The sequence below is a fragment of the Thalassophryne amazonica genome, chromosome 4 (assembly GCF_902500255.1).
Source record: "Thalassophryne amazonica chromosome 4, fThaAma1.1, whole genome shotgun sequence".
Lineage (NCBI taxonomy): Eukaryota > Metazoa > Chordata > Actinopteri > Batrachoidiformes > Batrachoididae > Thalassophryne > Thalassophryne amazonica.
Genome location: NC_047106.1, coordinates 42,647,614 through 42,701,666, shown reverse-complemented (window position 1 = coordinate 42,701,666; position 54,053 = coordinate 42,647,614). Strand labels below are relative to the sequence as shown.

At 39.7% G+C, this 54,053-nt stretch overlaps 3 protein-coding genes across 3 annotated transcripts; 1 reads left to right on the top strand and 2 right to left on the bottom strand.

The window, feature by feature from the left end:
• Positions 1-277: 277 nt before the first annotated feature.
• poldip2 (polymerase (DNA-directed), delta interacting protein 2) lies at positions 278-30,176 on the bottom strand. Its single transcript, XM_034167778.1, has 11 exons — positions 29,973-30,176; positions 17,550-17,631; positions 17,316-17,413; positions 16,697-16,796; positions 16,119-16,194; positions 10,174-10,281; positions 5,154-5,290; positions 4,997-5,023; positions 4,750-4,875; positions 2,943-3,022; positions 278-2,639 (listed from the first exon to the last, which is right to left on the bottom strand). The coding sequence occupies exons 1-11, from the start codon at positions 30,146-30,148 to the stop codon at positions 2,525-2,527; spliced, it is 1,125 nt and encodes a 374-aa protein (XP_034023669.1). The 5' UTR covers positions 30,149-30,176; the 3' UTR covers positions 278-2,524.
• A 4,441-nt stretch (positions 30,177-34,617) lies between these two features.
• Positions 34,618-44,727, top strand: tmem199 (transmembrane protein 199). Its single transcript, XM_034167777.1, has 6 exons — positions 34,618-35,089; positions 37,314-37,387; positions 41,925-42,014; positions 43,039-43,081; positions 43,536-43,648; positions 44,378-44,727. Exons 1-6 carry the CDS (start codon positions 34,903-34,905, stop codon positions 44,471-44,473), a joined length of 603 nt encoding a protein of 200 aa, XP_034023668.1. The 5' UTR covers positions 34,618-34,902; the 3' UTR covers positions 44,474-44,727.
• A 5,222-nt stretch (positions 44,728-49,949) lies between these two features.
• sebox (SEBOX homeobox) lies at positions 49,950-51,975 on the bottom strand. The gene is made up of 3 exons (XM_034168747.1): positions 51,873-51,975; positions 50,961-51,169; positions 49,950-50,749 (listed from the first exon to the last, which is right to left on the bottom strand). The coding sequence occupies exons 1-3, from the start codon at positions 51,973-51,975 to the stop codon at positions 50,072-50,074; spliced, it is 990 nt and encodes a 329-aa protein (XP_034024638.1). The 3' UTR covers positions 49,950-50,071.
• Positions 51,976-54,053: the final 2,078 nt, after the last annotated feature.

The following is a 54,053-nucleotide window of genomic DNA, read 5'->3' as shown; positions in this document are numbered from 1 at the left end:
GAGGTGTTAAACTGTGTGTTAATCAAGGGGGACCGTTCGGTCGTCAACACCCTACGCAGCTGTTCGTGTAATTTCAATGAAACAATATACACGTTAAGAATACGACGTGTACGTCCAACTGCTTATGAATACACCATGTATGCGTCCACCAGTAAAAAAAAGATAAAATCTGGGAAAATCTTAATTTTCAAACTCAAAAATTGCCATGCAACACTCAAATCTGGTGTTGACACATTCAATTAAAATATATACATGAAACAGAACAAAATGTTTTTCAAAATTTCTTTATTTTGCCTTTAATTCCATCCATTTACAATCATTGCAAATAACTACTCATTTCACTTTGTTTCAAACAAAAGTGTTAGCATCTTTCCTCAATTTAAAAGGAACTATTAGGATCACAGCTTCTCTTGTCCAAGTCAGGTCCTGCGTGAATTCATTCTCCATTTAACAGGAAGCAGAACAGACAGAAGGTGGCATTGTTCTCCCTGCAGCCCCAACAACTGACCATCAAGTAACAGTTTCCAGTACAATCTGTTTTTGACATCCACATTCATCTTTTCAGTCCAAACATTCACTAGCTACAAAATAAAAAGCAGCTCCTCAAACTTTAAATGGATTTGTTTCAGAGCCCGTCACATAAACTCTGACACGTGCATCAGAAATATTTTCATGTCAAAGCAAAAACAAATTGCCACATTAAAGTACAAATGATTTAATGATATTGTGGTTTCACAGTGTGACGCTCCTAATCTGCAGCAGTCAACTGTCTGTGTTTAAATGACAAAAATGCACCTGTTAAAGTCTGAGGGAACTGGTGGGTTTTCAAGAACCAACAAAAAGACAGCAGAAACAAATTCAAACAAAAATCAAGGGCTTTACTGAAAATGACCAGGAGGCAGGGCAATAGAGCTCAGTCTGTGCCGTGAGTTGCACGACAACATGAATCCAGACGAATACAGGAACAAGACTATCCTATATCAGCCTGGAAAAAAGTGAAACAGAAGGCAGTCCTATATATTATACCATAAGACCCATTACAAATGATCAAAGAGGGCATCGTTTCACTCAAAACAGCACCCAGGCCAGATGCACAGGACTCATGTTCAAAGTCTGACTTTTCTTCCTCAGAAAAGTCAGCTCTTCAGCAGAAAGGACTTCAAGCAGCTATGGTTTTCAGCTTCGCTACAGAGATGAGAAGTAGTCATCAGTTACTTGTCCACACTGTAGGTGTTTGCTTAACTATTTATTGTGGCTGGCAGTGCAGCTCTGTAACAGTAAACTCAGGTGTTCACTGTACTCGCTACTTTTTTCCCCTTGTGTTTTGGTGAGATGAATTTTAAAACTACAGTTGACAGACATACATATACTTTCAATAATTTTCTGATTTGTAAATACTTTTTAAATTGCTGAATCAACTGTTGCCCATATGTTAATACAGGCAAAAGTTGTTTTGTTAGCAAGAAGTCAATCTGGAATTCCTGTTATTGCATATAAAGTTATAAAGCAGTGTCAGTATTTAACATTAAGTTCTGTCTGCTTAAATTCCTCAGTGACAGCAGAAACAAAAGACCCATTTCTGGTTATCGCAGCAGACTTTTAAAAGCATCGCTGCCTAAACTCCATAATAATAGATGCGCCTGGAGGGAGCAGTCTATAAAAATAGATGCCAGAAATACCAGCAGAAGTCCACAAGAACGCCAATGACAACACTGGAGGAGGTGCACGGGACACTGTACAGTAACCACGCACACGTTTTAATTCATGATTTCTTAAGGTCAATTTAAGAAAAAAAAAAGAAAAAGAAAAATCCTTTTGCTCAACACATAAAATTAATTCCATTTATTGAAATACAACAAGTTCAGGTGGAGGTTTTTTTTAATACTGTAATCTTACTAAAATGTATTTCCGTCTTCACTCAGCAGTTCAAGAAAATGACCGGGCAATTGCACCTTTAACAAATTTACATTTTATATTCATTTCAGCCATAATATTTTTCCATCACAAAAGCTCAAATGTCCTCAAGAAACAGTCATCTTTTAGATGTTTTTATAAAAGAAGAAAAAAGTACAAGAAGGAAGGAAGCTTTAGTTGAGGCTGCAGTAAGAAGCCAGAATGGAGATGATGCATTTTCCATGAACCCTGACCTTTGCTGGAAACCCGACTAGCTCACTCAACCTGGCAACATGGATAACCCTCCGTACCGTTCAAAACGTTCACTGCTCTGTGCTTGTATCCTCAAAGACAAAATGGAAAAACCGCAGAGCCCTTCTTTTAAGTTAACACTATGCAATTTAATTAATGATATATTGCAGTCTCTTACACTCTGACAGGAAACGGGGGTAATACATATGCAGTCCTGCCTTTGGATCATCTCGTAAGTGCTATTCTTCCCTTTCCTTAACCTGACCTGCACCATACTGAAGCAAAGCTACAAGGGAAAGAACATTCCAGAAGACAGCAGGCGGGGCCAAGACTGACTGTGCGTGCAGGACCTCATGGTTGGGAGCCAATCGTCCCACAGTTAGAAAGTGTAGCCTGCAGGGGGCGCTTTGTCATCTTTGTTGCTCTCCAGAGAGAATGGAGGAATGCGGACATCAAAGTGGGAGCCATCTGTCCTTTCAATACGGAATGTCCCCCTTAAAATAAAAAAACAAGCATCAAATTAAAACCACAGCACAGGGGGAACTAAGGAAAATATCACAAACAACAACAAACAAATGCGTGGGACAAATGTGTTTTAAAAAATGTACAAATGGAGGCGTGTAAAGACTGCAGCATACTTCAACAAAAGACAGAAGCATCAGAGAACAAAATCTTTTAGACGTCTTTGCAACTTTTGAGGACTCTACACCCACTCATGTCATGGAGTGGTACAAACAAAAACAATTCTTAATGTCATTTGAAATATGCTGGTGACTTAATGGCCAAGTGAGACTCACCACATGTGTCCACTCGGGGCTTGAAGAGACACGTGGCTGCTGTACTGAAAAGCCGGCTGTTCTTTAGACAACACTGGCTCCTGTAAAAGTACACAAAACAGTAGAGAGAATGTCAAATTATACAAATTGTGCACATTTTAAGAACCAAAAAAAAAAAACAAAAAAAACTAGAAGCACTCAGAGAGCGCAAACCTCCGCCAAGGCCATGGGGTCACTGACGCCATAACATCTACATGCCGTGGAATCACTGAACCTAAAAAAGTCTAACAATGATGTTGGTCAGTAGTAAAAAAAGTTTCATCTGCTGTGACTGGATAGCATGTATCCTTAGCACTTGGCATCACAGTTTATTGTCTAAACATGGCCATAGGGTCACTGACCCTAAAGAGATTCCCTCCTTGGCACAGTGATCCATTTCTTTGTCTCTTTCTCTAAAATTGTATATAATAATCATTAGATTATTAATATATAAACAAAAATAAATTTAAGAAATATTACAATATGAAAACAAATGCACCTGAACGTGATGACAGCTGCAACTGCTTAATGCTAACTTTTAACATTGAAAATGCCATAGACATGCTAGCGCGTTAGCATCGGGATCCGGATCGTGATCCGGATCACCACTAAAATTTAATCACTTGTTCCTCTTGTCATTTCCAACCACTCCACAAAATTCCATCAAAATCCGTTCAAAACTTTCTGAGTTATCCTGCTGACAAACAGACAAACAAACGCGACCGAAAACATACCCTCCTTGGCGGAGGTAACAAACCTACATTTACCAGCTTGGAGGTGTGTTCTATACATGTTATGAATTTTTAAATCCAGAGGAAGTAACTTTTCAACTATTCATGTTACACACAATTTGCCATGCAATGTGTGCAATCCTGCATCCTTTAAAGTTAGTGTGTAGGGTTTAGTGTCATCTAGTGGTGAAGTTGCAGATTGCACTATGGCGTTGCCAGTCAGTTTTGTTTCCCTTCATGTTTTTGCTTCTGTGATGGTGGGAATTCAAGCTCCATTGCCTTTTTTGTGATAAGCAATATGTATTAATTAAAGGATAAAGGTCCTCCAACTTGTTACTAGTTCCCAGTACACTGCATACCGGTCGTTAGTTCAGGCCAACTACTTCCTTACTTACTTTCCTATTTTTATTTAAAAATTCAAGCAACATGGCAAAATGCCAAAGGCAGAGTTAAGAATGTCCCATTTGGGCTAATGTATTAATAAGGCAGCCTGTATGATGGGACCCACCCCCCATGTAGACTAATCTTCTGAAAGCACATACTTTTGTTGCTGCAGGCAACTATACAGCAATGAACAGATGGATATGAATGTTATATTCCATTTCTGATCATAAACACTCCTAAATCTTACACATCATGCTTGTTTTTCACCTCTGTGAAGGTCCTGCTTTCACCTACCTGCTTTTTATTTTTTAAAGCACGATCACTCAAGTAATGAACCATGGGATGGATACACATTCTACATCCTACACATTCTAAAAGTAGATGGTGCACTTTGCTGAGGTTAAAACATCTCCACCAGCTGAAAGAAGGCAGCTATAAATCTGATCATCAAACTCAGTGATGCCATAAGCTGAGAATGCTTTTACATTCAACTCAAAGCAAAATCTGTCCATTATTGTAAAGTAACAAAAAAAAAGTGTCAGAGTTTTAACACACCCCCAACATTGAGAGGTATGACACTTTGGGACGTGGGTTATGAACGTGCTCTGTAGAGCACATTTCTGAATCTTAAAAAGAAGTGATTTGATTGTGTTGATGTGGCTGTGTGTGCTGACTCTGCCTACGACGCCACGCCCTCGGACTGTCTCGAGGGTTCCAGACAGGCTGAAGATTCTCCAGTGCCTCTCCCTAAGCTGAACAACCTCACTGCCCATGTTCTCCAGACGGATACAGTAACGCCACTGCATAAAAAGAACAAACACACACAAACATGCTAAATGAATACAAATTCAACAGTCACCATAAAAAGACATTTTTTGGACGACTCCATGAGTTACCAGAGAGAATCGCAGGGCCACTCACCCAATAAACGTGAGAGTTCTGAGCCTCCTGGGAGAAAGAAACAATTATATGAAAAAACTTCATAGAAGTCAAACACCAAATCTACAAGGACCTTGCCTAGTGTGCACATGATACAGTGGAGCTGTGGGTGCATGCACCATCTGCACTGCTCACTGACCCTCATGCCCATGTAGAAGGGGATGACTGTGACTCGAATGTTCTCTGTGGTCTCTCGGTGGACGTCTGATAATTCCAGCCACGGGTGGTTCTTCTCCTGCCATGCCTTCAGGGTGTCTCTTGCTATGAACGGAGGTGCTGCAGTACCCAAAGGACAAAATACCACAAATCATGTGAAGCTCATTTCCGTCTCCTCCACATCGTTACAGGTTTATTAATTCTGCATGTAACAGGTCTCACAGACAACGAGGCTTTCTCTAATATAAAACAAGTAGTTCTACAGGCTCAGTCCCACCGAATAATAAGCCATAATTAATGAGCCACGAATGGGTGTGTCCGTGATATGAAGAATGATCCATGTTTTAAGCCATCACGTATCCACAACTAAGGCACCTCCATATGCCTCTAATGAGCCCCGTCCAGCCTCGAGTGGCTCGTGATGGCGCATATGATCCACGTCAAGCCACATGATCCATGTAGCGCCATGTTAACGCGACGTTAGTACACGTTTAGGCATGGGTTTGGTCCAAGTGAGTGCGCGCTGCCGCAACTGTGGATCACTTCCCAAAAAAAAAAAAAAAAAAAAAAAAAAACAACAACAAAAGGTACCACGAGGTGGCTGCTTTAATTATATACACCCGTTGCTGCAACTGTGGATCACTTCCCCCCACCCAATAAAAAATTGATTTCTTCCACGGCTTACAGTCACCGTAATACAACTTTTAACTTTGTGTTATGGCTGCAAAATCGCTCTTTTGCATGCTCTCGTTCTGTGTTCCTGGACAGATCTGCACTGCTTTTCGCGGCTTCACTGGTTTTATTTCTTCCGCAGCTTTAAACACATAGACCTTACCTGTGTGAAGTGCTTTGAGGCAACTCTGTTGGGATCTGGCGCTATATAAATGAAAATAAATTGAAACTGAAATCGACAGTCACTTCGACACTGTGATCCAACGTTTAACTTTGTGTCCGTTCATTATTGACTGCAAAAAAAGAAAAAAAAATCTCTCTGTGAGCTGGCGTTGTGTCAGTGCGCACACACAGTGGTGCTCAAGCTGATCCATTAACAAGATATTAAATCTATCATAGACATACTTTTATAGCTAGGAATGAACATGCAACTGTTTTACCAAGCTATAAAAACATTAAGAATAGTTACCTTTAAGTTGATCCAAAATATGTTCCCCATGGAGCAGGAAGGAGAGGAAAAAGTGTCCAGATGAAATGGTCTTCTGTGATTCCAGAAGCGATCAGACATGTTTTCAATGTAATTGTAATTTCAATGTAAATGTTTTCAAAATAATTATTTTATATACAGCGTCCGACACACAGAGCAGGTGGAATTGTGTGTGCAAGAGGGCTGAGCCGCTCCAAAAATAGCCTCTCAGGTCCCAAGTAGCTGCCAGGTGCTAAGATAATGGGCGTTCAGCAGTCTGCACCACAAACATAGCTCTATAATCCTCCTTAGTTGTCGTAGTAACTTGTACGCAAACTGCCCCATGCTGTTGGAGCTAAATTTTGAACATCTTCAAATTAGTGCCTTGCTCAGAGATGAACCTCGTTAACCGAAGATAACGCCTCTAAGAGCCACCATTCTCCCACGATAGTTGAATAAGTTATCTTGTAACACACACACGCTGCTTGGCTCATTATTCATCCTTCATTATTTGGTGGGACCAAGGTTTACAAAAGAAGGAAAGACTCATAACCAAGCACCCACCCACCCACCCCCACTGATTTCAGAGACAGACAAATACGCAGAGATTTTTTGTCACATTTGCCATTTTAAGTTTGTGTGCTATAATTTGGCTTGAGATCATTTTGCTAAAACTTTCCATGTACACTACCAGTCAAAAGTTAAAAAAACACTTTCTGAGGTCATTCAACCTCTGTCTGTTGGAGGTCCGCAGATCAAACTTGAAACACCAGGGGTGACCAGGCTTTCTCAGTCACTGGGCCCAGACTCTGGAACAAGCCCCCCCCGAGCTATGCTTCTTTAAGTCTCTTTCACACCGGGGCTGCCCCCAGTTGCTCCCTGTGGCGTCATGGCGATGCAGGAATTTCTGTCAGGTGCACGCAGCAGGGGGCAGAGAGGAGGTGAGAACGCAGCCTGCAGGTTCTTTGCACAGAGAAGTCAGAGTGCAGTTTGGCTGCAGACAGACTGCGCACTCTGACTTCTCTTCTAATTTATATTTGTTCTTGTGCAGAGCTGCAGGGCTGCGCTCTGAGTTCTGTTACAGTTTATCTTTCCTCCCTTGACCGCAAGATGCATGCGCACGCACGAATTGTCCTAAGCAAATGTGGAGACGTCTGGAGTTCTACTTGATGTTGACATGTCCTGGACTTATGTCCTTTTTTTACTGTGATGAGAGAGTCTGGAGAGAAAGGAACTAACTGCCTGCAGACAATTTTTTTTTCTTTTCTTTCCTCCTTTGACCGTGAGATGTGCGCGCGCGAACCGTCAAGCAAATGTGGAGATGTCTGGAGCTGTACTTGATGTTGACATGTCCTGTCTCAGGACTTATGTCCTTTTTTTTTTTTTAACTGTGATGTGAGAGTTTGAGCAGAGAACAAGGAACTAATGCCTGCAGCCAGACTTTTTTTTTCTTTTAATTGTTCACATGTGCGCGCGTGAACCAACGTCCATGAGAGGACTAGAGATGTCCGGACTTTTTACTGGATATTTCTGGCAATCATTCTCCATTTTTTTCTTCAGCATGTAGTTTATACTGCATTAAGTATATGGTATAAAAACAATCCTGTATGATTTATACTGCAGGAACAGTGGAACACAGCAGGAATCAAAAATTTGCTTCGAGTCACCCCGGGTAACGCCTCTTTGCCCCGACTTGTGCTGGAACCACTTCCTTTCTGCGTCGAGCACAGGACGCCAAAAAAATTAAACAGGTTTAATTTTTCGGCGCCCGACTTGCTTCCTCCTTTGCGCCCCTCGCGCTGTTGTGGCGCCAAGTTGCATCGTCTCGGCACTGACTTACTTCCATGCAGCGGCGTCATAATGACGCACAGCGCAACTGGGAGCACCCCCGGTGTGAAAGGGGCTTTACTGATCTGGGTCTTTTTTAAAACTAAAGACTTTTCTTTTAAAAATGGCTTTTAACACTTAGTAGTGCTGTAACATTTTAATTCTGGTTTTATGTACACATTTATCATCCCTGACTTTATTTTGTTATTGTACATTGTCCTTGTGTTGGTGCAAGAGTGGTGGACAAGTGGTTAGTGCGCTTGGTTTTAGTGCGGAAGGTTCCTGGTTCAAAACCCTATCACATTTCTTTCTCCATGTAATGTGGAGATGCGTCAGAAAGGGCATCCGGTGTGAAACTTGTGCCAAATGCTCATTCACCCTGGATCTGCTGTGGCGACCCTGAGTGAAAACAAGGGAGCAGCCAGAGGGACTTACTTACACTGTCCTTGTGTGGTCTGTTTTTTGTTATACTGGAAAGCACTTTGGTCGCCCTTTGGGCTGTGAAAACGGCTATATAAATAAAAGTTGATTGAATGATTTCCCATTCAACTGAATGGAAAAGTGTGTTCAAAGTTTTGACTGGTAATGTATATTAATTTATAAATGTACATTTCACATTCTGTGTACCAGTTACATGCATCACTGCTTATACTGTTTAAAGGTGCGTTTACACATAAGCAAGACGCGTTACGAATGTCATTTTTCTGTCATTCGTGACACATTCCTGACATTCTTAATGTGACTTCACGCATCTGAATAGGTTTCTTAATAGTGCGTGTTGGTGCGTGATATTCTTGATATTCTTGGAGCATGTTTTTGCCTGTCAAAAAAATCTTCCACGAATGTCACACACCACCCTCATTTTGTCTCACGTCGTGGAGGTCGCAACTGAGCATATTGATCCGTCTTGAGTATTGATCCTTAATAGAACGTGACAACGTTCATAGTGGTTCCTGTGATGGTTCTTGGAGCCCAAACTGTCACGCGTTATTACGAAGTGACACGGAAACTGTTAAGTTTTGACAGGACTTGTAACGTGGCGTCACGTTTCACTGTGCACCACGACAGATCAGTTTTCTATCATGTGCGCACAATTAAACTCGGCTTCAAATGTCGGCCCACAGTTCCTGCTGAAGCTCCTCAGGACGCTCCTGCAGGTGTTCCATCTGCTGTAACCAATGAGCGGGAGAACGAGTGAACCAGAGGAGCAAGAGGAGACTCACGTGCAACCAGACATCTCTGCACCTCCTCCAGTTCGGCGGAGGAAGAAGCGCGCGCACAATTAAATCCTGCGCTGCACAACATTGTTTGAATGCTGACACCAAGTCGGCTAAAAGTCAAATTTCAGTGCTCTTCAGCGCGCTCCTGCAGGTGTTCCACCTGCTGCATGCGCCTGATGTTTGAGAAAATGCGACAGACGAGAGCCGCATGAAGCCACACATCTGGCGCTGTCCTTTTCCTCCTCTCTAAGCCACTCCATGGCACAGAGCCCAACTACGCATGCAGTCACAAAGTTCTTCTGAAAAACTGGAGCGATCTGAATTCGGTTGGATGAATATGGGTGTGTGTGTGGAGACAATTCACCTTGTTCACAACGTGACAGAACTTAATGATGCGCTGTTACGCGCAATAGCGCGCAATAGCGCGTAACAACGCGGAACACTATTCTTGACCGTGCATAATGATTCCTGATAATTCTCCGGCAACATGTGCCATTAATCGTAACGTGTGGTAACAGGTTGCAGCAGTTCCTGAGGACACCTGATGCCTCTGCCCCGAATAATCACATTCATGATCAGCGGCCAAGAATGTGTACTTCGTGGCATTCGTGACTTGTCGTCGTTATGTGTAAACGTAGCATAATAACATAAGGACAAGAAAAGCAGTCACTGCAAAAAATTATACTACATTTCTTAAATATTTCTAAGGTTTTCCACATGGACACTGATAGTAATAATACAGGCAGTCAGTATATTTATAAAGAATTGTGTGACATGTTTTGTTGAAGATGACACAGTGAATGGTGTTGAGTCTTTACATTTGGCAGGGTTGTACATGAGGAAGCGCTCAAACAGTTCGTGGTGGATGGGGATCTGCTCTGTCGAGTTATAAGGCAGGATGTCTTCATGGCTCACATAGTCCAGACCTGATGGATTAACATGGAAAGACACGGTCACATGGTGATGATAATTAAAACAATAAGAATCCCTCATCACAGGACCACCCTACTTCATAAATATGAAGAAATTGGTCAACTGGCTCTTGAGATATCGCTCTAACAAGGGTGGCAATGACAATATCTTGAACTGTGATCTTGAAATTAACCCCAAGTTCACCGTAATCTACTGGTGTTGGGGGAATCACCCAAATACACACTTATGCTAAATACAAACAAAATCGCTCAACTGGTTCTTGAGATATCGTGCTAACAAGCAAATACGCACATGCTGATCCCCCCCCCCCCCGGCACATTTCATATCAGGGGGAAAAAAAACAACCTGATAGTTAATAACTCTAAAGCCCTCTTCTGGTTTACTGTAGATGTTACAAAATCAGGAATACGCACATGTGCAACTATCACACCACAGGACATGAGATGGAAAGCAAAGCAAGCTATAATCAAACAAAGTACATTACAACTTTTTTCCCGCCTAAAAAAAGCATATTCTCAGCTACCATGAAATACGACTACGCTTCTACAATGTCTTCATTTGCATGTGTGCTGTAGTGTGCAAATAGACATGTACAGTCCTACAAAATACTATACTCAAATGAAAGTATAATTACTACAAGAAAGGACTCTTCCCTCCCCCATCCCTCAGACCTTTTCTTCCACCGCATGTGTAAGAATGCGCGCATGTACACGGACTTGATCTTTCTGAACTATTACCATTCCAGCAAGCTCACTCAAACATATTTGTGCACATCATCGTGACAGACATGCTACTTGGCTGTGCTGCTGCAAGTTGTACTTGCGTCAGAATAGCTAAAACAGAATTGTGCACCGTGTTAATGACCAAACTTTGTTGCACTGCTGAAAAGCACACTCGGGACCTGCTCTGGCGCTGGGCATGCATATTGCCATTTTAACTGTAATTTGGGCTCAGTGGGACATACTGCATGTTGTGCACTCCAAGTCCACAATGCATAAGCAATTAAAATGAAAATAGTGATGGGGATGATTTAAGTGAGTTAGTTCCCCCCTGGCAGATCCCGTGCAGTCGGGAAAGCAGGATGACTGGGTGACTGTGAGGAGGAAGCGTAGTCCTAAACAGAAGCCCCGTGTACACCGTCAACCCGTTCACATCTCTAACCGTTTTTCCCCACTCGACGATACACTCGCCGAGGATCAAACTCTGGTTATTGGCGACTCTGTTTTGAGAAATGTGAAGTTAGCGACACCAGCAACCATTGTCAATTGTCTTCCGGGGGCCAGAGCAGGCGACATCGAAGGACATTTGAAATTGCTGGCTAAGGCTAAGCGTAAATTTGGTAAGATTGTAATTCATGTCGGCAGTAATGACACTCGGTTACGCCAATCGGAGGTCACTAAAATTAACATTAAATCGGTGTGTAACTTTGCAAAAACAATGTCGGACTCTGTTGTTTTCTCTGGGCCCCTCCCCAATCAGACCGGGAGTGACATGTTTAGCCGCATGTTCTCCTTGAATTGCTGGCTGTCTGAGTGGTGTCCAAAAAATGAGGTGGGCTTCATTGATAATTGGCAAAGCTTCTGGGGAAAACCTGGTCTTGTTAGGAGAGACGGCATCCATCCCACTTTAGAGGGAGCAGCTCTCATTTCTAGAAATCTGGCCAATTTTTTGGATCCTCCAAACTGTGACTGTCTAGCGTTGGGACCAGGAGGCAGAGCTGTGGTCTTATACACCTCTCTGCAGCTTCTCTCCCCCTGCCATCCCCTCATTACCCCATCCCCGTAGAGACGGTGCCTGCTCCCAGACCACCAATAACCAGCAAAAATCTATTTAAGCATAAAAATTCAAAAAGAAAAAATAATATAGTACCTTCAATTGCACCACAGACTAAAACAGTTAAATGTGGTCTATTAAACATTAGGTCTCTCTCTTCTAAGTCCCTGTTGGTAAATGATATAACAATTGATCAACGTATTGATTTATTCTGCCTAACAGAAACCTGGTTACAGCAGGATGAATATGTTAGTTTAAATGAGTCAACACCCCCGAGTCACACTAACTGTCAGAATGCTCGTAGCACGGGCCGGGGTGGAGGATTAGCAGCAATCTTCCATTCCAGCCTATTAATTAATCAAAAACCTAGACAGAGCTTTAATTCATTTGAAAGCTTGTCTCTTAGTCTTGTCCATCCAAATTGGAAGTCCCAAAAACCAGTTTTATTTGTTATTATCTATCGTCCACCTGGTCGTTACTGTGAGTTTCTCTGTGAATTTTCAGACCTTTTGTCTGACTTAGTGCTTAGCTCAGATAAGGTAATTATAGTGGGCGATTTTAACATCCACACAGATGCTGAGAATGACAGCCTCAACACTGCATTTAATCTATTATTAGACTCTATCGGCTTTGCTCAAAAAGTAAATGAGTCCACCCACCACTTTAATCATATTTTAGATCTTGTTCTGACTTATGGTATGGAAATAGAAGACTTAACAGTATTCCCTGAAAACTCCCTTCTGTCTGATCATTTTTTAATAACATTTACATTTACCCTGTTGGACTACCCTGCAGTGGGGAATAAGTTTCATTACACTAGAAGTCTTTCAGAAAGCGCTGTAACTAGGTTTAAGGATATGATTCCTTCTTTATGTTCTCTAATGTCATATACCAACACAGAGCAGAGTAGCTACCTAAACTCTGTAAGGGAGTTAGAGTATCTCGTCAATAGTTTTACATCCTCATTGAAGACAACTTTGGATGCTGTAGCTCCTCTGAAAAAGAGAGCTTTAAATCAGAAGTGTCTGACTCCGTGGTATAACTCACAAACTCGTAGCTTAAAGCAGATAACCCGTAAGTTGGAGAGGAAATGGCGTCTCACTAATTTAGAAGATCTTCACTTAGCCTGGAAAAAGAGTTTGTTGCTCTATAAAAAAGCCCTCCGTAAAGCTAGGACATCTTTCTACTCATCACTAATTGAAGAAAATAAGAACAACCCCAGGTTTCTTTTCAGCACTGCAGCCAGGCTGACAAAGAGTCAGAGCTCTATTGAGCTGAGTATTCCATTAACTTTAACTAGTAATGACTTCATGACTTTCTTTGCTAACAAAATTTTGACTATTAGAGAAAAAATTACTCATAACCATCCCAAAGATGTATCGTTATCTTTGGCTGCTTTCAGTGATGCCGGTATTTGGTTAGACTCTTTCTCTCCGATTGTTCTGAGTTATTTTCATTAGTTACTTCATCCAAACCATCAACATGTTTATTAGACCCCATTCCTGCCAGGCTGCTCAAGGAAGTCCTACCATTATTTAATGCTTCAATCTTAAATATGATCAATCTATCTTTGTTAGTTGGTTATGTACCACAGGCCTTTAAGGTGGCAGTAATTAAACCATTACTTAAAAAGCCATCACTTGACCCAGCTATCTTAGCTAATTATAGGCCAATCTCCAACCTTCCTTTTCTCTCAAAGATTCTTGAGAGGGTAGTTGTAAAACAGCTAACTGATCACCTGCAGAGGAATGGTCTATTTGAAGAGTTTCAGTCAGGTTTTAGAATTCATCATAGTACAGAAACAGCATTAGTGAAGGTTACAAATGATCTTCTTATGGCTTCGGACAGTGGACTTATCTCTGTGCTTGTTCTGTTGGACCTCAGTGCTGCTTTTGATACTGTTGACCATAAAATTTTATTACAGAGATTAGAGCATGTCATAGGTATTAAGGGCACTGCGCTGCGGTGGTTTGAATCATATTTGTCTAATAGATTACAGTTTGTTCATGTAAATGGGGAATCTTCTTCACAGACTAAAGTTAATTATGGAGTTCCACAAGGTTCTGTGCTAGGACCAATTTTATTCACTTTATACATGCTTCCCTTAGGCAGTATTATTAGACGGTATTGCTTAAATTTTCATTGTTACGCAGATGATACCCAGCTTTATCTATCCATGAAGCCAGAGGATACACACCAATTAGCTAAACTGCAGGATTGTCTTACAGACATAAAGACATGGATGACCTCTAATTTCCTGCTTTTAAACTCAGATAAAACTGAAGTTATTGTACTTGGCCCCACAAATCTTAGAAGCATGGTGTCTAACCAGATCGTTACTCCGGATGGCATTTCCCTGATCTCTAGTAATACTGTGAGAAATCTTGGAGTCATTTTTGATCAGGATATGTCATTCAAAGCGCATATTAAACAAATATGTAGGACTGCCTTTTTGCATTTACGCAATATCTCTAAAATCAGAAAGGTCTTGTCTCAGAGTGATGCTGAAAAACTAATTCATGCATTTATTTCCTCTAGGCTGGACTATTGTAATTCATTATTATCAGGTTGTCCTAAAAGTTCCCTAAAAAGCCTTCAGTTGGTTCAGAATGCTGCAGCTAGAGTACTGACGGGGACTAGCAGGAGAGAGCATATCTCACCCATGTTGGCCTCTCTTCATTGGCTTCCTGTTAATTCTAGAATAGAATTTAAAATTCTTCTTCTTACTTATAAGGTTTTGAATAATCAGGTCCCATCTTATCTTAGGGACCTCGTAGTACCATATTACCCCATTAGAGCGCTTCGCTCTCAGACTGCGGGCTTACTTGTGGTTCCTAGGGTTGTAAGAGTAGAATGGGAGGCAGAGCCTTCAGCTTTCAGGCTCCTCTCCTGTGGAACCAGCTCCCAATTCAGATCAGGGAGACAGATACCCTCTCTACTTTTAAGATTAGGCTTAAAACTTTCCTTTTCGCTAAGGCTTATAGTTAGGGCTGGATCGGGTGACCCTGGACCATCCCTTGGTTATGTTGCTTTAGACGTAGACTGTGGGGGGGTTCCCATGATGCACTGTTTCTTTCTCTTTTTGCTCCGTATGCATCACTCTGCATTTAATCATTAGTGATCGATCTCTGCCCCCCTTCTCGGCATGTCTTTTTCCTGGTTCTTTCCCTCAGCCCCAACCAGTCTCAGCAGAAGACTGCCCCTCCCTGAGCCTGGTTCTGCTGGAGGTTTCTTCCTGTTAAAAGGGAGTTTTTCCTTCCCACTGTGGCCAAGTGCTTGCTCATAGGGGGTCGTTTTGACCGTTGGGGTTTTTCATAATTATTGTATGGCCTTGCCTTACAATATGGAGCGCCTTGGGGCAACTGTTTGTTGTGATTTGGCGCTATATAAGAAAAAAAGTTGAAGTTGAAAGTTGAAGTGATCAGAACTAGAAATGACACTGATGATACTCTGCAATTAAGACATTTGGACAATTCAAAACAGAATACAAGCATGCTTTAGCAAATCCTTCAAACATGCTTGCATAGGTTGGAAAATTAGTTTTTAAAACCAGAAATGACAGCTTATTGGGAGGTGCAGTAAGTGCTCCATTACAGAACTACTTCCACCCAATGAATAAAAACTGTGGTCAGATGTGACCATGGACTGCCGTTAGTTGCCTCTTCTGCTGCCTTCTGTCACTATGTTAGTGTCAGTCTGAAAACAGCTAGTGCTTATTTTCCAATCATGCTGAGCACCTCTGGAAGTGCTGTATGCAGTCTCTACCCGATTTACAGTAGACCAGGTGTAACAAAGGTATTATGGGAAATGCATTTAAGTAAAAAGTACAATACAGACTCAAAAAAGTATATACCACCTCTTATCATGAAATGTTAAGAAACTAACATCCACATCAGTGCATGTTTAAATCCAAACTTTTCATAAAATGAGACTACAATGTTTTGTCTTGACCCAAAGTGGAATTTGCAACCTTATAGCTGTACTCGAAGCTTTTCTTAAACAATACATGCATCTAAAAAGTTTAGACCCTTTGACCAGTCTGTACATGGCTACATACCTGGGATGGCATAGAGCGCTCTGCTGTCATCATGGTTAGCCAAAAAAGTCACAGCCTCCGTCTGTGACCTCTGAGACTGTAAAACACAACACAAGCAAACAGTCACACTGTGGAAATTCGAAATAACAGTGATAGTAATATCCAACTGGTGTATTTGATGTTAGCAAAACAAAACCAATGTAATTGGCTAAATGCGTCTATTATTTCAACCAAAGGTATCATCACATTGTCCACATCCATTTTGCTCATTTGTGAGCAGGATTATTGGCAAACTAATAAACTGATTTTCAAACAAATTAAAATACTACATTTTTTAAGATAAGTCATACTGGAGTTTGGTGAAATCAGTCTTCAATTTCAGAATTTATATTTAGGACTATTTTGTTTATGTAACTGTATATGGAGCATTTACCAGCTTTGACCATCAGAAGCTACATCATTGTTTTCTACCACAGAAAATGTTCATACATCATCAGTGTTCAACATGAAGTTACTTTTAAAAACCTTTCTTGTAGCAGCAGGTCTGTGAAATAGAAGCCATTAGTATTGTTAAACTACGATGATGGAGTTTGGCTTACTATGTGAGGGCAGTCTCTCGTATCAATTAGGACTTGATAATAGGTGTGAGTCTTTCCCTTCACCTCCTTTGAACCATGGGCTCCTGGGGGTTCTGGTTTGCTGAGAAAAGAACAAGTCACAGACATATCAGGGCTCCTAAAAACATACAGATTGTGCTTATTTACACATAAGACCCTCAGAATTACCCTTTAAAAACACCTAATTATGTTTTGGTCATTAGCACTGGACATTACGGGAGCGCAAGTTACACCATAATGCTCTGTCAGGATCCAACTACACGACTATGTCATCCGCGCAACAGCATCTGTTTGGACACAAGCTAGCATTTATGCTAATGTCGCAAACGTTGGAGCACACTTATGACAATCATGTTATAAGATGAAAAAGCCACATAGCAGTTTCTGACATGTATCAGCCATCAACATCACTGTCATTACTGACTAAACAGATACACAAGAACATCTCTAAATCAGCTATCAGATTAACTCACTAAAGATGTTTAATCCACATCTGGCGGTCAAACATCTCTAAAAAAATCTCTTGAAAATACCCCTTTGCACAGCCAAGTAAAGTTAAGCATACCCCTTCGATCAAATGGAAATGGGAGCCCTGCTATACCTGTCAGACATGGGAGGGGTGATGTCTCTGTCATAGAGTCGGGCGTGCCAGGGAAACAACACAATGCCTCTGTACCCAAACACACTGTGGAGAAACAACTATATACACACAAGAAGAAACTGGATAAGTTCATGTAAGTTTAGGGACACCGTGTAGCCTGGCTTAGAAAAATAAAACTAATGGTGACCTGAATAAGTCATCATCCTAACTTTTGTGTGAGGCCACGACTCTTACCTGTCCCGTTTCATATTTTCCGTGTTGCTTTACAGCTTCAAAGACACCCACAGCCTCCAAGACCTTCCCTTCAGTCCTGTTCCTGCCAAATACACAAAAACAATACATATCAGATCCAGTTTCATGTGCATTTGTTTACCAATACAGCCATTTTAAATTTCATAAGCAGATCAGTGCTGTTGTTAAAGCTAATTTTTTCCAACTTTGTCTTTTAACTAAGACCAAGCCCTATCTTTCCAGGATCGACCTCGAGAAGGTTATCCATGCCTTTGTTACAAGTAGGTTAGATTATTGTAACTCCCTGTACATTAGCTTGGATCAGACTTCTCTTAATCGTCTCCAACTCATCCAGAACGCTGTTTTCTCTCGGGCAAGAAAAAGCGCGACCATATTACGGCAGTTTTGGCCTCTATCCACTGGGTCCCAGTCCGATATTGTGTTGATTTTATATTTCTTTTAATTGTTTTTAAAGCCCTCAATTGCCTGGTCTCTGTGTACCCTTCTGAGGTTCTGCTCTGGTACACCCCAACCAGAGCCTTAAGGTCTTCTGACCAACTGTTGTTAGAGGTGCCTAAAACTAGATTAAAGACTAGAGGTGACAGGGCTTTTGTGGCGGCTGCCCCCAGGCTTTGGAATAGTCTCCCCTTTCATATTAGATCGCCCCTAACCCTTGAGACTTTTGAATCTTCTTTAACAACTCACCTCTTTTCTATCGCGTTCCCCAAATGAGTTAGTGCATTTATATTTTCTTTTATTCTATTTTTATTCTTGTATCGTCTGCTGTAATTTTATTGTTGTTTTTAACTTCTTTTTTTTTTATTTAATTTAATTACTGGGCATAACCCAGTGCCCATTTTTATTGTACAGCACTCTGGTCGACTGCCACATTTTAAATGTGCTTCCGACATAAAGTTTGAGTTGAGTTTCGTTGAACACATAATTTGAGGGTCTGTTCTCAAATTTAAGTACACAAGTTCACTCCATTTAGCATTTGGCTCATTACTGGTGTTTTCGATCTTTAATCCTTTCTCCTGAGCTCCTTGGATTTTCCTGTTTTACTGCGAGTTGGTCAAAACAGGGGTCACCAAGCATGCTCCTGAAGATCACTTGCAATACTTCTACAAAACTATCCCTACTCCATCCACTGCAAATAACAGTATTTTCCAGATAGGTATAGCATTTTTAAAAGCCGTTTTGCTGTTCTTGTGACTTGTATATCAAAGCAATTTATGCCAATAACATAGTCCATGATCATCTGCAGCCACAAGATGGCACTGTCTACAGTCATGACAGCTATACCACTGCAGAATTTAAAACTGCAGATTATAAATTGTGCAGAACATGGGACTTCAGCAGCAGAAAGGAAGTCTGGACTGAGTGAGAAACTTAGTAGAGGTAACAAAGAAAGCTAATCATAGACTGAAAGTCTGATGGCTAGAGCTGGAGGAACGAGTCCATAGACAGGTCCTTGAACAAAGAGCTGCTGGTAGAGGTCTCCATCCCCAGGTTAATTACACATAGTTTGGAAAATACGGCAACTAAATCCGATGTCTTCATCCAGGCAAGAGCTAGGAAACACCAGACTTGACTAATCAGGTGTGATAGCAGTAGGTACACATGGAAAACATGCAGGGTAGGCAATGTCCAGGAGCAGGGTTGGTGACCCCTGGTCAAAAGGAGAGGTGCTGGTTAAGTGGTTAAAGCGGTGGACTTGTGAGGCGTCACTGTGAAGGCATTTAACCAGAAAAGTACTACATAAAAAATGGGCCTCATTCACTAATATGTGCAAAGAAATGTTCTTACTCCACATCAAATAATTGTGTGTGCAAAATCTGCCCCGAATTCATGACACACTCATACCAGTTAATTTTATTCTCACCACCATGTGTTTGTTTGTGAATCAGAATAATTATAAACTGACAGGCACGTGCATGCGGCCTGGAATCTGTAAGTACTGACACACATCCATTTGTCCATACAAGAACATCCATTTGATGTGCCGTGAAGAGCAGCACTGTGAGGACAAAGGTGAAAGACGTTGATTATGATAAGAGATAGCCCCAAAAGTTAATAATAAAAACAGAAGAATTTCTCAACAGTGGAAAGTGAAGTAATTTGTGTCAGAGATGGACGCCAATAAAGGCACCCTTTTCTGTACCATGTTATCCGCAGTGACACGATTTAAGAAGAAAAAAAAAAAACTTGGCTGGACACGAATGCTGAACGCTCTGTCCCGAGGTTCGGGCAGTTCTGAGCTCAAAGTTGCAGACAAACACACACATCACAGGAGAGAATTAAAAAAAAAAAAAAAAAAAAAGGAGTAGGAGAAGGTAACATCATCATTAAGAGGTGTCTGTTCAAGGAATATTAGAGAAAATGATGATCCATTAAAAACTGTAATCATGAAGTAAGTTATTTAGTGTTCTGTTTGTCTGGAGTACAAAGTTTAAAAAAAAAATTATTCCATGAAATTGGCTATATACATGGCTGTTCCTTGTGTCTTCTGCAATTAACAAGTGCAGCTCAATCAGAACATAATTTTATATAAATAAATAGGATGGGTGCTTGCAGAAGTATATTAATCAGGCTAAACAATACAATTTTTATATACAGCATGCCCTTTAATATGCTGCCAATTAATAAATTAAAATCAACTACTGATACCAATTTAATGGCACTAGAAATTGTTGTGAGTGACCGATCGCTTATAGACAAATAAATAAATAAGCCAAAACTGTTCCAGCGCAAAATAAACATTCTCATACACTCCACTGTAAGCTCAACTGGTATAGCTGAACGTTTTAATGAAGACAACAAATAACTAGAGCACAAACCACCACCACCACTAGTTTCCAATTCCACTAACTTTTACCTTGGAAAAACTTTTCAAAGTCCTGTTAGAAGTGGCTTTACATAAGCTAAATTTGACGTGATCAAATGTTAGGAGTATGTATTTAGATCATGCACTTCTATTGAAGTTTTTTTGTGGCATTGTCAGGTTTTTTTCCCCCAACTTTTTCAGTTTCTGAATTGTTGTTCAGATAATTTTTACAGAACTTTGGTCATCTCTACTATGCATAATTTGTCATTGCTTTTTGGCACTTGTTGAGGCACTTTGATCGAGATATAATGCAAAATGTACACCAAAGGGCTTTTCAATATTAAATACAAATGTCCTCAAAATCAACAATCCAGATCTGATCTGTATCAAACTTTGACAGGCGATAATGAGTGTCAGTCTGCACCTCACTTTCAAATACGAGAGTGATTTCAGCATGTTTGATTAAAATATAATGTAAAATATTTATTAAATGGTGTTTTCAATGTTAAATTTAAATGGCCACAAAATCTGTAATCCGGATCGGATCCGGATCAAACTTTGTCAGTCAATAAAGGATACCATCCTACATAACACTCTCATATATGAAAGAAATTCTATCTTATTTGATAGTTATGAATTTTTTAAAATTTGTTTAATGTTAAAGATAGGGATTTTCACAACTATCCAAGATTTTGACTTTGACCTTGACAATTGAATCAGTTCTTGCCTATCAGGATATGAATCCTCTAAAAATTTCATAACGATATATGACAAAGTGTGGGTTACAGGCTGTTCACAAACAGGCAGGCAAACAAACAAACAAACAAACAGAAGTGAAAAGATGACCTCCACCCAACATCGTTGGCAGAGGTAATGAGGAAGAAAGGGCTCCAAATTCATGTTTATTTAATACATTTGGTCAATCCAATAGTGAATTAAATAATTTACTTTAACTGTATAAAAGTAATTAATTAAATTGGCAAATAAAAAAAATGAGTGGCGCGTTAATACATTTATTCAGAAGGGTGTGCTCGGGCAACTGAGCCGTCATTTGTATGTGGAAGTTCTAATTTGTTTGCAGAGTACAAAAAAATTTAAGTAAGAACACATTGATAAATCCCAGATTTGCAAGTAAAACATGCATGTGCACAGATTTGTGAATGAGACCCAATGAGTGCTATCAATCAAAGAGTTTTTATGATGACATAGAAGCTACCAGCTGTTGTCAATCACGATCCCTAATAGGACGTTTTGCAGTCTTTCTGCCCCGGTGACAAAACAGCTCAAAGAACTCATTGAAAGACAAATTACAACCTTATTCATGTAAACGTCTAATCACAAATGGAAGTATGTGTAAGTCTGTGACACAATCAGAGGTCTGAGAGCACTGTTAAAAGCAAAATACCATATACTGAAATAAAACTCCACAAAATGATCACTTTCCATGTCAGGTTTCATTCTGTTGTAATCTCAGTCACAGATGTGATAATCTTGACTAAAATATTTTAACTACTTCTGCCAAAAAAAAAAGAAAAAAAAAGAAAAGAAAAAGAAATAATAGTTTCACCTCATTTCTATAGCCTCCCCGTCAAGCATGTCATAATACAAATGTGAAGATATTATTGAATGAATGTTGACAACAACAGCTGGTTACTCCAAATAAATAACATGCAACCTCCTCTGATCTGCAAAGCTAATCTGTATAGTAAAGATGAAGGGGGATTAATGAGGTAGATGTATGGTTGGGAGGATTTAATGTTGCACACTAAATTGGTTTGTGGTTATTTTCATATCGTGGGTGTATTACAAGAAATAAACAGAAGACAAATGAATTTACTATGGAAAAATATGGTTTAAGAAAAAAAAAATCCAGATTTAATCCTTCGATTAAATTCTAGTTTGAGTTTATGGTGCTTTGCACGTAAAAGTGGAAGTCCAAATATCCCTGATGGGTGATGTGACCTCTTTAGAGAAGGGTGTGTCTTTTGGGATGACAGACTGAAATTAATGACTTACCAATTAATTTTAAAAAAAGTTTTTTTTTTTTTTTTTTTTCATTTAAAGACTAATAATTTTACTCAGACATTTGCAAATATCAAAACTGCTTTTCACCTGACCACAAAACAATCTAAAGTTCTAAAACTGTGTAACTTATTTGTTACTGAAAGACGCCAACATGTCTTGAAGTGAAGGATTATGGACTTTTATTTATTTTCTAAATTGATTTACCAAAATGAGTCAGTGTGGCGACTAACATTAGCTTCATTAGTTGTTTTCCTCATTGGAAACTGAAAATTCAGAGTTCTCAGATTCCATCAAACGCAGGATAAATTTTGAGCCTTTTGCACACGCGCTTCATGCTTCAGGTCATCTGCAAGATCTAACAGAACAAACGCACTACATTTGTCATCACATCCCCTTAAAATACATACCAGCAATAAAATTTGCTGTCATTTTGTGGTTTATATAAAAGGTACTTTATAAGTAGTACTAATAATGAAACAGTCATGTTTTTGCACCAACTTTTGGTGTCCTTTTTCAGAACCTCAGTGCTCAGACCACACTGCTATCTAAGTGCCTTTAGTTCATATAGAATCTGTGAGGTTAAAATGAAGAACAATGAACTGACATAAGAGACTTACAGCGCATCTGGAAAATATTCAGTGCTTCACTTTTTCCACGTTATGTTACAGCCCTTTTCCAAAATGGACGAAATTAATTTTTTCCCCAAAATTCTACACACAATACCCCATAATGACAGTGTAAATTGATTAAAAATTAAACAAAAAAACTAAGAAATCGCATGTACATAAGTATTCAAAGTCTTTATCATGAAGCTCAGAATTGAGCTCAGGTGCATCCTGTTTCCACTGATCATTCTTGAGATGTGGAAAGGCACACACTGGTCTACATATAAGGTCACACAGTTGACAGTGCATGACAGAGCACAAACCAAATTATCTGTAGGCCTCTAAGACTGGGTCTGTCTGGAGACACAAATCTGAGGAAGGGGACAGAAACATTTCTGCTGCTGTGAAGGTTCCAATGAAGTGAATTCCAGTGTTCTCCATCATCTGTAAATGGAAGATCGGATCCAGCAGGACTCTTCCTAGTGCTGGCCACCCGTCTAAACTGAGCGATCAGTGGAGAAGGGCCTAAGTCAGGGAGGTGACCAAGAACCCGATGGTCACTCTGTCAGAGCTCCATCTTTCCTCTGTGGAGAGAGGAGAACCTTCCGGAAGGACAACCATCTCTGCAGTCATCCACCAATCAGGCCTGTATGGTAGAGTGGCCAGACGGAAGACAGTCCTTAGTAAAAAGGCACATTGGATCCTGTCTGGAGTTTGCCAAAAGACACCTGAAGGACTCTCAGACCATGAGAAACAAAATTCTCTGGTCTGATGAGACAAAGATTTAACTTTTTGGCGTGAAAGCCAGGCATCACGTTTGGAGGAAACCAGGCACCATGGATGTTTTTCAGCGGCAGAAACTGAGAGACTCGTCAGGATTGAAGGAAAGATGAATGCAGCAATGTACAGAGACATCCTGGATGAAAACCTGAGACATCCTGGATGTGGTAAAAGTGAAGTGCTGTGAATACTTTCCGGATGCACAGTAAGACCAGAGTAGTGCTGGAGCAATGTATCAAGGTAATCGATTACGTAAAATGCTGATTTACATGTGTTAAGGAGGGAGCAATATGGCTGGATGCGCTTAGTGTCCACTAAAGAGCAAGTAAAGCCAAAAATCGCTCACCCGCAATCACGTAAAGTGCGTGACGGATGTGTACCAAAACCTGGTAATAAACAAGCCAAGAGGCTAAAATATTAAAGATCGGATAATAACAAGAGCCAAATAACACCATATTGAACCCATCAAGAACAGTTTCGGGTAATTGTGCTAGAACATGAAAGATTTAAATTAAGACAAGGGTGGGATCTAAAAATACCACCAAATTTTGGTCTGAAATAATTCCATAACTGAAGTTCCCTAGAATCAATGTTGTTTTGCTATTGTGACTTTCCCTCTTAAAATAAATGCAATAAACATCACAAATATGTGGGGATTTCCAAAACAGGCAACGGTATACAAATAAGGTAGTGACTTCTTGAATTAAGACCTGCAACTACAAATTTTATTGTGCACCTGGAACACTACAATGGAAATTAGTGTTTTATGCTTTTTGTGCTGTCCTCTGCAATTTTGTCTGTTTATATCATGGACTGAATGACTGCATTTTATTGACAAATCTAATTCAGTACAATTCAGTGGTCGGTGTATTTCCCTTTGGCACAACTGGCAAAAACGTTGCGTTATTAGACAAAAATAACAATTTTACAAGCTATGGTATGTTATTTGGGCCTTGTTGTTGAGCCAACTGTCTCCTGTTGTACTTGTTTTCACAGACACAGCTGCTTATTTCTCGTAGCAGAAGACCAGCCTGTAGACCTCACGTCCAAACTCTGGGAACAAAGGTTCGAAAGTGGTTTTGGGTTCCCTGATGGATTGTGAACATTTTTTAATTGGACTGCCCTCTTCAAACTTCTGAGCATTTTCAGAAGGGGGCAACAAGGGTCAAAGTTTAAAATTGTCCCATGTGTGTCCAAATGCGTATAAAATCATAATGCATCACTAATCAAATGCATCATCATAACAAATGTATAGTTTGTTATGAATCCAACCTCAAATGAGGGTCGCTATGGCCCGAAATATCAAAAGGTCAACCAAGTTTTAATAATATGAAAAAATAGTAAAAACCTTTAAGCATGATCAATTTTGATGACATTGGTGTCTAATCATATGTTTTTCAGCATGAGAAATTCATCAAAGCACTTTAAAAAATAAAAAATGGAAGTCTTGGGTTTGAAATTTCAAAATTAATCCAGTAATCAACCAGGGTAGGTCCAAGCAAAAGTGAAATTTATGTCACTACCGGTGTCGCCGACCAAACAGTCCCCCTCTAAAAATGGTTCCGCCCTGCCTTCACCGCGCATGTCAATTTGGACCACAGCATCATGTCTGAGTCTGACTCTGCACTCAAAGCAATCAAAGGGATTTATGTGATTATTAATCACCAGATGACAAGGTAAAACCTCTTAAATATTCTAAAGTCAGTTTTAAGCAGAAACGAGATGATAACCGCCTCATTTTACTACTGACGCACCAAAATAACGTAGGTGCAGCAGCATGTCAGATATCTGATGTGTTGCTGTGGCGCTGATTGGTCCACCATCTTTTATAAAGCTGGATTTATGTGGAAATGATTGCTGTACAAAAGATTCAGATATCTGTCGCTGAGATAGATAATGACTGGAGTGCAGTTTTAAGCAGAAATGAGGTAACAAGCGCTGGATCACAGCTGAGAAATGACGCATGCGCAGTGAAGGCAAGGTGGACCGTTTTTTAGGGGAACCGTTCGGTCGGCGAAACTAGATATTAAAAACTGCCAGAAATTACTAACAATGAATTAAAATTCTGCAAAATGGAAACCTGTAACAATTTCAAATTTTGTGCAGATGATGATTAGCAGTGATTAGCAATCTTAGTAAACACTGAAGTAAAATTGGTCAATGAGGATGACCAGGCATGTGAAGAAATAGGGCTTCAATAAGCTGTTTACTCCTCTGCTTGCTATTCAAGTTCATAAATAATATATTAATTCAAACTGAAATTTTGATGGTAAGTAGGCCTACCTCATAACAGCCTCATGTTTTTCATCACTATCTTAAAAGTACTGAGTAAACAGTCCAGTGTGCTGCTTTGTGGATCATGACCTTATTTCTTGCGCGATATAATTATAACAGGTGTATTTCCTTACTCTGTACTTTCTCTTGGAATTAGCAAGGTATTTACTATCCTCAAATTGGATACAGTAACTTTAAGTGTATGATGGACACATTAATATAGTTTACTTGAAATTGATGTAGAATTCTAGACATTGCTTTAGTTGCATATAACGTCTCACAAACAGAACATCACAGATGTGATACCCTCTTGTGTGATGCTTGTCTTCAAGAATTTTACTGATCTGTGATCTCATTGGCTTTCTATTGGTAAGTAAAATGTTATTTTTAGCTTTGACTTTAATATAATATTTATAACAAATTAGGAAATAAGTAAATAGGTTATCTATTTAAAGCAGTTAATATACATATTATTTAATATATATATAATAATATGTATATAGAATTTTTCAATGTATGTGCTATTGTTGTCAATACACGTATATTCACTCAGCAATAATTCGTGAAGATCAATGCACAAGTGAAGCATTATAATTTACTCAACATTATTATTTTTTCATTTGTTCATTGTTATAAAAGAACCATGTATCGGTCTAAAGCCTGAGATCTCTTTCCTTTTTTCTGTACATTCTTTGATTTATCTAGAGCATGTTAAGATCGTTGTCATACAACATCAGCAAAATGATCAATGCCAGTTTTGAAACCAAAAGCAAACAGAAAAAGGACAATAGATGAAGCACGAAAAAGTAGTGGAATGTGTATACCGTGTACTGAAGAATGTGATGAAGATAAAAGCAACCTGTTTCAAGAAGCATGGCAGCGAATGAACAAATCACTTGACTGGAAAGGCTTACCAAAGTTTGCGTAAAGTGGGATGGAAACTATAAGAGGGTAAATGTTCACCATTGCGTTATTCCAAACCAGCACTCCCTGAATGTCTGCTTATGGCCCAGTCACACGGCACTTAATGAAGGGCAAAGAAGCCCTAACAAAACAAGAAATCTGGACTTTCATTGGCATCATTTAACCTTTGCGCAGCTTTGTTCCTGCAGCGGTCGCTTCGTCAGGATTTTTAAACTGTTGAAAAATCTGAATGACGGGCAACGAAAACCTCAATTCGTCCGTATTTTGTGTTGCTGTCGTTCTTGACTTTTTTTTTTTTAATCGTTTGCTTAGTTTTTGTAACGTTAGCGTTTAGTTTGACTTCTTTCGGCCAGCTGAATGTTTTCACACAGTGCACAAGCTGTTTCTTAGCGCTGCTGCTGCATTCATGTACCATCCGAAATTACAGGGCAAACTCAGCCTGTCTGCTTGGGTTTTTTTTTTGTAATCTGAATGGGGGGTCAGCTTCAATGTGCTCAGGCACCTTATATAGGCCAGAATTAATCTTTTTGTGTGGCTACAATTAATTATTTTGCCACAAGCAACTGCTGAATTTGAAACAACAAAAAAGTTGTGTAATTTCTGACAGTACATGAATGCAGCAGCAACTCCTGCGTGTGCTTATTATTTTTTATTAAATATAACAATATGAGTGTAGGAATGACAATTCAGCCCTTATGTACATGTGGCAACAGGTAGATAATTCAAATGATTATATAAAGAGCTGTTCTGGAAGACAGAATTCACGTTGTGGATCAGCTGCAGCTCGTGGAATAACCGCATATATGGGGAGTCAATGCGCGTTCACACGGACTGATCAATTTACTGCTCTGATATATTCAGTCATCTTTACACATATTTATTCCTACTTTTGACAGTTTTCTGCAATAAATCAATATATATGGCTTAGTAATGTACCATGGCACACCAGAGGGTTTGTTTATTTATTTATTTTAAATTGGAGCAAGACGGAACGCTCAGCGTGTCGACAGACAGTGAGAATTCTGATGATGAAGGAGATGATCCCTCTTTTGTTCTGGACGAGCAACCAGAGCAGGTGGGTCCACCTACGTGCGCACAGATCTCCACAGCTTCTGTTTGCAGTTTCTCCAGGACTCAGGCGCTATCAGCGCCATCCCAGCGTCGAGTCTTGGAATGCAGAGATGCAGACAAACACTGCTCCAGCAGTGGCTCCAGGTGCGTTTTTAAAACTCCGAGATCAACGTTAGCTTCGGTTTCGTTTAGTTCCTCTTTCGTCCCTTTTGCGCTCCTGATTCACAGGCTATTGGGTGATAAAGCTCTTTCGTCCACCTTTTCTCAACGAATTGTGCCATTTTTACTTTTTACCCTTCATTCAGGAATCGCCGTATGCCGTGTGACTGGGCCATTAGTGTTGGAAGAATTGACATTGCAGAATCTGACAGATTCAGAAACTAGTGCTTGTGACAGCGATTCTGACTCTGCATCTGATGTTTACGACAGTAGTATGATGTGATAAACCAAGGTGTATTTAACACTTAATTCTTATATTTTTGCACAAATAATGGTAGCGATTTTGAAATTACAAGGTCAAGCTTATCAATTATGTTTTTCAAAACTTAAATGAATTTCTCACACAAGGAAATATATGATTTGATACCATCATCAAAATTGGTCAAAGTTAGCAGTTTTTACCAAATTTTCATATTGTCAAAAGTTTGTCAACCTTCTGATATTTCAGGCCATAGCGCCCTCATTTGAGGTCGGATGCATAACAAACTATATATTTTTGGAATCGATATGAGTAGATAATTTGATATGCATTTTGACACAATTATATTTTGACCCTTGTTTGACTTTTGTTGCCTCCTCCCGAAAATGCTCAGAAGTTTTAAGATGGCAGCCCAAGTAAAAAATGTTCAAAAACCATCAGGGAACCCAAAACCACTTTCAAACCTTTGTTCCCAGATGTTGGTCCACAGGCTGGTCTTCTACTATTGCGTGACACCTGGCAACACCAGATGTATTGGCTCAGGTGAACTGTAGACAGAGTTAGATATATGAAAGCTAGAAAGCAGACTCACACCTGGCCGTGTGCCAGCAAGGAGCATGCTGTGCCATGACCAAACAGCGCAAACAGCTGTGCTAGATTGGGTTTTTACTTTTATTTATGTTTTCTGGCTTTCTGACCTCCGCATTCACTCAACACACATGCTGCAGTGCACATCCTCCTTTTTGCCTTCTTTGGTAATAGCGGTTGTGCCCTCATGTAGACACTGCAGTGTTACACTAGCAGCATAGGGAGTGTGCACTCCAGTTTTCATGACTGTGGACATTTTCAACAACGGGATTGCACGAATACACATCACTTCTGGCGAAGTGACAAATCCGAAGGCGAGAATTTGTACTTCCACGACTGGCTGCACGATGAAAACACGCTCGGGCTGTATCGCTGTATTGAAATCAGCTGGTTCGGTTTTGTCTAGAGCTTGCTTCTGTCAGCCAGCTGACAGCTATCATTACCTGGAACGATGAGATTTATACATCAAGCTGACCTGAAATGAACCACTGTACATTAAACTGACTTTACTGATGAGTCTGACCCCTTAGAAAAGTGACTCAAGTACATGTATTTGTACTGAATTTAGCAATATTTTCATCGGGAAAAAATGGCCACCAGAGGGCGGTGGGGTAAAGTCCGCGGAAACCCATTACCTCACATTTTAGAGACCAAAACAAAGGTTGAAGAGGAACAGCTGACCTTTCAATGCAAAAAAAGCCAAATTACTAAAGCGCGGCTTTTTCGTCAGTGTGAGAAGAACCACAACAGAAACAAGTATGACTTTATGTGTTATCCTCGAAATGTATACGTTTTTTTATTGTAAGTTGACGCTAGATGTGTGGACATGTTGAATTTTCAAGTAAACATTATATTGGAGCAGCGTGTTAAGCTAAACCCTGTTAGCTCAGTTAGCATAGAGCAAAGCGGACGCTTACCGTGACGACATGGACCTGAACTGCTGAACGGCGTGGCCGGACAGTCCACATGCCCGACACGGTAACCGTGATCTGTATGTCTCTAACTCAGTAGCACACAGAATCCTGTACGCCTGTCTGTTGTTGTATTTACTAACTGCGCTCAGCAGACCTCGCCGCAAAGCACAAGCCGCCATCTTTCATGCCCTCTGGCACACACGCGCATGTACATTACAAAACAGATGCTGCTTTCAAGGACAGCACTAATATCGGAATTATCATCGTCGTCGTCGCCGCCATCATCTTTTCGGCAGCAGATCATCACTCTACATCTCACCCAGTCACAGCTTTTCATCAGTCACACAAACCACCCAGGAATCTCCTTCTTGGCTTTATTTTTCTCGTGTTGCCTGGTAGCTCCATCCTCAGCATCCTTCTCCCAGTATACCCTGTATCCAAATCCATCTCAAACTCACCTCTCTCACTTTTAGTGGTGCAGCTTAGCTAAAATGTCCATAACAATTGTGCACTCTGTGATAAAAGCATATCTTGTGCACATATCTTCCAAAGGTATTACAAATAAAACTGGATATTGGGCCAACATGAATTTTCAACATGTCACCCATGGCAGCTATTTTACAAAAAGAAAATTTAAAAATGCTCCATTCATATTGGAAAATACACCACATTATTTGTCTGATCATAAAGATTCCAAAAAATGTATAGTTTGGACTTTCTATGAGTGAATGTCATGGAGTTATCGGGTAAAACAGCAAAAATCCTATTAATATTATTCAGTTATTCTGTATAAATTTGATGTACTTATTGTAAAAACAACAAACAAGAAAACGTTCACTGTTTACTTTTTCTGTTCTCTGGTGAAATAATTTCCTTCAGGATAAATAACATTAATCTTAAATTATGTTTAAAAAAATAACAAAGGTCAATTTCAGTTTGTGCAGGTTCAAAAACTAAAATCACTCCAATTTTGGTAAAAAGCAATGCAAATTATTTATTTATTTGTTTAGTTATTTATCTGGAGCAAACACAATGTGAAAACTAAAGCACCAAAAACAACACAGAGTATTGATTTAACAAAAGAAACAAAAGAAATATGCTTGAGAAGGCACAGGAACAAGCAGTCCTACCGCTTCTTCTGTTTTAAATATTCAAAAAGACACCCCCCCCCCCCACCCACCAACATTATATGATTAACTTCTTAATTACTAATTTACTCATTAAATATTTATAATATTTATAGTTTATTTACAGTTAAAATATGAACTACACCTTCCGTTTCCTAATAAAATTAATTAAAAGAGTAAAAAGCGTAAAACAAAACTATACCAGTATGCTAGCCATGTGAAAGGGAAAATAAGTTTGTCTTAAGTCTGGACTTGAAAGTCTCCACAGAGTTTGACTGTTTAATTGATGCAGGGAGATCATTCCACAGAACAGGGGCACAATAAGAGAAAGCTCTATGATCTGCACACTTCTTATTCACCCTAGGGACACAAAGTAGTCCTGCACCCTGAGAACGCAAACCCACGCTGGTACGTAAGGTTTAATTAGGTCAGCTAGGTAGGGAGGTGCCACTCCGTGAACAATTTTATAGACTAGTAGCAGATCCTTAAAATCTGATCTCACTGGGACAGGAAGCCAGTGAAGGGATGCCAAAATGGGTGTAATGTGGTCGAACTTTCTGCTTCATGTCAAACGTCTGGCTGCAGCATTTTGAACCAGTTGGAGAGCCCTAATGCTAGACTGCGATAAACCAGAACATAGAACATTGCAGTAGTCCAATCTAGAAGAGATAAACGCATGGATCAGGGTCTCAGCATCAGCCATAGACAGGATGGGACGAATCTTTGCTATATTTCGCAGGGTGAAGAAAGCAGTCCTCGTATTATTTCTGTTTTCTAATGTGGATGTCAAAGGACAATGTAGGATCAAAAATTACCCCAAGGTTCCTCACTTTGTCAGTGTGATGTATGATACACGAGCCTAGGCTAAACGTTAACTGGTCAAATTGATGCCGATGTCTCACTGGACCAAGAACCATCATGTCAGTCTTTTCAGAGTTTAAAAGTAGGAAGTTTCTAGACATCCAACTTCTCACTGCTGCAAGGCAATCTTCTAAGGATTTTATATGAACGAGATTACCAGCAGTTATCGGCAAGTATAACTGAGTATCATCAGCATAGCAGTGAAGGGTAATCCCAAAACGCCGCAATATGTGCCCAAGGGGTGCTGTATAAAGGGAGAAAAGCAGGGGGCCTAAGACGGACCCCTGTGGAACCCCAAATTTCATGTCACTAAGGATAGAGGTAGTGTTACTGTACAAAACACAGTGAGAATGACTGGTCAAGTATGACGTCAGCCATGCAAGGGCACTCCCAGTAATCCCAAAATGATTTTCCAGCCTATCAAGTAGAATATGATGATCCACGGTATCAAATGCAGCACTGAGATCTACGTAACAGCACCAGAACCACAGTGGTGTCCGAATCCATTGTAAGCAGAAGATCATTCACCCCTTTAGTGAGAGCTGTCTCTGTGGAATGATATTTTCTAAAAGTAGAATGCAGTGGCTCAAAGAGATTATTCTCAGTAAGGTAGTCCACGAGCTGCTGTGACACCACTTTTTCCAGAATTTTCGAGCAAAATGATAGATTTGATATTGGCTGATAATTTTTCAATACACTAAGGTCAAGATTAGGTTTCTTATTTAATGGTTTAATCACTGCAGATTTGAAACATTTAGGAACAGATCCAGAAGTTAAAGAAAGATTAATAATTTCCAGCACAGTCGGGCCAACAGTGGGCCACAGGTCCTTAAACAGTTTTGTTGGTATAGGATCAAATAAACAGGTTGTGCTTTTTGTTGACGTTATGAGTTTCATCAGCATGCCTAGTGAGATACTATCAAATTCTGTAAATCTAGGTAATACCTCAGTAATTGCGCCCACCTCAATAGCAGGGTGTAGTGGCTGGGTTAAGGCATGCTGGGATATGTTTAACCTAATATCTTCTATTTTCTTCTCAAAGTAATCCAGGAAATCTTGTGCTGTAAAAGGAGAGCAAAAAACAGGTGGTTGTCCATGAATAAGTGTTGCCACCGTGTCAAACAAGAACTTTGAGTTATGCTTGTTTTTGTTGATCGAATCAGACTAATAGGTCCGCTTTGTAGCCAGTAATGCATGCTTATAGTCTAAGATAGCATCACGCCACACAAGGTGGAATACTTCTAATCTTGAACAATGCCATTTCCGTTCTAGACCTCTTGCCTTATGCTTGAGGTCACACAGGTAATTATTGAACCAACGTGACTGTGATTTGGGGGAGCGCGGTTTTAACACAGCTGGCGCAGTCATGTCGAGTGTAGTTTTGAGCATTGAGTTTAAACTATCCACAAGCCTGTCTACTGATTGGGTATTTGCCACATGTGAAGCTAAGACATCAGGCAGTCTAGGTTCGAGTTCAGTCTTAGTTAAGGAGTTGATGCATCGCTGTAGTGATATAGTATAAGGTTGTTTTTCCACTAAACATGGCAGCGTAACTGTAAACTTAATAAGTGAGTGATCAGAGACCATAGATGTAAGAGGCATGATGTCAATATTCGTGACAGCAATAACACGTGCAAGAACCAGATCCAGGGTATTTCCAGTAATGTGCGTCGAGTCCTGAATGCATTGCCGAAATCCTAACCTGAGTTCACCTTGTTACTTTAAGGAAAACACCTTTGTCCTTTGGTAAGCTGAACGTGAGAGAAAATCTGTCCAGTTGGGGCCGTGTGGAAAAAAAAGCAGGTTTCTCTGCAGGGATCAAGCCCTTCTACTTCAGCTGCACGGACGGCAGAGACTGAAGGACACCATCAATACAATCTGCATACTAGTGTGTTAATAATTGTTAACTTTTAATGTTGTTAATTTTTAATTAATGTGTGTACTTATTCTAGTCCAACACCCAGTGAAAATTGACTGGATTTGTTTTTAATTCTGAGATGAGACCAAGTAATTTAAAAGGTTAAAATACTGGACTCAAGAACTAAGACCTGTCGGATATTGATGTGGGGGGAAAAAAAAATCTGTTGATGATTGATGTAATAATATTCCGTATGGGAAATATCTGGTTCACAAATAATGTAATGTTCACAAATAGCGTCTAAAATAACATTTCACTGTGAACACTTGCAAAGAGAATCATGTTTTATTTTGTTCTGGGGCCCTTTTCCTGTGTGTGTGTGTGTGTGTGTGTGTGTGTGTGTGTGTGTGTGTGTGTGTGTGCGTGTGTGCGTGTGTGCGTGTGTGCGTGCGTGTGTGCGTGTGTGCGTGTGTGTGTGTGTGTGTGTGTGTGTGTGTGTGTGTGTGTGTGTGTGTTGGGGGGGTATGCTATCATAGTGACGGGTTTGTTTTTGTTTTTTAATCCAGCGTGACCTTTTTTTATATATAAAATTTTATAGTTTTATAATTTTGTGTTGGGGATTTACAAGGAGTCCCTGAAGGCACCACGAGTGTTGCGTAAAGCTGACTGTGGCTACAGGTCAAAATGTTATTGTTTATTCTTCGAATACATTTAATGATTTTTACAAATAAATACATAAATAAATAATTAAACCTTTGAGGATTTTACATTCTCTGAAAGTTAGTTTTCTAAACGACCTGTCACGTGAGTGCTACATCATCGTGTCACAAGGTAAACAACATGGCCGCTTACATTGTTTTTAATTTTTAGCACAGCAGCTTGCAGCTCTGAAACGCTTCATTGTGTGCTGTCGTTTGAAAACAACAGCAACAACAACAACGTGTAGACTTTTAAAATCAGTAAGAATATTAAGTTGAGAATATTCTTGAGAAATAACGACAGCTTCGCTTGGATAAAAGGACATATAGCTCAGACGGGCTAACTGTTAGCTGCTAATTTTCAGTCCAGAGTCAGTTTAAATAAATTAATGGCTTCTGCGTTCGTGGTGGGAGAGAAATTCAGAAACAGGGTGACTCAGCTGTTGTTGAAGACGGAGTCACCGCTGTCTGGAGATCTAAGAGAAGAACTGGAGGAGATTATTGGAAGAACAGGACCAACAACAACACTAAGCTTCATCACGGCCAGAAAACTCCACAAACACCTTCAGGGCGCAGGTACATGATTTAAAATCGGAGTAAAATTGTTACTACTGGATTGCCATACTGTCAGCTGCTCCATCAGCCAGTTTAATGAACTCGAAAGTCACACAACAACATGTCTCAAAGCTTAAAGCAGAGGAAAAACGAGCACTCAGGGACCAGGAGTGGAGGTCAGGTCTTCCTCAGTGACACACTGAGGAAGACCTAGTTGAAACGCCTGAATGAATTCTGGTGTTGCTATGATTCTATGTTTAATCTCTTCCTCTGGCATCTTTAACACAGAGAGATTAGTTTTTATTTGACAGTTTCTTTCTTTAACAGTCTCAGCCAACAGTATGTCTTATTACTAGTGGCAGAGAGGTTAAGCAGCCACTGTCTGTGTACAGCAAGGGTCACATATGGTTCTCGGTGGTTGCCATCCGACACCTCTGGAGTTGTGGATGTGGCTAATCATGGCACCAGTGCATGCTCCCAGACCTGACTTACTTACACACACACACACACACACACACACACACACACACATATATATATAAATTTGGAGCTACAAAAAAAAAAAAAAAAAACCTCAAGTAAGTAAAATTAACTGCTCCTTTATGTAGAAAGGAACCAGTTGAGGTGGATTGGGTATCTGATTAAGATTCCGCCTGGAGGCCTCTGGGGGTTTTCTGAGTATGTACAATGGAAAAAAAAACCTGGATGTGAACACTGTCTTAATAAACTAGGAATATTTTAAGACATGCTGCCAGATTTCAGTAATCTTTACGACATTCACATTCTAGAGCTATATCATCAAGGTAAGGTTGGCACATTCATGTTGATTTGAAGAGGACCATTAAAAGAATTTAATACAGTGTGGCTTCAGTGTATTCAAATAATGCACACATAAGGCCAGTGAGGCCCAACATTAAGGGCCCCTTCACACATAACACGATTGAAGCCAACTAGCTCACGGAGGAGAAATTGGATGCCATTTGTGAAAAATGTGAGCTGCCTCCAACTCCTTGTTCATCTGTTGCTATAATTATTCACGCACACCAGTGGCTGAAAGACAGAGTGTGCCCTGTGAGAGCCTGTTCGATCCCTCTTGCGGCAGGTGTCGGACAAATTCCAGGTGACACATACAAACATCCAACACCGCTCACTTGACACTTGACACTCAGCAGACGATCACTTTCGAGCTGGATGTAAAATTTGTCTGAGTTCCCCCATGAGTGTGGCGCTGCAAAAAGCAACACACGTGGCATGCCAGAGTGTCAACCCCCCCCACAACATGTGTGCTGTGCATGTGAATCGCGTGTGTTGCGCTCCCCCCATCCGCAACATGTGGCGTGCTGGGGGTGCGAGTGGGAGGGGGGGGAGCATTTGCATGAACTGCTGATATGGTTGTACAGATGGGGAATGGGCCAGCCATGTTAGAGCGCACACAGCACAGTGAGCCGCCTCCCAGCTGCTGACCAGAGACTCACTGACTGCTGGAAATGACAGGTCAGTGCACAGGACGTGTCACATTACAAACACAGAGACCACAGCCAGGACAGGTATATTAAGTACTACATGACCTACATACACAATTACATAACAAATAACTAAAAAATAATGATCACAAAACAGAGAGTGATATGGTGTGACGCATGTGTCTGCTTGCTGTCCTCACGTGGTCATACATAAAAACATATATCGCTGTTGCAACTGGCAGCAGCGAGCGGGTGCACGGCATGCACATTGACAGGCTTTCCCAGGTGAAATGTACCATCAGATAATAACACGCAGTGGGTGAACTGAATGTCATGTCACCCATGTGAGCTCTGTTCCACATGATGCAGTGTCTGTCCTGCGGCGTGCCGTACACAGGACACGCGTGTCGGGCCTGAGACACTTGCGGGGCCAGCAGATGTGGACATGATAAGAGCGCACTGCTTCATTCATGTCATGTCATGACTGTATGACTATGACTATGGGTCATCTACAGAGGAACAGACGGTTCATACTTGTATTGTCCATTTGATAAGAGAGATTTAATAAAGTGCGATGTTTTTTATGGTGTGTGGTTTTATTTTTTCCTTCACAGCAGAGGCGCGATGTGGTGCAACATGTTCCAGCTGTTTTGTCCGTGTGTCGATGTTTTCATGGTTCTCTCACTCGGGCTGTTTCGCCCTGATTCCTACTTATTTGTGCTATGTGTGAAGGGGCCCTAAAGATTGAAGTTTTATCATAACTGTTTTTTCCCACATTCCAGGGTATCCTTTCTTCCTGCATGAGTTGTTGGAGGACAGCGCGCTGCACCTGCCAGAGTATGTTCAACCTCCGAGAGTAAGTGGACACATGAATGTATTTCATATTGTGTGTGTGTGTGCGTGTGTGCGTGCGTGCGCGCGTGCGTGCGCTTCCTCATTTTAATTCCATCACATATCACTGCTAAGCTGTGTTTACAGCAGTGACAATTCTACTTGGAAGTAGTATTTAGTTCAGGTTGGAGAGGATAAATGCCACAAAATATGGCAAGGGAGGTGAATTAGGTAATTAGCTGAAAAAATTGCCTAAAAACAAGTCTAAATATCATAGTCAGGTAAAGGAGATTGTAAATTAAAATAACAATACAGCCCCAATTCCAGTGAAGTTGGTACGTTGTGTAAAATGCAAATAAAAACAGAATATAGTGATTTGCAAATCCTCTTCAACCTATATTCAATTGAATACACCACAAAGACAAGATATTTAATGTTCAAACTGATAAACTTTATTGTTTTTTGTGCAAATATTTGTTCATTTTGAAATGGATGCCTGCAACACATTTCAAAAAAGCTGGGACAGTGGTATGTTTACCACTGTGTTACATCACCTTTCCTTCTAACAACACTCAGTAAGCGTTTGGGAACTGAGGACACTAATTGTTGAAGCTTTGTAGGTGGAATTCTTTCCCATTCTCGCTTGATGTATGATTTCAGTTGTTCAACAGTTGGGGGTCTCCGTTGTCGTATTTTGTACTTCATAATGCGGCACACATTTTCAATGGGCGACAGGTCTGAACTGCAGACAGGCCAGTCTAGTGCCCACACTCTTTTACTACAAAGCCACGCTGTTGTAACACGTGCAGAATGTGGCTTGGCATTGTCTTGCTGAAATAAACAGGAACGTCCCTGAAAAAGACCTTGCTTGGATGGCAGCATGTGTTGCTCCAAAACCTGGATGTACCTTTCAGCCTTGATGGTGTCATCGCAGATGTGTAAGTTGCCCATGCCATGGGCACTAACACACCCCCATACCATCACAGATGCTGGCTTTTGAACTTTGCACTGGTAACAATCTGGATGGTCTTTTTCCTCTTTTGTCCGAAGGATACGACGTCCATGATTTCCAAAAACAATTTGAAATGTGGACTCATCAGACCACAGCACACTTTTGCACTTTGCATTTGTCCATTTCAAATGAGCTCGGGCCCAAAGAAGGCGCTGGCGTTTCTGGATGTTGTTAATGTATGGCTTTCGCTTTGCATGGTAGAGTTTAAATTGCACTTGTAGATGTAGCGCAAACTGTGTTAACTGACAATGGTTTTCTGAAGTGTTCCTGAGCCCACGCGTTAAGATCCTTTACACAATGATGTCAGTTTTTAATGCAGTGCCGCCTGAGGGATCGAAGGTCACGGGCATTCAATGTTGGTTTTTAGCCTTACCGCTTACCTGTAGAAAGTTCTCCAGATTCTCTGACTCTTCTGATTATATTATGGACTGTAGATGATAGAATCCCTAAATTTCTTGCAATTGAATGTTGAGAAACATTGTTCTTAAACTGTTGGACTATTTTTTCACACAGTTGTTCACAAAGTGGTGATCCTCGCCCCATCTTTGCTTGTGAACAGCTGAGCCTTTTGGGGATGCTCCTTTTATACCCAATCATGACACTCACCATAGTGTCCTCAGTTCCCAAATGCTTATTGAATTTAGGATTCTATTGAATTTTAAATTCTATTCTTTAGAATAGAATTTAAAATTCTTCTTACTTATAAGGTTTTGAATAATCAGGTCCCATCTTATCTTAGGGACCTCGTAGTACCATATCACCCCAATAGAGCGCTTCGCTCTCAGACTGCAGGCTTACTTGTAGTTCCTAGGGTTTGTAAGAGTAGAATGGGAGGCAGAGCCTTCAGCTTTCAGGCTCCTCTCCTGTGGAACCAGCTCCCAATTCAGATCAGGGAGACAGACACCCTCTCTACTTTTAAGATTAGGCTTAAAACTTTCCTTTTTGCTAAAGCTTATAGTTAGGGCTGGATCAGGTGACCCTGAACCATCCCTTAGTTATGCTGCTATAGACGTAGACTGCTGGGGGGTTCCCATGATGCACTGTTTCTTTCTCTTTTTGCTCTGTATGCACCACTCTGCATTTAATCATTAGTGATCGATCTCTGCTCCCCTCCACAGCATCTCTTTTTCCTGGTTCTCTCCCTCAGCCCCAACCAGTCTCAGCAGAAGACTGCCCCTCCCTGAGCCTGGTTCTGCTGGAGGTTTCTTCCTGTTAAAAGGGAGTTTTTCCTTCCCACTGTAGCCAAGTGCTTGCTCACAGGGGGTCGTTTTGACCGTTGGGGTTTTACATAATTATTGTATGGCCTTGCCTTACAATATAAAGCGCCTTGGGGCAACTGTTTGTTGTGATTTGGCGCTATATAAAAAAAATTGATTGATTGATTGATTGATTGAGTGTTGTTAGAAGGAAAGGTGATGCAACACAGTGGTTAAGTGTTTTAGTTTTAAAGTAATGCACTAATTTTTAAGGTTTTAGTGTGGACATGCTTTATCCAGGTGCATTATGGGTACTGTCAGTACATTCACGACAGAAGAAATGCATTTGAGACAATCAGGCTCCACATGGACAACAGCATTAAACTGTTTGTATATTGTGCCTAAAACTCTTGTGAATATAATCTTTGGGTTTGTAGACATTGTTATTGTGTTTGTTTTATGTAAAAATGCCAGAAGAAGCCCAGGTTGCTTCTCCAAAAGCCAAAAAGTCTGTTAAATTGTGATTCAGGCCGTGTGATATAACCGGTGTCAAAATGCATAGAACACTGCCATCTACTGGCTACCATTTATATCACAGTGTTGTCGACTGCAGGATTTTAAAATTATCTGTAGGTTTCCAAAACCTGAGAGACCACACACGTGGAGATTAAAAAAAAAAAAAAATCATAGATCTGACAGGTTTAGTTGTACAGTGTGTGGTGTTAGCCACATGGTAAAAACAACACACACAAACAGATTTCACACACGAACATTCCCAGGTCAAACACCTCGCTTTCTGATTGGCTGTATGTCACATTTTGCTCCTCACGTCCTTCTTAACACACCACACACGGGCAGGAATATCTGATAAGATTATATTTAGCGTCATTACGATTGTCGGCGCGTCCTTAAGATTGTCGGAAGGGGAAGATCTGGTCCGATATTGGCCTAATTATCTTGCCATGTGAACCAGGCTTGATGTTATGACGCCTCACTGAGCGACTGATTGATCTGTTATAACACTGCACTGAGTTGCTAACCGATCAGATGTTATGACACCTCATGGAACGACTGATTGATGCGTTATGACACCGCACCGAACATGTTTTCACTATTATTTGATTTCTTTGTGCGACTGACATTGTTATTCAAGCATTCAAAAAGCGATTCCTATCGCTACACAATTCCAACCACACACGAGAAAGTTTTTTGACAGTTTTTGTTATTGAAAGAAACCTTGTCTCTCTGACCGGATGGAGTTGTAATGTCATCACGCGTGCGCTTAGGCGCTGTCTAGCGGGATCTTGAAAATGTCTTTCTTTTTTTATACAAATGAAAAAATTACATATTTTGCAAATGCACATTTATTTGTAAACACCAACATATGTTACATTGACTCACTTGTGTTGGTTTTTACATAGAATGAATGAATCAACCAATCAGTATGAGCGGAGGCTTAGTTTACCCATAATCCTCTTTGAGCATCTGTGTGTTAATGTTCAAATCTTCAGAATTAGTGCATTATTTTAAAATTAACAGATATGTGTTAAGCTAAAGCTAAACCATAATTTCAACCTGCTTTCCATTTCAAGACTTCTGCCTCATTGCTGGACCACTGTATCCCGTCAGGGTAAATTACGCTTTCCTACAGCAGGGGGCAGAGCGCACAAAGACAGAAGCGCTGGCTCATTGGCTGTTTGGATTTGTGATCGGCATTGGTTCTGTTAGAAGCTTTGGCAGTGTTTAAACTCAAAATCAGCTTATTAGTAGCTGAGAGCGTATTTGAGGTAAAATTGAAAGTTATCTGTAGCTTCCAACAAGTTTTTAGGCAGGTTATCAGTTTAGCATTAAAAAAGATAACTTTTCAGTTAGCTGATTACCAGTTATTGAAGCTAACTTTTTGATTAGCTGTGTCCACCACTGGGACTGGAGTTATGCTGAGCAGGGACAGGCGGGCAGAGGGACACACGGACAGATGCAAAGCCTTCGCAATACCTGATGGCTATATTTTGATGGCCTCGGGTAAAAATCAAATGCCGGGAGGCCTTTTCTTCATCTGCAGCTCATTTGTGGTTGAATTTTGAACTTCTATATTTTAAAACAAAAATCGAAATATGCATCTCCCCTGTGTTAAACTGACTCAAAAGCAGATGAAGAGCCACAGGCGGTGTCAGTCATGATGTCTTTGCTAATTTAAACACAACTGATATGTCAACATGTCCTTGTTTGTACTTTGTACCTGTCAAATATTGGTTGAAATAGTAATCCTCATGAGGACTATCATCCTAAATGTTTCTTAAAATAAAAGTTGTCTGAGTTGAAAACATGCAAAATGAATCAATCTCTTATTGCAGAACCCAGAGTTGGTTGCACGCCTGGAGAAGATCAAAGCCAAAGTAGCTAATGAGGAATACAACAGGATCACCCGTAATGTCAATGCTCAGGTATATATTCGTTGTTGTTGTTGTTGTTCTTCTTCTTATTATTAGTAGTAGTGGTGGTATTAGTAGTGTTGCTGCTGTTTTTGTTATTGTCTCAAGTTTGTATGCTGTTTGGTAAGAAATTGTAGAAATATTATGAAAATAGCATGTTGCCTGTGGGGATCCACAGGCTCTAGATTGGGTAGTGTTTATAAAATAGGTAGCTGACATGTTGTCAAGGGTGGTAATAAATTAAGCAAAGCTTGTATAATTAGTTGGAACAGCGTGTGAGTCCAAAATGTTTTAAGAGCCTCAGACCTCAATGATTTTTAGAAGAGGAACTCAGCCCTTTTATTTCCTGCTAATTATGTAATTTGTTTATGTTAATTTACTTTCTTAATGTATTTATAAGTTGTTTAGGCTCTTGTTATCATATACACACTATAACTATTGTTGTTATTATTATTTTATTTTTACTTATATTTTGTCATTTCATTTTTAAATGGACCACAATGGAAATAAGTGTTTTCATTTTCTTGTATCATCTATGTATTTTTAACATTATTTACAATTTTATTATGTACTTACATAGAACCTCAAAACCCTGAACTCCCATGGTTCATTGCAACACAATGTCCATTGTTTACTGGTTAGCTTAAATTGCTCATTTCTCCAAACATATTTGTCCCATCAACTTTCTGTTTTCGCAGTGTTCATCCTTGACCCAAAATACATAAGCATACCAAACAGCAAATGTCAGCTGTCATCGGTTTTTGCATGACTGAAGCCATACACACAGAGGCCACTTGGGTATTATAATATAGATGCAAATATTGACTCTTCTGACATACAAAATTGAAGGATTCTTCATACTGTTTGGAAGACAGGGAATGCTTTTGTTGTTACTGTTGTTGTTGATGCCTGTTCAGACAAGTGGAACATGCACTAAATGTAATGTAAAAGAGTAAAGGCAGCGTAAAGATTTTTTTAAAAGTCCAGATCCTGTGTTGAATTGTGTGATTAATGAATATTTTTCTTTGATCTTCAGGAAATAAATCGTAGAGGAACTTTAACAGATTTTGGACACCAAGGTTAGTTTGATGACCATGTGTGCTTCATGTATCTCACAGACTTCATTTTACTAATTAGTTCATTTCTTTTAGTTTGGTTTTAAATAACCATTCATGTGAATAAGCAAAACATTAACATCATTGTGACACAAGTTTGTCATTACCACACACAAAACCTGTAAAATGTCCCTCAATATAGATTTTTAATTCATTAATTTCTTAGGTAATGTGTATATATATATATATATATATATATATATATATATATATATATATATATATATATATATCCCCACTGGTGTATTTGTTTCATGTGTTGTTAAACCAGTTATATTGTTGTGAGGTTTTTAACCTGACATGACGGTACCACTAAATAGGTCACTTTTTTGTTGCTTTTTTTATATGAGCTCTATGTTATTTTGTTACACTGACATTGAACATTACTGATGCATTTTTCTTGCCTGTTTTTCTGCAGTGCGATCAGTGAAAACACTTGTGGTGACCATATTTAACTTTTTGGTGACGGTGGTTGCTGCTTTTGCGTGTTCCTATATGGGCAGTCAGTATCTGTTCACTGAGACAGCAGCGGTAAGACATTTATCATCCTCAACACATACTAACCCTCTGTTATACATGCCAGTTTTTCCATGCAGAGAAGTGATGTGCGCCAAAAAAAAACAAACATTTTAAAGTAAGTGTTAAACTTTGAGAATAAACTGTATTTCATAAGTGTATTATGAAGTCTTATTTATAAACATTAACAATTGTCCAGTGGTACTTTTTGGGGGTTGGGGCCAGACTCATCAAGCTCACCAGGAGAGCTGGCTCTGTCCTGGGGGTTGAGCTGGAGTGCTGTGTGATAATGCATTTCGCCAGGCTTGTTCCATGTGATGTGAGCAAAATCAAAGCCAGCACACCTGTAGGATAACTCCATCACAACCTCAGTGCTTCCAGAAAACCTCCTGGTGATGTTACAGCATATAGGATGACTTTACGGGCTCCACGCAAGGGATTTCTGAATTTGCCAAAGGAAGAAATGCAAAAAGAAAACTGTTTTGTTGAAAATGTATCCCTGGTTAAAACAAGACAACAGCACAATGATGGAATGTCCAGGTTCACCACAGACACCCTCCTGGACCCTGTAAGGGTTAGCAAGGTACAGCTTAGGTTTCAAACTGACCTTCCAGGATATATCCATGAAAGCGAGATGGAATTAACACTACAGTAACTCTCTATTACAACTGTATAAGTTAAAAATGTTTGAACCTGTGTTGTGTGACGTCGTCTTTTTGTTTGTTTGTGGCGTTTGTTTTGCAGCGAGTGATATCTGCGGTGATTGCTGCCTCAGTTGTTGGGCTTGCTGAGCTGTATGTTCTGGTGCGAACCATGGAGGGAGAATTAGGAGAACCATAACACAGCTGTGAACATGGAACCAGGGAAATATCATAACCACCGCTGTGGAACAACATAACCATAGTAGCCATCAAAGCTAAACTTTGTCCAGCCTACTGTCTGTGGAAGCCTGTTGTTTCATTTCAAACTTAACTTCTGAAGTTTGTGTACGTTTTTGTTTAATAGTTAAATTGAGTGTATTTTCAAAGTTAATCATACTTTCCTTTAAATTTTACCTTGATGCTGTTTAATAAAATTGTGTTGATTATTATACAGTTAATAAACGTTTATGAATATAATGGTAAGAATCTATGGATGCAAATTTTCTTTCCATTGCACAAATGGAAATCATTATTTGTTTTGTAAAACACAGAAATAGACAATGCAAAGTCCAAGTGCTGCAGATGATTTGCTTGCTTCATGGACACATTTTTTTCAGAAAGGGATTGGAGTTGTTCAGTGAAGTGAAATATATGGAACCAAACAGCATAAAAATTATGTAAATCATACAATGGACTATTTTTGTATAGAGTGGGATATATAATCAATGCCACATGACATGCAATCCGCCAATCAAATGAAAAGGATCTATTTAGGTGTTATCCATATATTTTTCCCCATTTCTCTGAAAACTGCTTTTTATTTTATTTATTTTATTTATTTATTTTTGCATTTACTAAAGTTATTAGCTTTAACTTTTATTTATTGCCATTCAAATCACCTCTGTGTTTTTAACCACTGAGGCCTCTGTTTCCAGACCGTTTTGTTGTGACCATGTGAACTGTTTTGATGTAGTTTTTCTGTTGTTTGATTTGGCATTTGATGATAATTACTTTCAATTACATTTTTGTCTGAAAAGTGCAGCATAAATATTGTTATTGTAAAGGCAATCCAAAATGAATCATTCCAGTACTTATTCCCATTCTGGTTCTAAGGGCCTCTGTTTTGGGTGCTGTGCACATTTCGGTTAAACAGATGTTCTTAATACAACCCCTGGCAAAAATTATGGAATCACCGGCCTCGGAGGATGTTCATTCAGTTGTTTAATTTTGTAGAAAAAAAGCAGATCACAGACATGACACAAAACTAAAGTCATTTCAAATGGCAACTTTCTGGCTTTAAGAAACACTATAAGAAATCAAGAAAAAAAGATTGTGGCAGTCAGTAACGGTTACTTTTTTAGACCAAGCAGAGGAAAAAAATATGGAATCGCTCAATTCTGAGGAAAAAATTATGGAATCACCCTGTAAATTTTCATCCCCAAAACTAACACCTGCATCATATCAGATCTGTTTGTTAGTCTGCATCTAAAAAGGAGTGAACACACCTTGGAGACCTGTTGCACCAAGTGGACTGACATGAATCATGGCTCCAACACGAGAGATGTCAATTGAAACAAAGGAGAGGATTATCAAACTCTTAAAAGAGAGTAAATCATCATGCAATGTTGCAAAAGATGTTGGTTGTTCACAGTCAGCTGTGTCTAAAGTCTGGACCAAATACAAACAACATGGGAAGGTTGTTAAAGGCAAACATACTGGTAGACCAAGGAAGACATCAAAGCGTCAAGACAGAAATCTTAAAGCAATATGTCTCAAAAATCGAAAAATGTACAAAAAACAAATGAACGAATGGGAGGAAACTGGAGTCAACGTCTGTGACCGAACTGTAAGAAACCGCCTAAAGGAAATGGGATTTGCATACAGAAAAGCTAAACGAAAGGCATCATTAACACCTAAACAGAAAAAAACAGGGTTACAATGGGTTAAGGAAAAGCAATTGTGGACTGTGGATGACTGGATGAAAGTCATATTCAGTGATGAATCTAAAATCTGCATTGGGCAAGGTGATGATGCTGGAACTTTTGTTTGGTGCTGTTCCAATGAGATTTATAAAGATGACTGCCTGAAGAGAACATGTAAATTTCCACAGTCATTGATGATATGGGGCTCCATGTCAGGTAAAGGCACTGGGGAGATGGCTGTCATTACATCATCACTAAATGCACAAGTTTATGTTGATATTTTGGACAATTGAAAGGATGTTTGGGGATGATGAAATCATTTTTCAAGATGATAATGCATCTTGCCATAGAGCAAAAACTGCAAAAACATTCCTTGCAAAAAGACACATAGGGTCAATGTCAATGAGCAGATCTGATTTGATGCAGGTATTAATTTGGGGGATGAAAATTTACAGGGTGATTCCATAATTTTTTCCTCAGAATTGAGTGATTCCATATTTTTTTCCTCTGCTTGGTCTAAAAAAAGTAACCGTTACTGACTGCCACAATCTTTTTTCTTGATTTCTTATAGTGTTTCTTAAAGCCAGAAAGTTGCCATTTGAAATGACTTTAGTTTGTGGCATGTCTGTGATCTGCTTTTTTTCTACAAAATTAAACAACTGAATGAACATCCTCTGAGGCCGGTGATTCCATAATTTTTGCCAGGGGTTGTATTACGATTCTGAAATTAGACTGAAATAAGTCCAGAGCTTTAAAGGTGTTTTATATATATATATATATATATATATATATATATATATATATATATATATATATATATATATATATATATATATATATATAATAGTGTTGAAGCAATGAAAGTTGTGATTCAGAGGGATAAAATGCTTGAAAAAAAATGTACATACTGCATATAAATTTAGTAAAGCATGTTTGGAACAGATCAAAGGATTTTAAGCAGTTTTTAGTTCAACTTTTTATGTGCATTTGTAGTGCACATAAAAAGCATTGGAATTGTACTTATTTGTATTATTTGTCATGCCTTGTCAAAAGAAACAAAAACAAGTTTTATATAATTCTGAAAATGGCTCTTTAGTATGACAATAAAAGTATAAATTATATTTAAACATATATAATAAGTATTCCCTCTCTGTAATATAAATTTTTCTTTTTTATAGCTAGTTGTCTTTAGTGATCAAACAAAAAAAGAAAAAGAAAAACTGGACAGATTTGACCAAAACTTGGCGGGAACATTACTTGTGTTCCAGACGATTACATTTTAGAACAGAATGGTCAAGGTCAGGCAAAAATATAGCCCAACAAAGAGCAATCTGAGATTTCTGACATCCGCCTATGCTGATCTGGGTCAGTGTAGTCTTCCATGCCTTAATATGTATCTGTGGTGCAAATTTGTTGAAAATCCGTGACGTAGTTTTTTTTTTTAAGTAATCCTTCAAAGCCTATATAAAGTGAAATCTTGATCCAGAATTTGGATCCAGACCACCTTCAAAATTTAATGGGGTCTTCCATGGCTTAATATCTATCTGATACCAGTTTGTGTAGATATTTGAACAAATGCTCATACTGATCAGTAAAATATTTGTGATGGATTGTATAGTGACTTAATGATAAAGTTACAATGAAGTCATATAGTTTAAAAAAACCTTACGTGGAGGGTATGCATCCTCCCTCTGAGGCCTTTCATTTAGAGTAAAGAAACCTGAATTTTAAAATTTGCATTTGATGTTATGAAACAAAAATATGTAGAATTGGTGTGAGTACATTTTACATTGTCTTCTGAATAAAGCAGTTTATATTTACTCTTTGACCGTCTTTGAAACATTCCACCAGCTGTGATTTCACTAAGTAATTTTGTTTCCGGAACTGTTGTGTTTTAGTTTATTCTCCTCATCGTCAGTCTCCAACAAACAGATGTGATAATTGACTTCTGATCTGTGTTTACTGTATCAGGATGCTTTTCCTCTCCAAACACACACACACATATCTATAAAGAAGAAAAAAAAAAATCAATTACTCTGCTGAGGAGCTGAGGAAATCCTCTATCTTATTTCAAAACAACTCCAATATAATCCAATATAATACAGGATATCGTCTTCTCTGATACAGAATTTTATTTTCGTCAACTGTTTCACCCCTGGTAATATCAGATGAAGGATTAAGTGCTGTAACTACATCTGGAATACAAAAAAGTATCATCCTGAAATCTGATATGTGACACCCAGATTAAAGGTTTATTGGAAGATTATTTGGTATTAAAGATTATTATGTGGAGATCATTGTGCAGCCCTGGCCTCAGACCGACCAGCGGTGTGTGTATTATACCTTCCATGTAATATTTCAAAACTTAAATCCAGGCAGAATTACTGAGCCAGTAAGCTGATAGACCCTGAGCTCTGGCTTTAATTTAGTTTTTATTTTTGTTCCTGCTGTCTACCTCCCATCATCACTATTTACAGAGAGGCTCTCTCTCTAAATATAAATGATTATTTCTGGTACCTGACCACAAGAAATCACTTTAATCAGGATGTTTTCAAAGATAATATGCAGGTCGGAGGATTCAATACACCACATTACAACTTTGAGCAAGAAATCCGGAAGAATTTTCATCAATTATGACAGTAACTCAGCTGCCACAACATGTTATGTTTTATTCATTCTGTCAGCAGAAAACTTTTACTCATGTCTGTCATCAAAATGAGACAGAACAAGTCCTGAATTTCAAGCTTTGGTTATTAAATGTCACTTGATCCACTGCGTTAAATGGAAATAACTCATAACATAAAACATGCAAATGGAACAAACAAATTCAGTATTTAACAATCAAAATAAAACAAGAACCATGGCAAAATGTTACAATTTTCTTGCATTTTTAATTAAAAAATTTAATTTAATCCTGAAGCGGAGTTTGATCCTGATTGCTGACATTTGATTGTGACCTTTGATTTTAATCGCTGTGGCTTATGTCGATTGTTGTCCTTTGATTGTGATCTTTGATCCTGGCTACTGAATTTGATCCTGATTGCTGAGCCTTGACTGACTGCTAGTCTTCTTCAATCATCTTTGACAATGTTCCTGGCATTTGATCCTGCTCACTGATATTTGAGCTTGATTGCTGATTGCTTTGATCTTGCAATCAGGATTAAAGGAATTGGTTCCCAAAATTAGCATGAAAGATCAAAGTCAGGATCTGCAACAAAATTTAATGCTTTCTTTATTGGTCCGTGTCCCACCCCTTCACCAAATTTTGTTGCAGTTGATTAATTAGTTTTGTTCAGTACTATAAGCAAATACTGTAAATGTTAGTAATCACATACTGCAAACTCATTGGTGGACAGAAAAAAACTTGGAATTCATTTAGTTTGTGCTCAAAGAATGATCTACATGATCTGTAAATGATCAGATTGTGGTATTGATTAAAGTAGTAAAGTATCAGTTCATAAGATATTTGCCAAATATCACAACTTTTCTTCACAATCATCAAAATGTTTGTCCATTCAATGATTCTACCTCATTGGAAGAGTTATAATGAAAATAAAGGTGGTGGGTGGGAGGCTGTTCAGCTTTGAGTGCTTCTTTGTTGGTTCACTCGCTGGATAATTCAAAATCAATAAAATGACTTTTACAAACCACACGCACACATATCTATATCCATTGCAAAGTTTGAGACTCCATACACTTGGTTATATGTAAGAATTTTAAAACTCTACGTTTTTGAGGTTGGTGGATGTGTGCACTCTAATTCAAGTCCTTCTAGTTTAAACCCTATTGTTTGATGGGACAAACATGATGTAGCAGAAATAGAAGTGCTGTTTGCAAAATTATCCAAAATAGTTCATTCTTTGCTACAAAACTGATCAGAAATCCAGAAAGTTGGTGACAATAGCAGCATTGTAGATGAGATCTGAGATGTAGCCCATAGAGGTTTGTGGTCCCATTTGTAGGTGGTGGTGGGGTCCTTGGCCTTGGGTGATATCCCAGTACATTGATTGAGAAGGGACTACCTGGTCAACAGAGGCATGACCTCCACCTCCAGTGCTGCTGGATGCATACACAGCCTGATGAACCCCAGGTGGACCCAAATTCTGTGGCTTCAGGTTCCTGAAGGTCTGGGTGAAGCTGACATCCCTGTAGAACCTGGAGGAATCTGAGTGGCGAGGCTGCTTGATAGGCTGGTGAATGAAAGTGGGGAGATGCCTGAGGTGCTGTCTCTGGCGCTCCTCCTCCCAGAGACAAGACTCAGAGACCTTGGGGGAGCACACTAAAGGCTGCTGGTGGATGGATGATGAAGACGGTGATGACAATGCTGGGTTGTTGTAGATTTGGATCCAGTCTGGATAAATCTGTGGAGCATTTTCACCGGGGTGGTTTTGCTCGGACCTGAATCTGTCTGCCAGGGTGGCAGAAGTGTGGAAAGAGGACGTCATTAGCCTGGCATTTGGCCCCATATGCCCTCGACCTCCAAGGGCCATTTTGGTGGACTTGGACACTATCCCAGTCTTGATACTTCTGGCTCTTCTGTTCTGAAACCAAACCTGTTGAGAAAAACATGTTTGTCACTTGATTGATTGATCAGTTGATCAATCAATCAAAGTTCTAATCATTGATCATCTGTAATGAAAACTTGAACATTGATTTTAAGTAAGTTCCACTGTATTTAATTTCTTCAGTACACTTGACACCTTTTAGTTCTTGAACTGATAACAACAACAGAAGGACATATGTAGATGTGAGGAGCAGATGCACCTGTATCTTGCTTTCTGGCAGGTGGGTGTTTGCTGCCAGTCTCTCCCTCAGGGTGATGTCTGGGTACGGGGTCACAGCAAAGGCCTGCTCCAGTTCTGACAGCTGGGCGCGGGTAAAGATTGTCCGCTTTCTTTTCCTCTGACCTTCCATCAAAGCTGCTGCTCTGTCTGAGGGCTCTGGAGATGACTCCACACTCTCACTGGTGCCATCTGTGAGCAAAGGTCACAGCAAATGAAAAGAAAAGAAAAAAAAAACAACAAACAAACACCCCCCCCCCCAAAAAAAAACACAGACCCCCTGAACAACAACAAGAGAAAGGACCACAGTATTAAAGGCCATATTACTGTGCAAAAGTCTTATATTACACAAGCAAAATAAATAAATAAATATTCCAAATGCAAAGCTGTTACAAAATAAATATGACAACTCCTCATTGTTAAAACAGTTATTATTATTATTATTATTATTATTATTATTATTATTTGTGAACTCTTCACTGGTTCTCGAAGAACATCATGTCTATCAAAACATTATTCGTTGGTCTGTTGTCTTTGTGGGCTCATGCTTTGGGATGGAAATCTACAAAATTATTATTTATATAAAAAAAATTCAACCTGAAATGACCTGTTACTTTATTTAATACACTATTTTCTTTAATGGGATAGACCAAAGTGTTTTTAAACTAATATTTGGTAATTTCCAATTTAGCTTTTATTAACACACAAAAGAAGAAAAAACATCCATAAATTGATTTATACACAAAGGCTTGGATGCTTTGGATTCTTTCTTTCTTTCTTTCGTTCTTTCTTTCTTTCCCAGTTATTTTATAGTTGTGCATGAAATTGATAAAGGAAAACTCTGAAACATCCAAAGATGAGTAATGATAAATTTGGAGCTCGTATTGTGACTCACCTTTCCAATTATCCTGTTCTCCAAATAAACTTTTGAGGTCCATGAAATCTTTTTGTTGCTTCTGTCTGAGTAAAGGGAAGTCTGTATCCATGAAGAGAGCCATCACTGATCCACATCACTCACTCTAAAAACTGATCCGTGCATGAGCACAAGCAACTGCTTCTTATACCCGGAGCACCCACACTCACCATAACCCGGGTGTTACTGTGTTTGGCTTTAATCCCTGACTGTGGGAATCCTTGATATCTCAAAATGAGTCTTTATTTAAGAGCTATTATTAAAATCAATTTCTCACCTCTGATCATAATTCATATGAATAACAGACTTTTTAGATATTCATTTTTTAAAATAACTTTTTTTTGGGGGGGGGGGGGGGGTTGAGTGAGGATAAAATATTTGACGATAACCACAAACTATACACATTTCTAATAAAATATAGTGTTATGAAATTTGATGTCTACTGTTTTGAGTAGTTGATGTGGGACTGAAAGCACAGGTGTGCCTTCTAACCCTCTTCTGTCCCTTTCTGTGTTGGGAATGGTGTTTGCTAAGATCGTTCTCAATAAGATTCAATGCCAGCTGCTTGCTGTTTAGCAAGACACTTGTTTCACATTCCAGCAAGTCAAGTATCATCCACATCCAGTTCTTCAAGTACGTTGTACTCACTGAATTTCGGCAGTGCTCCTTCCCAGCCTATGTTGATTTTTGCAAAGTATGATTTGACTCATCGGTCTCCTCTGTGGGACATCCTGATATTTGCAGGATCACCAACAAGTTGATGGCCTATGCACAAGTACAGTGCTGTGAGGAGTGGAGACAGAATCTCTGGCTTCTTCCCAGTGAAATCTGGTGTTTGTTGGTTGAGAATATATTCTGGCTCCTCCATCTAGTGATTGGATTGACTGGGTGTTGGGTAAGGCCATGAAGTCCAGTGACTTGGGTGCCTTCATCTATGAGGAAAGCTTCACTTACCTTGACTTTGTGGATGATATTGTGAAGTTTGTGGAATCAATGGATACTCTGATTGCAGCATTTAAGAAGCTGAGAGAGCAGTTAAAATGTTTGGGCTTGGGATTGTTCTGGATCAGGAGTAAGATCTAGGATTTTTGGCGTGTATCTGTATGTGGTGAAATTGTTGAACTTATTTGGATTCACTTCTTGGCAGTGACATTCATATCGCTGGGAGCTTGGCATATGAGACTGAGAAATATTGGGTAGGAAACTTATGGAGTCTTGGTCACTGGACACAGGTGTTTGGAGATGCTGATACAGGACAAAAGTCGAGGGCCCGTATGCTCTGTGCATCTCAAAGTCCTCTTAAAGAGCTCCTAACTTAGCCTAAAATATCCTGGCAAGGACTCCCAGCCTAAGAGAGACGCAAGAGGTGTCTGAGAGCAACTCTGGTCAAGGAGTTGACAGAAACTCCTTTTTTAGTGAGGAGGCGGGGTTGACCCCATTGCTAGGTATGATGTGGTCCTGTAAGAGCTGTGATTGGTTGTCACAGAAAGGGAAGGGGGAATAAAAAGTAAATGCGCTCTGCGCTCCTACATACTGTATGAATGAACAGTAAAAGAAACTAATCATATAACTGCATTAAAAAAAATGCGTAACTGTGAAAATATATTCATGTCATGATGATGATACTCAAAAATTAAATTGGAGTGATCGCCGGCCCGGTCGCTAAACCTCTTGTGCTGCAATGCATTATAGGATTTCTGGGTTTTGGGGTTTTAAATGTTGTTGTTGTGGTTCATGTTAGTTTTATTGTTGTGTGGGCCGCCAGAAGAGGAGGTACTGCTGGCCCTCCACCAGAGGGCGCCCTGCCTGAAGTGCGGGCTTCAGGCACGAGAGGGCGCTGCCGCCACGAACACAGCCGGGGGTGACAGCTGTCACTCATTATCTCATGACAGCTGTCACCCATCTACTGTTGTATGGCTGGGGGGGGCCTGGCTGCCGGTTTGTTTGCCTTTTGTTTCCTCCCAGGTGGCATGCATTTGGGACTGAGTGGCTGTGTTGCTGAGGCTGTTAGGACTTCACCCTGATCACCTGCGACTCGTCAGGACTCACAGCTGAGGTGCATCTGGATGGATTGGAGCATGTTGGCATTTAAGACTGGAGTGCACAGTGTGTATTTGCCAGAGACTCGACCTTGTGACCAGACGGGTGAGATCGTCGTCTCGG

What these genes read in the sequence shown, in the direction of transcription:
- poldip2 (XM_034167778.1), bottom strand. Translation starts at nt 30,148, where the DNA reads ATGGCGGCTTGTGCTTTGCGGCGAGGTCTGCTGAGCGCAGTTAGTAAA. An exon ending in TTCAGGTCCATGTCGTCACG is followed by an intron (nt 17,632 to 29,972) that starts GTAAGCGTCCGC and finishes TGTATTTGGCAG; the next exon opens with GAACAGGACTGAAGGGAAGG. An exon ending in GGCGTGGCGTCGTAGGCAGA is followed by an intron (nt 3,023 to 4,749) that starts GTCAGCACACAC and finishes GTACTTTTACAG; the next exon opens with GAGCCAGTGTTGTCTAAAGA.
- tmem199 (XM_034167777.1), top strand. Translation starts at nt 34,903, where the DNA reads ATGGCTTCTGCGTTCGTGGTGGGAGAGAAATTCAGAAACAGGGTGACT. An exon ending in AGTATGTTCAACCTCCGAGA is followed by an intron (nt 37,388 to 41,924) that starts GTAAGTGGACAC and finishes CTCTTATTGCAG; the next exon opens with AACCCAGAGTTGGTTGCACG. An exon ending in TGTTCACTGAGACAGCAGCG is followed by an intron (nt 43,649 to 44,377) that starts GTAAGACATTTA and finishes TTTGTTTTGCAG; the next exon opens with CGAGTGATATCTGCGGTGAT.
- sebox (XM_034168747.1), bottom strand. Translation starts at nt 51,975, where the DNA reads ATGGCTCTCTTCATGGATACAGACTTCCCTTTACTCAGACAGAAGCAA. An exon ending in AGAACAGGATAATTGGAAAG is followed by an intron (nt 51,170 to 51,872) that starts GTGAGTCACAAT and finishes CTTTGCTCACAG; the next exon opens with ATGGCACCAGTGAGAGTGTG. An exon ending in TGCCAGAAAGCAAGATACAG is followed by an intron (nt 50,750 to 50,960) that starts GTGCATCTGCTC and finishes TTTTCTCAACAG; the next exon opens with GTTTGGTTTCAGAACAGAAG.